Source organism: Crinia signifera, chromosome 1 (genome assembly GCF_055691185.1).
Source record: "Crinia signifera chromosome 1, ASM5569118v1, whole genome shotgun sequence".
Classification (NCBI taxonomy): domain Eukaryota; kingdom Metazoa; phylum Chordata; class Amphibia; order Anura; family Myobatrachidae; genus Crinia; species Crinia signifera.
In genome coordinates this window covers 85,557,281-85,629,369 of record NC_139217.1, presented here as the reverse complement: position 1 = coordinate 85,629,369, position 72,089 = coordinate 85,557,281, and the positions used below count along the sequence as shown (strand labels likewise).

The 72,089-nt window shown below is 47.6% G+C and overlaps 1 long non-coding RNA gene across 1 annotated transcript; it reads left to right on the top strand.

Moving 5' to 3' along the window:
- The first annotated feature begins 28,609 nt into the window (after positions 1-28,609).
- Positions 28,610-71,661, top strand: LOC146026156 (uncharacterized). The gene is made up of 3 exons (XR_014454372.1): positions 28,610-28,700; positions 36,347-36,460; positions 71,222-71,661. It is a non-coding gene; the product is annotated as an uncharacterized LOC146026156 (long non-coding RNA).
- Positions 71,662-72,089: the final 428 nt, after the last annotated feature.

Here is a 72,089-nt window from a genome sequence, read left to right as displayed (position 1 = left end):
TCCCCTTATTTCACAATACTATGAAGGGCTAGGGTATTGTCCAGGCTCCAGTCATATACTGTATTCCTGCAATGGCCTTATGACGCACATTAGAATAAACACAACACAGCAAGAAGTATATTTCACATTGAGCGATCATTCATCCACAGACAGGGGAGGCGCTAGGGTGTTCGGCTCCCCCCTGTATGCTATAAATGTGTGCCTTCCTATACTTCACAAAGAGACCGTGTGAGCCAAAGGCGCATGCTGAAAGGAAAGGTGTATCGTACCTGTAATAGTAGTGACTCTTATACACATAATGGGCCCAATAGCAGCAATGTCGTAACTAGATAGTCTGGTGCCCTGTCACAAGAAAGGAATTGATGCCCCCTCCTCCCATATGCACTAAGAATAGAGACAGTGCACACCAAAAATTTAGGGCCTGGCTTTGTGGGGAAGGTGCATGGTCACATATTAGTACCAATTCACATTACACCACACAGTAGTGCCACACAGGGGCGGATCCAGGATAAAATGACAGGGGGGGCACCATGATAAAAAAGTGTTTGGGTGGGGGAGGGGCGGTGTTAGTGGTGCCAGTGTACATGCTAAGAAAGCGGCAGGAGAGTGTGGGAATGGAATTAAAAATAGGCCCTGGCATTTAAAGTACGCAGGCCCACCATGGCGACAAAAGTAAAGGATGTAGTTGTGCACGCGCCGAAGGCGCGCTCCGGAAAAGGGTGTGTGGCCACTTAACAGGGGGCGTGTCAACACCATATACAACTTCTACACATTATGCAACAAAATACTAGACCCCCATTATACTTGCCCCTTACACATGATGCCAAATGGAATGAGCCAAAATTGCCATAATGCCACATGGATTGAGCCAAAATTCAAATAATGCCACATGGATTGTGTCAAAATTCACATAATGCCACATGGATTGAGCCAAAATTTACATAATAACACACACGGATTGAGCCAAAATTCACATAATGCCAAATGGATTGTGTCAAAATTCACATAATGCCACACGGATTGAGCCAAATGCATAAAATGCCACATGGATTGAGCCAAAATTCACATAATGCCACACGGATTGAGCCAAAATTCACATAATGCCACACGGATTGAGCCAAAATTCCCATAATGCCACATGGATTGAGCCAAAATTCACATAATGCCACACGGATTGAGACAAAATTCACATAATGCCACATGGATTGAGCCAGAATTTACATAATGGCACACAGATTAAGCCAAAATTCACAGTACACTTCATAAACAGGGACATTGTCCACCAAAGGCTCGCATTAAACATTTACACCATAATGTCCATTACACGTTAAATTACACGCCATTATGTCCATTATGTGTTATGCCAAACACCATAATGCCTATTAAAAATTATGCTACATAAGTGCTGCTTTTTTACATGCTCATTGCCAAGGGCTCCATGCTCATTGCCAGAGGTTCCATGCTTGTTGTCATGTGTGATTACATGCTCATTGCCAAGGGGGAATACATGCTCATAGTAAATGGGGGACAGCAGAAGTGATAGCTACTGACAGTGGCAGAGCCTGGCTGTATTCAGAGCACTGCAGGTCCCGGCTATTTGAAATAATACCCCTTTCACACCAGAAAATGCATTCCCAGGTTGGCCCCTTTTACACCAGCCTAGTTCCTGCATTTTCTGGTGTCAGGGGGAGAGAAAACCACCCCTCCCCCATTTAACCAGTTATCTCATTTAACCGGCTATATCTTCGGAACCAATTGACAATTTACATGAGACAAGTATTATATTGAAGAACTTTTGAGTGGGCTTTGAATGATTTTGGTCCAGTGAAACTGGAACGTTTGGTTCCAGAGTAATCTGCCCTCAAAGAACATGAACAGCCATGAAATTACATTGACGATTTGGACCAGCCTGGTATCATATTGAAGGCCCAGCGATTTGGAATTGAATGAAATCAACCACAAGCTTCTGTGATGCCAGGGTTGGAACTGGCAGCCGTTAGAACCGGGTGGGGGTCAGAATTGACGGGTCCCATATTATCCTATGGGGAAAAAACGTTACAGGTTTGCCAGGCGATATCTCCGGTTCCCGGGGGGCTAGAGACACGGGGCTGGGCTCGTTGGAAAGCCCTGGTCCTCAGCTACAAAATAAATGACAGGGGGGCACGTGCCCTGGTGCCCCCCCCTGAATCCGCCACTGGTGCCACATATACACATTGTGCCAGCTAAAGCTCCTCAGGTGCCAGGTAGAGGCCCTTAGACACACTGTGCCAGGATTACACACACCGTATGGCCCATTACATATTATGCCGCACACCATAATGCTCATTACATATTATATCACACACCATAATACTCATTACTTTATGCCACACCGTAGTAGTAGTAGTAGTAGTACGTTTATTTATAAGGCGCCACAAAGTGTCCGCAGCGCCGTACATAGCAAAAAAAAAAACAAATTACAAGGTAACGTACAGGGTGTGTAGAAAGATACAGTATAAATAGGGGTATAGCTGGTAGAACTAAAATCAGCATCAGTTCAGAAGTAGGTGTCAAAATAGTCAAGGAGACCGAAGATGAAGTAGAGGAAGGGAAGAACAGGACAGGAGCACAGGTGAGGTAATGAGGTAGGGTGAGTACGTGAGGAAGGAGGGCCCTGCTCATAAGAGTTAACATACTAAAAATAGGTGGGTGGACGAACGAAATATGATGCCTATTACACGAAATATGATGCCTATTACCGTGATGCCTATTACACATTATGCCACACACCAGAATGTCCATTACATATTATACCACACGTATCATAATGGCCATTAAAAATGATGCAAAACTCCATAATAATCAGAATCAGAATCAACTTTATTGGCCATGTATGCTTGCGCACACTAGGAATTTTTTGTGGATTTACAGTGCAGCATCAAGCAGGGATGAAGGGGGGGTGAAGGCATTACATACATTACATTAAGACATTACATGTGGGGAACACATACCCGCCGAGCTGCACAGCGCCTAGGCAGCCATCAGCGGCGCCACTGGTCGCTGCAACAGCCAGGAAGGTAACATTAAGCAGAGACAGTACAGTTATCACATAGGGAACACATACCCGCCAAGCTGAACAGCGCCTAGGCAGTCATCAGCGGCGCCACTGGTCGCCGAAACAGCCAGGAAGGTAACAATACAAGCAGAGAGACAGTACAGTTATCACACATGGAACATATTTGGCTGAGCTGCACAGCTCCTAGGCAGCCATCAGCGGCGCCATCTTGATCATGCTGCTCAAAGGCAGCAGTATTAATATTATTTTCATTTTAACTCTTGTGATATGCAACATAGCTATTATGAGTAATACTTTGAAGAGAGAAAATATTTCAATTAAGACAATTAAGTGACTCATACTTTAAAATTGAATAGAGAAATATTTTATTTCTAATCTGCGATGGAAAACATTTTGTATCTGCAGGCTTATTAAGCAATGTGATATTTCTCTCTCTCCACCCCCCCCCCCTTCCTCTACTCTCCTCTTTCCTTGAATTTGATTAGCATTAGGAAGGTCCCAATACACTCCTCAGCCTTGCCAGTTTATGTATTAATCATTTACAAGACACAAAGCACATCACATGAATATACTGTACGCTTTAATGAAAGAATGTCTTTTTCCAAAGATTTGCAGTTTTGTATTTTTCTGATTGTACTATTAGTACTATTATTTTGTAGAGATGAGCAAGGTTGTGGGAACATTCCCATAAATCATTGTTGTGCTGGACAGGCCTATCATCACAGCGTAAAGTTCTCAGTTCTACTTTTAGGGCAATACTCCAAGAAATCGGCATTCTGTACTTCCCCATCCTTCTCTGTCCATCTGTTCTCTCTCTGCACACTTCATTACCAGAGTCATTCATACACATAACAAGTCATTGCAGACATGTGTGCTCCGCGGACATTCAGACACTTGCATGATAAAGTGGATAAACCCTAGCTGCATTGGCATCAATCTCTGAATCAGCCCCTTTGCATGATAAAGTGGATAAACCCTAGTTGAGTAAGATAGTGGAGCCTGGGCAGGTGGGTAAATGGGTGGCATGTTGACTTGTACATCATTGGCAGCAGTCCGTCATTGGAGAATTGATGGTTTTGGGTGTGCCCTGGAACCCCCCCCCCCTACAACAAAGGCTGCAAATCTGTATACAATTACACATGAGGCATCTTTTTCTTCTCTGGGTTTCAGCTTCACGTGCTGATATCTTCAATTGTGTTGCATAGAAAATTGCACTGGTACTGTAGCTGCATTGGCATCAATCTCTGAATCAGGCCCTTAGGATGTACAGTATGTCAGGGATGGATAGTTAGTAAAATTGTGTAATAAATTAATCCAGCTGCCATGGTGACAGTAAAATGGTTACTCTAGTCCTTCATTGTTCATTTCCAATGGCCTTAATGCAAAGGTAAAACGGACACCAACAATCAAGAAATTCCTCCCTTCATTTTACCCCCCAAACTGTCCTTTCATCTCTGTTTCATAAAAACTCCTCTCCCCTCAATGTCCACATGCTCTTGTTCTTCTTTACCCTGTCCATATCTACCGGTACTTTTCCATCTGTCTCACAACATGCAAACATTCCTCGATAAACCAGTTCTTCAATTACTGCCTGTGTCAAAAACTGCCGGGTTTTGTGGACCCAGTCGTGACCGTGGTGGGCTGTGATGGTTAGTGGAAAGCCTGAGACAAAGAATAAGTATAGGCTGCTTGCAGACTCTATGGGTGAGATTTAATAGGATAAGAGATTCAGAAAGTGAGAGATTTGGTAAGAAATCGCCAGTTTTTTTAAAGGGGCAATCATTTACACTGCAAAACCAGTTTGATTTTGCAGTGTAAATGATTGCCGCTTTAAAAAAACTGGAGATTTCTTACAAAATCTCTCACTTTCTGAATCTCTCATCCTATTAAATCTCACCCAAAGTGCTGGAACTGATAGTAGTGGGAGCTAGGTGCAGCAGAATGCGGAGACGTCAGTTTAGCTTGAATACAGCAGGATCTGGGGATGCCAGAGTATATTAAATCTGGGAGCACCAGAACAACATAAACAAGCTTTCTTGGCAATGACAGGGACAGGCAGCATCTGGTAAGCACCTTCTTCTGAGGAAAGGCACCTTCTGCACAAAAGCGCGCTTAAGCCTACTGCCACCACCAAACGGACCATGGTTTGACGCTGAGTACGGTGATTACCCTATGCTGTACGGCTCCCATTGCTAGTTGGTCACTGTCAAATCTGACAGGCTACATGAGGTGAAGATACAGAGCGGTTTGTGGTAGGTCGCACAAGACAGATAGTATACATTTGGAGGACCCCCTCAGTATTTAGAATACGAACTGAAGTAACAGTAACACGAATGGGGGTGTGCTACCTCGGACACAAAAGTTGGACAGGAATAAAGAAGAAAAGTATGTCCTATATCGGTGCACCAATAAAGATTTTTTAAAATTTAACTTTTATTGGGTTTATTTTAAGAACTGCGAGATAAAAAATACATATAACAACAAAACAAGGGTGGGGTAACACTCTTAAAAACTAAGGTGGCAGGCAGATGTTTGTGAAAGAACCTGTTAAATGTGCTGATTCAACTTTGGAACAGTGTACTCATGATTGGATGGGCTAAATTAGACCAGAGAATCAAGTATGTATGAGTAAGAGCGGGTATAAACCTCTTATAATGGTGCTCTATAGACCACAAATTCACTCATGCCAGTTAAAGCATAATATATCATTAATAGTGATAATCAGAAATGGATTGGCATACACTTAATAGTAGTTATAGCGTATGGGTGAAAATCACTCTGTCTCCTACAGGAGAATCCTGCTCTGAATCACTTAAAGATAGATGGGGGTGCTGCACCATGAAATGAGAGATCTCCCATTGGCTGTATGGTGTGCCTAATAGGGGAGTCAGAGTGGTTGTAAGGTGCTGCCTCTAAGTTATTCACTGTGCTGGTCCAATGGAGTCGCCTCCAAGTGGACCATAGCTGGCTTCAGTGAACTCCCTTAGAAGGGCTGTAGCGGCATAACACTGTTCAACAAAATTCTAGAATACATTAGTAAGAAAAATAACAAACAGGTGCAAACATCTGCCCGCACACCGCTAGCCGGCACGCGCTTCGCAGATTTTAGCTTCCTCAGGGCCAACCTGTCTGAGCGCAAGCAGGGTTTATATACCTATAGTAATGTGTAATGTTCCAATTACAGTGCGTGTAGTCAGAGGTGCCCCCACAGACTCTGGCGGGAAAAGTTGTTGTCCAATCAGGAGCCTCGTATGTGACGGACCCCTGTACGGTGTCCTGTGAATGCTTAATGCTATGTATCGTTGGCATGGTTACACTGTTTCCAAGCGTGTGGATACGGGCGCGCTCGTGACGTGCCTCTGCCCCGGTTGTGCGTCTTGCGTCGTTGCCATGGTAACCTAGCTGGTGTACGTGATGGCGCGGGCGCACCCATGACGCGCGCGTGTTCCGGTCCAATGGTGTGTAATCCATTGGACATGACGTTAGATTGTATATCGTTGGCAAGGTAACCTGGTAGAGGCACATCACGTGTTCGTACTGATCCTATCACACATGGTTCCTGAGCATCAGGTTGTCATGGTGATCGTTAGAAGTCATTAGTGCGAGGTTATCACTATAGAGTAGGAGACTGGTTCACATTCACTAATTGGTGCACCGATATAGAACATACTTTTCTTCTTTATTCCTACATGAGGTGAAGGCTATCCATCCCTGTGTTACTGAAAGAGTGAACCAAAATAACCCCCTTTGTGTTTTGAGATCTCTAAATGGTAAGCAGTCTTCTAAAATCTTTGTGCTTATAATATACAAATTGGGAATATCTCATAGCGCCTGTATGAACAAAATTTGATAAGGATTAGCAAACCTTATTCTCACATCCAGCTAGACCTCTCTCAGCGATTGGCTGAGAGAGGTCTCAGCCAATCAATGGCTTGCTAGTCATTCTGTATGGGCTTTTTTTTTCAAGTTATCTGTGTTCCTCCCGGCTCCCGCCGCTGCCCGGCAGCCAGCGTCATCCTCCCTGCCTGACGCGCTGCTCCCGCTGTCACCCTCCTCCTGCCCAGCTCCCTATGCAGCCTCCCCCTGCTCGGCTCTCTATTAGCCGGCATCCCCCGCCCGCTGATGACTACCCCGCACGGCTCCCTCCTCCTGCAGCTCCCCGGGGACCGCATATGATAAATCCATGCGATTTATCATATGCAAACCTTGGCACATCAAGTGCCTAATCGTGTGTCCCCCTCCCGGGGAGCTGCAGGGTGAAATCAGGTCCGACTTGTACTTAGGACAAGTCGGACTAATGTATGGGGGCCTTAAGTTAGTGTGAGAAGTTTGAATTGAATTCTGAAAGGGAAGTGGAGCCAGGGCTTGTAAGAAGGCAGAGGTAGATGTAGTATGTTTGGTGACCAAGATACCCGTAAGTCTGGCTGCAGCATTGAGGATAGATTGGAGTAGTGAGAGGCATTTGTCAGGAAAGCCACACATAAATATTACACTAGTCCAGTATGTAGATGACCAGTGAGTGACTATTGGTCTTAGTATCATCCTAGGTGAGAAAGGGTCTGAGCCAGGAAACAGCAGGTTTGCAAGAGGTACTGAATATGTGGTTTCAAGGAGAGGGAAAAGTCAAGGGATTCTCCAAAATAGCGCACTTTGAGACTAGAGGAGATAGTAGTGCCATCAGCAGATAATGAAATTGTGAGAGGTGAAGTAGGGTGGGAGGGTGGGAAACTGATCAACTCAGATTTGACAAGTTAAGTTCAAGAAAGCTCTGGGTCATCCAAGAAGAGATAGCAGAGCGACAGTTGAATCTTCGAGTGAAGAGAGCAGATGAGAGGTCAGGGGAGGAAATGTAGTTTTTAGTATCATCAGCATAAGGGCGAGATGTACTAAGCTTGAAAAGTGATAAAATGGACAGTGATAAACCACCAGCCAATCAGCTAATGCATGACATTTTTCAAACACAGCCTGTGACATGGTAGGTAGGAGCTGATTGGCTGGTGGTTTATCACTCTCCCTTTTATCACTTTTCAAGCTTAGTACATCTAGCCCTAAAGATGATATTGTAATTCAAAAGAGCTAATGAGCTCACCTAAATTGGACATATAGAGTGAGTATAATTTAATGTTGGATTCACTATTATTTTTTTGACATATTAATTTAGGCTGGTCTATACTAAGAGGTTAATAATTAATGTTTACTAGAACATGCATGAACTTTAATAATGGAAACATCAAACAAAATATGTTAAATATGTTAAATAGACTAAAGTTATAGTCATATATAAATATTCAAATAATGGATAAAACATGAACCAAAATGTAAATAGCCACTTAAATAAAAATGTATATAGCCACCTAATGAACCAAAATGTACATAGCTACTAAAACCAAAATGTACATAGCCACTTAAATAACAAATATTCAATATAAATCATTGAGCACATTTTCTGTTTCAAATAAAATGTAAAGTTACAGACATACACTTTTATTACTAATAGGCATGGTCGGTTATCCTGATTAGTTATAAACGGACGACTCCTCATCATTACTATATATACTATACTATAAATGACACCTGATTATGTACTATGATTGCAGTTATAGTTACCAATCAAACCTTCTGTACATCTACCCCTGATGAATTCATGTTTGACAAAACGCGTTAGTTTTTACATCTAATCTGATGATTATATTGCCGTCATCTTGTAATTTTGCTTCGGTAACTCTTTTTTTTGTTGATGACAGATTGACTGAATGTATGTAGCACGTGTATTTTTATACTAAAATTAAAAAGTATTTAAAAATTTGCTTGAGATAATTGCTTGTTAAAAGTTATGCATTAACGCCCTCTGACCTTACCCTTTTCCATATATATATATATATATATATATATATATATATATATATATCTAGCACATGCACATTATGTGCATGTGCTCAGTTTTACACATATCCTACATAGTAGCAGGTGCATGGCCATATTATAATTTATGTCATTAGATCCTTTTCTTGCTTTTGTATCTATGTCCTTTTCTGCCAATTACTATATCTCATTAGCTCTTTATTTCCCCATCATTATACTTATATACACATCTATCCATTATCTAAATTATGGGAAACCTACTGTTTCGAAATGACTTATATTTAACATATGCCATTATTTCATTTTCATTATTCTTTGACCGAGTTCTCTTTCTGTACTCATTTTGTTTTACCATTTAAGTTTAGAGATTTTCATTAACCAGCTCCCAATTATATGTTACTTAAAAAGACTCACAGCTTGTTATCAATAGTTTATCCCACCTACTGTAACCCATTAAGGATAATTCTACACTATTCATCTCATTATTGCAGTATTTATATCTTCTCCATATATGCACTAAATATTCTCTTCTAACACTCTAAACTTCTCTACTTTACACATTTGTCATATTTTTAGTTAGTTTTTATTATTATTCTTTCTTTTGTATTTAATGTATATTTATTTTTCATCCATATTTTGTTCCATTTAATAATATTTCTTTACAATCATTTATATTTGCCAACTACTGCTATATTATTTACCCACCATCCTATACTGGAAAATTAATTGTTTGCATTGCGGTGACCTTACTACAATTTCAGATAGAAACACAAACATAGAATGCTGAATCTCTGTGTTACTAGATGTGTTTAGATTTGCAAGGATAACATTCATACAAGATTTTGATTTATTGTTTTAAAACAACAATATTTTGTGTTAGGTATGGGTGGTATTCATGTTAGTGTACTCTGTATAATTATTGTTATGCTTCCTATACTGCATTTTCACAAAGCTCATATTGTAAAGAACCATGTATGTGGCTAGCCACCTGCCAGTACCCTGCATGTTTCTTTGCAAGTTGGCTCTGGGGGCACAGTGGGCAAATCTTTGCATTATTCTCGCTGCCAGCAACAGAGCACATTGATTGGCATTTTAAATGGGTGCCGGACGGGGTCGTCCCGACGGCCACCTGCTATTTTCCCTCGTGGGGGTCCACAACCCCCATAGAGGGAGAATAGAATAGGTGGCTCGCGTAGCATGGCGAGCGCAGCGAGCCCGCAAGGGGCTTAGTTGCGCTCACCATGCTGTCTGGGTCCGGACAGTCGGGATCCTGACATCGGTATAATGACTGTCGGGATCCCGACTGTCGGACCCCTATACCACACCCATTTCAAATTTGGAGCTGGACACAAGACAATCAAAGCTCAGGGGCCAATCAGGAGCAACTGCTTGTGCCCGTTCCCAATTTACAAACTGTCCCCAAGGTACGAATAGCTCATGGCCAGCTCCATATCAAAATTCTGTAGGAGCTGTCTCTTTCTGTATGGCCAAAAGTATGCGAATGTAGGATCTCTGACCTTAGTGGCGCAATGCTGCCTGAATGAGTGTAATGAAAGATGAGCACGTTTGGATCCTAGAGATCGGAATGTCCCCGAACTTACCTTATCTGAGGCATTCTCGAGCTGTTCGCGTCCACCCCCCCAATAATCCAAATTGAAAATGATGCCAAAATGTGGTCATCTCATGTCAGATCATCCCACTTGTGATGGACAAGTCAGAAGACAGAAGAGAAGAAATCAGAAGAAAGAAGGCAATAGAACGGTAAGTGAAGGTAAGCAAAAGCTGCATTATAGAGACACATAGTGAGAAACGGGAACATTTTCCCGATGAATTTCTTGTTTTTTAACTTCAAGTCTTGTTATATTGTTCTAACATTTATGTGGATTTATCTCTGCTGTATAGCATATTTTTTAATGTTTAAACCAGGGGTGGGCAAAAGGCGTCCCTGACTGGCCCGTCGCTCTGCGCTGCTGTATGTGTGTCCGATGGCAGCTGTGTGTGCGTGTGGCATAGTCCTGTGTAGCTGACACTCAGCCTGTGCATAGCAGGTGCAGTGCGTACACACAGCCGACATCGGACACACATACAGCAGCGCTGAGCCACCCACCCCCACCATGTCACTACAGCCGCAACGCCTCCGTCGAGGATGGGTGAGTCGCCGTGACTGCATGGGGCTGCAATCTGCGCCATTTTCAAGGCTGGCGCGCAGGTGTGTGGAAATGTGAGGTGCATGTGTGGCATTACTAATGGGGGCAGGTGTGTGGCATTACTAATGGGGGCAGGTGTGTGGAATAAGAAAGTAAAAATGACAATTGGGAGTTGATTGGCTGGTGCATTATCACCTTTCACTTTATCTGCACGAGGCTTATACAACTGTCTTCTTATGTGTTGTACTGCTGAGTAATCTGATGGCAGATACCAATCAATACCAATAAGAATAGGCCAGATTCAGTATTGTATTCTTGTGTTTTTATCTGCAATCGTAGTAAGGTCACCTCAACACAAATATTTTATTTTCTAGTATATCTTTATACTGTAATCTTGTTATACGACTCCCACGTATCTTATTACAGATGTAATGTTTGTACATTTATTACTCCATAAATACATAGCACTCCAGAAAATACAAGATCTGTATAAATAAATCATAATACTATTAATATTGAACAAAAACTGCAATATTATGCTCAGGCCAGTAACAGATCTATATTTACTAAGGTCAAAACATAACATTGGAATTAATTTTAGAACTTTTTATATGAGGTTCTTGCATCAATTCTATATGCCAATTTTTCTCCAAAGAATATATAGCAAAACTATGTTAACAATCAGTGATGCCCACTTGGAGCTTATGGAGACCAGCGAACTGCATCACTGTGGATTTAATTAACTTTATTGTCAAGGTTTTTTCGAACGCCTAAAAAACTGCATCCAGTGATGGATCAATAGAGATGAAATTCAGAATCCTAATGCATTTCAAAATGCTGACATTCGGAAAAACTGAATTATTGACATTTATGTTGCTTCAATATATTTTTGAGTAGCCAGAACTTTGCATTGATGTGTGGAGAGCAGCATGAATTTCTCTGACCCAATTTCCCATATGTCCCAACTAAAGAAGAACATATTTAAGAATTATGTATATACAGAATACCTCCCAACATCTGGGATTTTTTAGTAGGGACTCCTTCATACACCTGAAAAGGGGGCATGGACCATAATAAAGGAGGTGTGGCCTCATGGGAATGAAGAGCTTGTGAGCTACACCTCATGTTTCCTCAGTACCTCTGTCTCCATAAATTAAACAGCAGTGAGGGGAATGGAGCCTCTTGACTAACCCCCCCACCCCCACCCCACCCGCACACACACACATTCATACACACAGCACACCACAATCACAAGATATTGCAGCCCATAGAGAGACAGCGGGATATTCCTAAAAATGGGATTGTCCAGCATAAATCGGAACAGTTTGGAGATAGACATAATGGGCCAGATGTACTACGCTTGAAAAGTGATAAAATGGAGAGTGATAAACCAACAGCCAATCAGCTCCAACCTGTTATTTTTCAAACACAGCCAGTGACATGGCAGTTAGGGGCTGATTGGCTGATGATTTATCACTCTCCATTTTATCACTATTCAAGCTTAGTACATCTGGCCCAGTCACCGTACTGTATTCTGCTAGTACACAGTGGGATATCAGGTATAATAAAAATGAGTTAGTGTTTGACTTTGAATAAAATAATTTAGATTGTTTGCTTTTTTAATCTAATAATACTATTCTATTGGTACATAAAAGTATGGTAGTTTTTCTTATTTGTGATGATTTATGAGATGCATTGGGATTCAGCATGACAGAATGGCCAACAAGTTGTTAATGTAGAGAATTAGTTTTCTGTGTGAAAATGTACCTACAAGAATTGATTCTGTTTTGAATACAAAAGGTGGTCACACCAAATATTGGTTTGATTTAGAATTATCTTCTGTTGATTCACTTTGCATTTTTTTTTTTTTTGAAAATATTTTTATTAAGCACTTTCATGTACATTACAAAATGTTCTGTTATAAAAGTTGAACATCATTTCAATAAAGTAAATTTATACATCACATTGTGGCTTTGGCTTTTGGTTTCACAATATTTGATCTTCCGTATCTATTATATTCAGGATGTACTTATCGTTGTTTTGTTCAGTTTTCACAGGTGGGTGTGTTATATCGATTAATATTACTTCACAGGACGATGTTCTAGTAATTCGCTGATATTAGCAACATTTTAGATTAATTATGAATACAAAATGTTATTTTAGAGAAACTGAATAACAAACATAAATACAAATAAGTCCAGTAGTGGACCTGTAAAATAAAAGACAAAAATGTGCTCCTCTCTCCCGCCTCCCCCCCCCCACCCCATCTCTCCCCCCGCTAGCCCCCAAAAGAAAAGGGGAAGCAAGATGAACAACGATCAAGTGTTGAGGTGAGGAGACTATGTCACAGCCACAGGATGATCTTCAGCTATCACGCGTAACAGATACCAGGATGTGTCTTTTAGGCTTTTTTGTATTTGTTGCCTCACCTCTAAAGACAATGTGGCTATATAACTTTCCCACATTGAGAAAAAATTTTTGACCCTAGATTCCTTACTTAAAGTGGTCTCGACCCATTCCATTCTAAAAAGATGAAAAAGTTTATGTTTAAATAAAGGGAACGTTGGGGGAGATGCTGATGTCCATTCTTGTAGTATGGTTTTTCTTGCGGCTGCACTAATGGCGAGTAGTAGGTCTCTACAACCTTTTGTTACTCTTAGGTCTGGGGGGATTACGCCTAACACTGCCCAGTCGTCTACAAATGGGACATAGTTTACTAGGTGGGTTTCTGCATACCTCTTTATTTGGAGCCAGAAGCTTCTGACCATTGGGCATGCCCAGAAGCAGTGATAGAGATCCGCCTCTAGCTCCCCACATCTATAGCAAGCGCTTGAATTTGTTCGGCCCATTAAATGGCTCCGATGAGGTGATAGGTAGGCCCTGTGGAATATGTTAAGGAACATCTCAACATATGAGGAAGAGGGTAATGTTTTACAGGATTTTAGTAAAAATTTTATTAGGTCATCCGTGTCATATTGTGGGAATTTAAGTGTCCATTGAGCCATGCCCTGCTTACTAGATGTATAGTCTAGAATGGTTCGGAAGTGTTGGTAATAGCAGGATATAGCTTTTTTCTCAAGGGGTGGTTGCAGTAGGAGGGTATCAATGGTATTGCTCCAATCTTTGTCTGAGAAGTGGCGAACTACCGTGGAGACGTAGTGTTGGGCTTGTAGGAAGGCCAGAGGGTGTCCCGTTAAGCAAGGGAATTTTTCTCCTGCCTCTAAGAAGGTTAGGGGTCTGCGTGCTGATCTGTCCACCAATGATCCAATGCCCGTGACGCCCCCCACTCTCCATATATTAAATGGGTATGTAGCAGACCCTTCCTGGAAATCTGCGTTGTTTATGAATGGAAGATGTATTGATTTGTGTGAGTTTAAACCTGCTTGGCTTCTCACCCAATGCCATGTTTTTTTTGTGTTCCATATCAAAGGGTTTTCTTGTGTCTGTTTAGGGACCTCTTGGTCATGAAGGTGTAGGAATGACAGCAGGCATCTCCCCGGAACCAGCTCTCTCTCCAGGGAGGTGCACGTGTAGTATTCTGTCCCGGCTAACCAGTCCGAAAGGTAACGGAACATTGTGGCTTTATTGTATTGCCTAATGTCTGGTAGGCCCAAGCCACCGTTCCATTTAGGCTGTTGTAGTTTTATTAGGCCTATTTTAGGTCTGCCATTGTTCCATATGAACTCTCTGACATTTTTGTTAAAAGTTTTGATGTCCTTTGGGGAGATATACAGGGGCAGACCCTGCAGTAGGTACATTATTCGTGGGAATGTAACCATCTTGATTAAATTTATTCTCCCAATGTAGGAGATGGGTAGGTTTTTCCAATTTTTTAGCTCCTCGTAGGCTTGTTGGAATATGGGGCCATAGTTTATTTTATAGAGTTGTCCTAGATATCGGGGAATTTGTGTGCCTAGGTAAGTAAATGAATTGGTAGCCCAAACAAATGGTACACTTTTAGTGAAATCAGTGGGTAAGGGGTGCGGTGTTAGGGAAAGCGCCTTGGATTTTTGCATGTTGATTGCGAAGCCCGATATTTCTTTGAAGTGCTCAAATAGTTGAATAATATGATGGAGAGATTCAGTCGGGTTCGAAATGTATAATAAGATATCATCCGCAAAGGCGGTGAGTTTCACGACTTTGGATCCGATTGATATGCCCTTAAAGACGGAGTCGGCTTCCAGGAGGCGTAAAAATGGGTCCAATGCCAGGTTAAATAACAAAGGTGATAAGGGGCAGCCCTGACGGGTGCCCCTGTACATCTCTATTGGGTCACCCAGGGTACCATTTATCATGATTCTAGTTGTGGGGGAGTTGTATAGATATTTAATAAAGCCAATCAACTTTGTGTTGAAGCCTCTTTGTTCTAAGGTTTGGAAGAGGTGGGACCACAGAACCGTGTCAAAGGCTTTTATGGTGTCAAGGCTTAGTAGAATATTGGTGTGGGTGTTGGTTAGGGTGGATGATGCCACCGCCGCTATGGCTGTTCTAATACCTTTCACTGAGTGCCTTCCGCGAATAAATCCTAGTTGTGTTGGTGTGAGGAGGTCAGGGAGTATTGTTTGCATCCTGTCTGCTATGATTTTGGCCAATAATTTGATATCTGTGTTTATTAAACTAATGGGTCTGTAGGATTCCACTAGTTGAGGGTCTTTTTGTGGTTTGGGTAATAATATGGTGGTCGTGTTTGTTAAATGTGGGAAGGGAGTGTGGTGTGTGAGGAGGTTGTTAAATAGGTCTGTAAGTGCCGGGGCTAGTTGGTGTTGAAGGAGTTTAAAATATTCGTTTGAGAGGCCGTCTGGGCCGGGGGATTTCCCTAAATGGGAAGAGGTGATTGCCTTTAAAACCTCCTCTATATTTATGGGTTCTGTCAGTGAGTCGCTTTGTGATGGGGTTAGTTTTGGGAGGTGTAAGTCGTGAAATATATCTGTTCGGCTTGCGGGGTCTACTGTGTGATCTCTGTATAACGTTGTGAAATATTTTTCGAATTCTTTGAGTATGTCGGGGGTGCTGGTAGATAGTTGACCGGTTTGTGGGTTGCGTATGGCGGTTACATATGTACGTTTGTGTTTGGGTTTGGACATGTTGGCTAATAGTTTGCCGGCCTTATTACCCCATCTAAAGAATTTTTGTTTTGTGTAAAGTACATCTTTTTTGGCCTGTTCCAATAAATGTGTATCTAGGAGTTGTTTTGCTTCCTGGTATTTAAGTAGTAAGTTTGATGTAGGGTTATTTTTATAGTTTTGCAGGGCGGAATTCATTGAATTTGAGAGGCATTTGTAGGAGGCTGTGGCTGCTTTACGTTGCCTTGATACATAGTCTATGATTTGACCCCTTAAAACTGCTTTGGATGCGCCCCAGAATATAGTAGGATTGTCCCAGGATTCAATGTTGTCGTCCTGGTAATTCATCCAGGACGCCAATAAGAACTTCCTGAATTTGTCTGAATTGTATAAGTACGCCGGGAAGCGCCACTGTCTGCTGCCTCCATAATTAAATGATGGCGTTATTTGGAGTGTGATAGGGGCATGGTCCGAGACCAGTATAGGGTGGATATCTGCTTTGACCACTTTAGAAGTCAGATGATCTGCTAAATAGAGTGTGTCTATGCGTGACCATGTGCTGTGAGCCGCTGAGTAAAATGTGTATGTGTTGTCTGTGGGGTTAAGTAGACGCCATATGTCTGTCAGCTGTAGTGTTGTTTTGAGAGATTGATATTGGGTCCATATTGTCTGGTTAATTCGCTGGGCTGGTTGTCTGTCTCTGGTCGGGTCTTCTACAGAATTAAAATCTCCAGCTAATATTATGGAGTAGTTCGAGCGTTGTGATAGTAGACCAATTATCTTCCCTATAAAGTCTTGTTGATTTGTGTTTGGTGCGTATATATTCACTAATGTGTATTTGTTGCCCCAGATTTCCACGTCCATGATGATGTATCTACCATTTGGATCGGTTATGGTTGACAGAACAGTGTAGTTTACATTTTTGCGGAATATTATAGCCACTCCTCTGACCTTCCTACTGAAGTTAGCCGTTATGCATTGGTCTATCCATGGGGCGCGTAGTGTGGCAATTTCCCCCTCTTTCCAATGCGTCTCCTGCAGGAGAACTACATCAGGGTTGAATCTTTTTAGGTGTGTAGTGACACGCTTACGCTTAACCACTGAATTTAGCCCCCCAACGTTCCATGATAAGAATTTTAGAGTATTAGGTGTACTTGTTGTGGTATTGGTGTTGTTGGGGTCTATCATTGTGTTAGCCTATGCCCGTCCGGGCGTGATCATGTGTTGGAAGTTGTTCCTGCATCTGTGCACCAATCCCCGTCCCAGCAAGCGGGGTGGGTGCGAAGAGTAAAAGGGGCGTTTCGCCTGGGTGAGGGAGGAGAGGCCGAGAGAGAGAGCAAAACATAACAAAATTTAAACAAAGCATTTTGACAAACAAATAGTGCTGTAACCACCAATTTCTAACTTTTCCTATTGAAAACCAACCAATGACGGGCATCCTCTTCTTTGAGGTGCGCGTCTAATGTATTCCAAAATGTAACATGTAATTAAATTAATTTAACTAAAGGGTATAATGGGATTCCACTCCCTTATGAAGCTATGTACCTGCTCATTTCCATAAAATTTTGTTTACCATCTGTTTTTTTTTTTTTTTTTTTTTAAATAGCAATAACCTTTGCATGTGGCTTGCGCCAACTATCTCAGGGTAAATTCTCTCCAGTTTGCATGACGTTGGCTGCCTTATGTCATCTATTTGGAGGGTGAGCTTCGTCAGCTTGTATGGCAAAATGGGTTTTGGCTTGTTGGGGGTCGATAAAGTAGCGTACCTGCCCCCCGTCCTCAACCCTTAATTTTGCAGGATATAATAGTGCAAATTTTACATTATGATTGTGCAGCCAGCGGCAGACCTCTGCAAAGTCCCGTCTTTTTTGTGTTACTGTGGCCGAGAAGTCCTGGAAGATCAGGATCTTGAAGCCATTTACCTCCAAAGAGGGGACTTTACGGTATGCTGTAAGGATTTTGTCTTTCATTCTGTAGTCTAGAAACTTAGCTATGACTGGTCTTGATCTGGCATTCTGGGCTGCTCTATCCGGGCCTATCCTGTGCGCTCTCTCTACATATGGGAGTATAGTCGGGTCTGAAATCTGTAACTTTTCAGGGATAGTTACTGTAATTAGGTCCACAAGGGATTGGCCTGTGATCTGCTCGGGGATCCCCACATAGCGTAGGTTGCTCCGTCTATTACGATTTTCCAAATCGTCTATTTTGGCCAGCAGAGATTGCACAGCGTCGGATTGGGATGTAATGTCCCTTTGCATACTGTGAGTTTGATCCTCAATGTCGCTAACCCTGCTTTCTACTGTGGTCAGTCTAGCAGAGTTGGTGTCAATTTTGGCCAGTGCTGCGTCGAATGAGGACTGGAGGGTGTCTAGTTTTTTTTCTAGTTGTGGCATGAGAATTTTAGAAATTTCATGGGCCATGTCTACTACCGTAGATGGGGCCTGCATTGTGGAGAGATTTGCAGATGGGTTTTCATTATTATCTTCCAGTTCCTCGCTATAGGATGAGGATGGAAGGGTTTGTTTACCCTGTTGTTAAGTTTTTTTGCCCATTTTTTTTGGTGTAGGGTTTGTATCAGGAGTGGTATGGATTACCTTGCGAAGGTATCTTTCCATGCCCTGGAGGGCTACTCAAAAACAGGGGATTTGCCTTGCTAGGACTTAGAAGATTATATGGCGAGCAGGAGAAATCTTATGTGAGACGTTGTGGGAGTGGTGATCCCATGCGGTCCGCCGCGGTTCAATACATTTTATAATATGGCAGCATTGTTAATATGCTATGGGCTTTGGTAGAATGATAATTCGTGGCTTGAAGAAGCCGCAGCCTTTGTTTAGTATATTAGGTTTAGCTATAATATGTGTTCTGTTATGCTAGGAGCCTCGCTGGTGAGGTGCTGAGGGGGGTTGCCTCGTGTCCAGAATTTATCAGACTATATATACCAGTGACTTAATTAAAAGAATAAGTAAGCAATTTTTATGACACTCTTTCCCTCCAAGGGTCACCCGTGGTTCCAGGTAATCCCTGTGGTGGGAAGGAAAACAATATAGAACAAACAATTCTTGAAAATATCTAATTGTAACCGTATACTTTCTACTTTGCTTCAGCTCCTATTAGTTGAATTTGTTTAGAGCAGTGGTTCCCAAACTGTGTGCCGTGGCTCCCTGGGGTGCCTCGGGACACTTGCAGGGGTGCCTCGGGTAGGTCGTCCAGGACCAATTCAAATTATTTATGATCAATTATTTATGGACAAAACCAGTGCTGGTGGCTGCCAATCATAAACTGTACTATCAGAAGCAAATCATGCTCTTTAACACATAACTGAACCTAAGAAGCAGCACATATAAACATATGAATCTACTTAATGTAATATTTATTTTTCTACACCTAGGGGTGCCGTGGAACAATTCTGATACTCTGGAGTGCCGTGATTCAAAAAAGATTGGGAACCCCTGGTTTAGAGTGTTTGTAATTTGAGTAAGTTCCCCTAGAGGGCAGCAGAGTATAAGCAGTGAATAGCTATGGTTCTCTGGTGAGAAAGAGAAAGCGTGAGAACGCACTGTTCTGCCAGATGCCTTTGTGTCTTATCAAACCTGTATTCTGCAATAGAGTTCCTTAGATGTTCAGTTTATGATTAATTTTGCCGGCGTTATACTTGGCTTGATTGTGTTGCAGTTCTTTAAAGTCCAGCAATGAGGTTGGGCGTTGTATGCGGGCTTCTAAATGGGGTTAGCAGTGTATCGCTGTACCAATAGGTATTAGTATCATTTAACTATTGAAAGTAGTCCCGGTACTTCTTGTGGCATATAGGTATCTTGTGTGGATTCTTTCCACAATGGGTATTAGTGGTCTGGGTCCCCAAAAGTTATTAGCAAGGGCTCAATGTTCCAGTGTCTTTATGGGGAGGATATGAGGGGTAAATCCCCCTTGGATGCTGTGGGGGGGGGGGTTTGGGCTGGCTGGGGAGTGTTGTTTTTGAGTCTAGATAGTGTCCCCTCTCCTATCCGGCGTGCCAACTGGCACAGTGGGCTAGGTGGTGGGCAGATCCTCTGGTTTTCCTCACATGGAGGGCTAAGGGGTATCCAGGTAGGGCTCAGTGTCAGTTAATCAGGCGGGACTCCCCCAGCTCTCTATGATCACTGATCTCAGATCATGTGTCAGAGGTTGTGCCGCAGTACAATAAGGAAAGGTAAGGGGGGAAGGGTGGGCTGGTGGGCAAGTAACCGGAGAGGGGCCCAGGCCAGGGTCAGGGGGTCTGGGTTTGGGTTTTTTTTTTTTTTTTTTTTTTGTTACCGTCTCCTTGCCGCTGTCCTTTCCGCCTCTCCCGCTGTAGCCAGTTGAGGTTGAATCGGCGGGTCTTTCGGTCAGGAGGGGATTCCTCTTGTGGTTTGGTGTCGGTGCCTTTGCTCTCGCTGCTTCTGTGCAGGGCTCTCTGCAGCCGTCCAGTCAGCGGATGTCACGCTGTTCAGGTCGCTGCTCGGCAGGTCCTTTCAGCCTGGGGGGGGGTTTCCCCTCTCGTTCTGTGCCCGCGTCTCCTCCTCCGCTGGGTGCTCACCCCGCCGTCTTCTCCCTGTCTGCGCCTGAACCGCCGCCCGGCAGATCTCCGCTGCCCGAAGTGTGCTCCCCTGGCTCTCCGGTCCCGGCGCCTCTGCACTCTCCGTCTGTGTCGTCTTCGGCCACCTCCAAGATGGCTGCGCTCTCCTCCTGCGGCCGCAGGTCAGTTGGGGCTGAGTGTTCCCCGTACCTGTTCTTCGGAGGGGTCTTCTGGGGGAATGCCGGTAATGAGCCGCTTGTCCCGGTGACCTCGCGCTAGTTGAAGTTTCGCGGTCCGTGCCCCTGTCGTCTCCAGGCAGGAGTGGGGGGGGAGGCGCTGCTCTCGGGTTCGGGGACGCAGGGTTCAGTCGCAGCTGCTCGGTTTGTCCCCAGCCAGGGATCGGGGTTGCGATGTGGGGATGGTTGGTTCGTATTCCTTTGGCTGGCTTGATAGCACGCCAGGTTTCGCGCCCAAGGCTGGGCGGTCATGCGGGCCTCCGCTTGTTCGGGCCAGACTCCGGTGGCAGGATAGTTTTTAGCTCCTCAGAGGGTGTTTGCAGGGTCAGTGTGTTCCTTGCTCCTAATATCTTTCATTAGGTAACCTTTGGATATGTTATATTCGGTGATGGAGATGGATAGATTTCTTCTTGATAGAGGAGCTGTTTAAGATGCGGCCGCTCTTGGCGCCCCGCCCACCGGAAGTCTTCACTTTGCATTTTGTTAATCACAACACCTACTTTTAAAAGCATTATAACTTTGCAGCACACCATAGGACCCATTACACATGATGCCGCGCACCATAGTACCCATTACACATGATGCTGCACACATAATGTCCCTTACACATGATGCTGCACACATAATGCCCCTTACACATGATGCTGCACACATAATGCCCCTTACACATGATGCTGCACACATAATGCCCCTTACACATGATGCTGCACACATAATGCCCCTTACACATGATGCGGCACACCGTAATGCCCCTTACACATTAAGCCACACATTATGCGTAATGCCCCCACATACCGCCACTTGTAGCGTTCCTTAAGCAATGCCCCCAAAAGTGCCACTTACTGTAAAAAAATGTATGAGCCTTCGCTGCTGTTGCAGGGAGAGATGGAGGGTGGTGCAGCTGCTTCTATGGGGAGAGGAGCAGAGCGCAGCGCAGAGCACGCTCCCACTCCCCTCCTGGTGTCCCCTCTAGCCGAGAGGACATTTGAAATATTGTGCGTGCTGTTGTTGTGCGTAACGTCGGGGGAGCACGCCGGGCGCCGGCACCACCTGATTAAATGGAGGGCGAGCTGAGGTGAAAGCGGGGAGAAGAATTGGAGCGGAAGCTGCAGGGGTCACAGTCATTGACAGCTGGGCAGAGAGCAGGGGGCTGCCCGGCTGTATTCAGAGCACTGCAGGTCACGGCTGTTTGAAATAATACCCCTTTCACAACAGACATTCCCAGGCTGACCCCTTATACACCAGCCTAGTCCCTGCATTTTCTGGTGCGAGGGGGAGAGACAACCAATCCCCTCTCCCTACCCCCCTTTAACCAACCAGCTATATCTTCGGAACCAACTGACTTATTTACATGAGACCAGTATCATATTGAAGAACTTTTGAGTTGGCTTCGAATGATTTAGGTCCCGTGAAACTGGGCTGTTTGGATTCAGAGAAATCTGCCCTCAAAGAACATAAACAGTGAAAAAAAATGGTTCCAGCCTGGTAGCAGATTGAAGGCCCAACGATTTTGACTGAGATCAACCTCGAGCTTTAGTGATGCTGAAGGGGGAACTGGCAGCCGTTGAACTGGGTGGGGGTCGGAATTAGCGGGTCCCATGTTATCCTATAGGGAAAACGTTCCAGCTTTGCCTGGCAGTATCTCCGGTTCCCAGGGGGCTAGAGACACGGGGCTGGGCTCGTTGGAAAGCCCCATCCCTCAGCTCCAAAATGTGCTAATGGGTGCACCCCCGGACCACCCTCTAAATTCGCCTATGCTGACCACACCGTTACACATAGGCCCCTACCACGGCATTCCCCCCAGTGACCACTTTTTTCCCCAGTCCAACACTGGATGTAGTCCAGTCCATTCATAGACAGTCAAGTAGCATACAATGATAGCTACATTGACTGCGAAAAAATAAGAAGAAGCCAATAGGTGCCATGTGACACTGCACTAAATAGTGCTGTAATAATATAAAACAAAAGGGCAACATGCAGGCTCTGACCTTATAGAATCAGTGCAATTACCGCACCCAAATAGAGAACAATTACCGCACCCAAATAGAGAAGCTGCGATACATCAAAATACAGTGATTAAAGAACAGACAGTGTAAGGTGGGAATTACAGAAAGATAACTCGCATCTGACCAGAAGTGAAACATAACTGTATCCAATTATCCCTAACAAAGTTGCCTTGAACACAAAAGGGCAACTTTGCAATAGGATACTGTTCATATAGCAGTATTAGGCAAACTGCTGGTAATAGGAAATACAGTAGGAGCAGACAGATGAAACACCAAGGTCAGAGATAGAACTAACCAGCACATACTAAGTAGTATCCTCTCCCACAAGTGATAGAGAGAGGAGGCACAAGAAGTCAGTGAGACATAAATATAATAGAGCATCCACATCCCGATTTTTTTAACCACTTTTTCAAAACTTTTTTTGCACTTCTATACTATCGTTCTAATAAGAAGGTGTAATAAGTACACTTCTTTTTTACATTGTGTCTAATAAAAGTTAAATTTTAAGTGTGTTAGTATCAGTTGGAAGCCTAATATAGCTATCTGTGTGCACCCATTTTTTCTCTACTGCCCCCCCCCCCTTTTTCCTTATATACCAATGTACCAGAGAAGGGTATCACCACCTCTCTTTTTCAATTAGATCAATAAACAAATATCCCAAAGAAACAGAGTATTGAATAATAAAGTGATAGCAGATATAGCCTAAAAAGGCGAACAAAAGGACCTTTTCAGTGCGGAATAAAATCCCTTTCCCCTTTCCCCCTTCCCCCAATCTGTATTGACCCATATGGATCCAGCCTGGTATCAGATTGAAGGCCCAGCGATTTGGGTTCGACTGAGATCAACCTCGAGCTTCAGTGATGCCTAAGGGGGAACTGGTAGCCGTTGAATTAGCGGGTCCCATGTTATCCGATAACATGGGACCCGCTATATCTTTGCCTGGCAGTATCTCCGGTTCCCAGGGGGCTAGAGACACAGGGCTGGGCTCGTTGGAAAGCCCCATCCCTCAGCTACAAAATGGGCTAATGGGTGGTCCAGTGCATTCGCCTATGCTGACCACACTGTTACACATAGGCCCCTACCACGGCATTCCCCCCAGTGACCACTTTTTTCCCCAGTCCAACACTGGATGTAGTCCAGTCCGTTCATAGTCAGTCAAGTAGCATACAATGATAGCTACATTGACTGCAAAAAAATAAGAACAAGCCAATAGGTGCCATGTGACACTGCACTAAATATTGCTGTAATAATATAAAACAAAAGGGCAACATGCAGGCTCTGACCTTATAGAATCAGTGCAATTACCGCACCCAAATAGAGAAGCTGCGATACATCAAAATACAGTGATTAAAGGACAGACAGTGTAAGGTGGGAATTACAGAAAGATAACTCGCATCTGACCAGAAGTGAAACATAACTGTATCCACCCCCTAGTTTCGCCTATGATCAACGGTGCTGGGGTAGCTAACCAGATCAGAGCCAGTTTAATAGTCCAGACGTAGCATAAGTAAATCTAGAAGAAGTGCACTTACACTACCAGTCTTGCTGTAAAAAAAAATCAGGCAAAATGCCAGAAACAAAATTGACGCTTCAGTCCTAGCTAGGACCTTTTTCAAGATACACATGGGTGCCACTGCACCTATATTTATACCACCCATGACCTGGAAGTGCATTCCCTAACATCGGCTCAAAAAGCGTATAGACAACACAAATATAATGGCCACAGACAGGGCCGGACTGGGACCAGAAATTGGCCCTGGCATTTTGAGCACACAGGCCCATGTGCAGCAGGCGGGACAATGGCAGGGAAAAGGGGGCATGGTCTCATGGAAAGGAGGTGTGGCATCACAAAAAAGAGGCATTACACATTATGAAAAACACCGTAACGCCCATAGAATATGACACAATCCTTATACCCATTACATATTATTATGTGCCATGGCAATTCCTGCTGGCTGTAGGCTGGGTGCAAATTTACCTTATCTCAGATAAGAAGTCAGTGAAGAAGTCTCACTGAGTCTGCACTGCAGACTGCAGTGTGGGTTGCAGCAGCCACAGGCAGCAGAGATAAGTCAGAGGTGCTGCGTAGGGTAGGGTACTAGGAGTAGGAATCAGGACTAGTCATAGACAAAAAACAAGCAGGACACTTACTAGTAGTAGTCTTGCACTGTAGCACTGGCACTGGCACAGTAGGATCGATCCATTCCAACTACACCACGTGACTGGCTCTGAGCACTCAACCATGGCACCGTGCAGCTTCTCCCGCCCCTGAATTGTAATCTGGATGGCGGCGCCTGCGGCAGGTCAGGTGTGGCCGCATCACGCAAATGACGTGCGAGGCAGGCGGCACATAGTGACGGGCGGCCAGGAGGAAGCAGGGCAGGCTCAGGAGTGACCGAGTCATGCAAATGATGTGCGGGGCGGGCGGCGCATAGTGACGGGCAGCCAGGAGGCAGTGGGGTGGGCTCAGGAGTGGCCGCATCAATATGCAAATGATGTGGAGGGCGGGGGCGGCGGCACACAGGACTCGAGGCAGCAGGACGGGCTCAGCGCTACTGCAGAAAGTTTTGAGAACTTTCTACACAAAGCAGCCCACAAGGCCATCGGCCCTTCTGGCATTTGCCAGAAGTGCCAGGTGGCCAGTCTGGCCATGGGTGCTGGATGACTGCCCGACAGTCATTCAGGCATTGTACCAATGCCTATTTCCCTATAGATTGTAATCTTGAAAGCAGGGCCCTCCTACTTTTTGACTGTCTGTAAATAACCTGTTTGTTGTATCACTGTCTCCTTTTGTAAAGCGCAACGAAATATGCTGCGCTATATACGAAACTTTTAATAAAAGAATCCAATGACTCCACATGGACTCAAGTAATCACCAAAAAAGTGTATTAGGGCTTAGCACAATATCTAGCGCTTTCGGGGACAACTCCCCGTCCTCAGGATATTAGCCCCAGGGCCGGCGCTACCCGCTCAGCAGAGCCTGCAAAGCAGGGAGGCGCTGTGTTCCATAGGCGCTTCCCTGCTCTGCGACTCTACCGAGTCTGCCACTGCACTGTGTGCACAGTATGGGATGTGCGCTGCTGCTGCGCCTGTCACAGTGTGTGACAGCCAGGCAGCAGCGCTGGCAGCAGAGGGGAGAGAGGGATGAGTGCAGCAGCAGCAGTGGGGTCGGGACACTCTGGAGGAAAGCAGCACCAGCAGGAGGGGAAGTCCTGGTCTGCACCTTCTTTCTTCCTCACTGCGGTGCTGAGCCCCTCCCCCTGATCTCTGCATCAGGGTCAGGACAGCATGTGCCGAGCAGTGATTGGAGGAGCTCGGCACATACTGTTTAGAAGAGTTCACCTGATTGGTGGAGCATATCATTAATCTCCACTGACCCCTGGAACACAGAGGAAGGATCCCCCAGCACATGGCTTCCTCTGTAAGTTACTGCACCCAGCACCTTGCCTATTCTGCCTCTGTAGCTCCTGTCTCTCTGCAGCCTTTCTCTCTCTCCCCTCATCTCTCCTACCCCATCCTTACCCAGCATCTGTCCTCCTCTCCCTAGCCAGTACCTCTCCCTGCCCAGCATTTGTCCCCCCTCTCAATGCCTAGTATCTGCCCCCCTATCCCTGCCCAGTTTCTGTCCCCCCTATCTCCCTGCTCAGCACCTGTCCCCTCTCCTGCCCAGTATCTGCCCCCCTATCCCTGCCCAGTATATGCCTTCCTCTCCCTGCTCAGCACCTGTCCCCCCTCCTGCCCAGTATCTGCCCCATTCTCCCTGCCCACATATGCTCCCCCTCCTGCCCAGCATCTGTCTCCCCCTCCCTGCCCAGCACCTGTCCCAACTCCTGCCCAGTATCTGCCCCCCTCTCCCTGCCCAGCATCTGTCCCCCTCCCTGCCCAGTATCTGCCCCCTCTCCCCGTTCAGCATCTGTCCCACCTCTCCCTGCCCCCCTTTCCCTGTCCAGTATCTGCCCCCTCTCTCTGCCCAGTATTAGGCCCCTCTTCCTGCCCAGAACCTGCCCCCTCTACCTGCCAAGAATTTGCCCCCTCTACCTGCCCAGCATCTGTCACTCATCTCTCGTCCAGTATCTGCTCTCCTATCCCTGCCCAACATCTGTCCCCATCTCCCTTCCCAGCATCTGTCCCCCCCACCTGCCCAGTACCTGCCACCCTCTCCCTGCCCAACATCTGTCATCCCTCTCCCTGCCCAGTTTCTGCACCCTCTCCCTGCCCAGCATCTGTCCCCCCTCCTGCGCAGTATCTGCCCCCTCTCCCTGCCCAGCATCTGTCCCCCCTCCTGCACAGTATCTGCCCCCTCTCCCTGCCCAGCATCTGTCCCCCCTCCTGCGCAGTATCTGCCCCCTCTCCCTGCCCAGCATCTGTACCCCATCTCCCCACATCTATACCCCCTCTCTCTCTCCCTAGCATCTGCCCCTCTCTCTCCAGATCTACCCCCCTATTTTTTCCCATCATATGCGAATCTGCACTAACTAACACTACTGGGAGTTATGTATAAGGGGCAAAACTACTGTGGGTGTTTTAAGTGGCAGCACTGTTGGCATTACGTTTCAGGGGCACTACTTATGTGGGCATTGTGTATAAGGGACACTAATATGTGGTGTATTGTGAATTAGAGGCACCATATGTGAAGTAAATTAAAATGTGCTACTTTATGGTGTCATTAAATTGGTGGGACTACAGTGCATCTATGCCACTTCCTTATGATACCAAACCCTTTATTTGTGTGCACTGTCCCTATATTGAATATGGGAGGGCGCAAATATATAGTTTGCAGGAGGGCGCCGGACACCCTAGCACCGGCCCTGGTGTGCTGTATGTTCCTGACCTGACTCTACTCCCTATTTCAGCCACATATAAGTTATACTTACCCCAGTGTGGCTTACAGGTAGGGGTGACTCCACCCGGGAGTGAGCATAACGTATATTAGCATGCTGTATGTTTTGAGAACTTTCTACACAAAGCAGCCCACAAGGCCATCGGCCCTTCTGGCATTTGCCAGAAGTGCCAGGTGGCCAGTCTGGCCATGGGTGCTGGATGACTGCCCGACAGTCATTCAGGCATTGTACCAATGCCTATTTCCCTATAGATTGTAATCTTGAAAGCAGGGCCCTCCTACTTTTTGACTGTCTGTAAATAACCTGTTTGTTGTATCACTGTCTCCTTTTGTAAAGCGCAACGAAATATGCTGCGCTATATACGAAACTTTTAATAAAAGAATCCAATGACTCCACATGGACTCAAGTAATCACCAAAAAAGTGTATTAGGGCTTAGCACAATATCTAGCGCTTTCGGGGACAACTCCCCGTCCTCAGGATATTAGCCCCAGGGCCGGCGCTACCCGCTCAGCAGAGCCTGCAAAGCAGGGAGGCGCTGTGTTCCATAGGCGCTTCCCTGCTCTGCGACTCTACCGAGTCTGCCACTGCACTGTGTGCACAGTATGGGATGTGCGCTGCTGCTGCGCCTGTCACAGTGTGTGACAGCCAGGCAGCAGCGCTGGCAGCAGAGGGGAGAGAGGGATGAGTGCAGCAGCAGCAGTGGGGTCGGGACACTCTGGAGGAAAGCAGCACCAGCAGGAGGGGAAGTCCTGGTCTGCACCTTCTTTCTTCCTCACTGCGGTGCTGAGCCCCTCCCCCTGATCTCTGCATCAGGGTCAGGACAGCATGTGCCGAGCAGTGATTGGAGGAGCTCGGCACATACTGTTTAGAAGAGTTCACCTGATTGGTGGAGCATATCATTAATCTCCACTGACCCCTGGAACACAGAGGAAGGATCCCCCAGCACATGGCTTCCTCTGTAAGTTACTGCACCCAGCACCTTGCCTATTCTGCCTCTGTAGCTCCTGTCTCTCTGCAGCCTTTCTCTCTCTCCCCTCATCTCTCCTACCCCATCCTTACCCAGCATCTGTCCTCCTCTCCCTAGCCAGTACCTCTCCCTGCCCAGCATTTGTCCCCCCTCTCAATGCCTAGTATCTGCCCCCCTATCCCTGCCCAGTTTCTGTCCCCCCTATCTCCCTGCTCAGCACCTGTCCCCTCTCCTGCCCAGTATCTGCCCCCCTATCCCTGCCCAGTATATGCCTTCCTCTCCCTGCTCAGCACCTGTCCCCCCTCCTGCCCAGTATCTGCCCCATTCTCCCTGCCCACATATGCTCCCCCTCCTGCCCAGCATCTGTCTCCCCCTCCCTGCCCAGCACCTGTCCCAACTCCTGCCCAGTATCTGCCCCCCTCTCCCTGCCCAGCATCTGTCCCCCTCCCTGCCCAGTATCTGCCCCCTCTCCCCGTTCAGCATCTGTCCCACCTCTCCCTGCCCCCCTTTCCCTGTCCAGTATCTGCCCCCTCTCTCTGCCCAGTATTAGGCCCCTCTTCCTGCCCAGAACCTGCCCCCTCTACCTGCCAAGAATTTGCCCCCTCTACCTGCCCAGCATCTGTCACTCATCTCTCGTCCAGTATCTGCTCTCCTATCCCTGCCCAACATCTGTCCCCATCTCCCTTCCCAGCATCTGTCCCCCCCACCTGCCCAGTACCTGCCACCCTCTCCCTGCCCAACATCTGTCATCCCTCTCCCTGCCCAGTTTCTGCACCCTCTCCCTGCCCAGCATCTGTCCCCCCTCCTGCGCAGTATCTGCCCCCTCTCCCTGCCCAGCATCTGTCCCCCCTCCTGCACAGTATCTGCCCCCTCTCCCTGCCCAGCATCTGTCCCCCCTCCTGCGCAGTATCTGCCCCCTCTCCCTGCCCAGCATCTGTACCCCATCTCCCCACATCTATACCCCCTCTCTCTCTCCCTAGCATCTGCCCCTCTCTCTCCAGATCTACCCCCCTATTTTTTCCCATCATATGCGAATCTGCACTAACTAACACTACTGGGAGTTATGTATAAGGGGCAAAACTACTGTGGGTGTTTTAAGTGGCAGCACTGTTGGCATTACGTTTCAGGGGCACTACTTATGTGGGCATTGTGTATAAGGGACACTAATATGTGGTGTATTGTGAATTAGAGGCACCATATGTGAAGTAAATTAAAATGTGCTACTTTATGGTGTCATTAAATTGGTGGGACTACAGTGCATCTATGCCACTTCCTTATGATACCAAACCCTTTATTTGTGTGCACTGTCCCTATATTGAATATGGGAGGGCGCAAATATATAGTTTGCAGGAGGGCGCCGGACACCCTAGCACCGGCCCTGGTGTGCTGTATGTTCCTGACCTGACTCTACTCCCTATTTCAGCCACATATAAGTTATACTTACCCCAGTGTGGCTTACAGGTAGGGGTGACTCCACCCGGGAGTGAGCATAACGTATATTAGCATGCTGTATGTTTCTGACCTGACTCTACTCCCTATTTCAGTCACATATAAGTTATACTCACTCCAGGGTGGCTCCCTTCACTCATGTAGGGATGACTGCACCCGGGAGTGAGCATAGCATAATACTTGGATGCTGCATCAGATCATTTACATAGACTGCACCCCAGTGGCGTAAGTTCATCCCAGTTGCCCGGAGGCAAGATAAATATTGGTGCCCCCCAAATACTGTAGCTTAATCGGTATGGTATCTGTCTCCAGTAAGACAGGTCTTTTGTTGTGTTACAATTGCAAAAATGATGTTAGAAGGGGGAGACAGCCACAGAAATTATATTGACAGCTTTCAGTTAACTGATTCAAACTCACAGGGGAGGAAAGATGCCCCCTTGGAAGCAGGAGCCCGGCGGCAGATGGCTCCATTGCCTCCCAGAGTTACGCCTCTGCTGCACCCTAATATGTCACAAACTGCACAGGGGGAGGAGACATCTGGTTCCCCCACATATAATGGTGTAAAGGCCCCCATACATTAGTCCGACTTGTCCTAAGGACAAGTCGGACCTGATTTCCCCCTGCAGCTCCCCGGGAGGGGGACACACGATTAGGCACTGATGTGCCAAGTTTTGCAAATGATACATCGCATGCGATGTATCATTTGCAACTCCCGGGGAGCTACACAAGGTGGAGGGAGCAGGGGGGCAAGGGACATCCAGGTGGCGGGTGGAGGATGCTGCGAGGTGGCTGGGGGGTGCTGCTAGTAGCCCAGAGGCAGCGGATGCTGCGGGGGACACAGGCGGCAGTAACGTAGAGGCAGGCAGGGGGAGCCTGGAGCTGTCAGCGCTGGAGAAAAAAAAAGCCCATACAATGAATGGGCGGCCTGTGATTGGCTGAGCGCTCTCTCAGCCAATTGCTGACTGGCTGAGAGAGCGCTCAGCCAATCACAGTCTGCCCATTCATTGTATGGGCTTTTTTTTTTCTCCAGCGCTGACAGCTCCCGGCTCCCCCTGCCTGCCTCTACGTTACCGCCGCCTGTGTCCCCCGCAGCATCCGCTGCCTCTGCGCTACTAGAAGCGTCCACCCCCCCCCATTGACAGCTCCCTGCTCCGGCTCCCCCTGCCCATCTCCCTTGCCAGCATCCTCCGCCTGTGTCCCCTGCCCGGCTGCACATAAGATTTAGCAAATGTTATGTGCAGCCGGTCCGACCTCCCGACTCTGACCCGATGCGCAGAGGCGTAGCTAGGGTGGCTCCGGCGGAGCTTGTGCTCCGGGCGCAAACTGTTTGCAGGGCGCCCCCTGCTGTGGAAAGCCTAAGTCGAGATTTAGTAACTACTGCTGCCGCGGAAAGTGTCCTTCTTCGCGATCATTTGCATACCTTACTGCCCCCTCCCCACCGGTGCTGACTGTCTGCAGGTCCTCTATAGTCACGGCAGCGTCTCTGCTACTACCGCCTCCTCTCCGCAGCGTACCAGTCTGCTGCCACCATGTAGCGTGTGGGCTGCATCCTGAACTCCATCCAGACATGCGCACTCTGGCCCGGCGCTTGACATGGACTAGACCCCTCTCGTGCACTAGTCATGTCACATCGCGCACGGCAGCAGCAGACTGGCACGCTGCGGAGAGGAGGCGGTAGCAGAGACACTGCCTTGAATATAGAGGACCTGCAGACGGCCAGCGCGGGCAGTGGGGAGGCGGTAAGGTATGCAAAAATCTGGAGGACACTTTCCACGGCAGCAGTAGTTAGTACATAGGCATGTGCACGGGGGGTGCCAGTGGTGCACAGGCACCTCCTAATGGTGCCCCCCACACGATTGCACGGGGGGGGGGGGTGGGGGGGAGGAGATGGAGCCATAACATGAGTGGATATTTATTTTACATTTGTATGAGAGTCACCTTTCAAATAGGGGTGGCAGTGTTCATATATGTGTGTTTTAACATGAAGAACTACATGTCCCAGCATATACAGTGTCCTGGGAATGTTGCACCATATGTAGTTTTATGGGCAAGTTTTATTTCCAAACAGGATCTATTAAGATCTGTTAACAGTGGGTTTTTTTTGTATGTGTGTGGTGTGTGTGTGTGTGGGGGGGGGGGGGGGGGGGAGCATAGAGAGAGAGAGCAGGGCACCAAATTACTTGTTTGCCCTTGCTCCGGGCACCATGGCGCCTAGCTACACCGCTGCCGATGTGCACGGGACCGAGCATTGGGTCGGCCCGGGTGTCTATACCTGCGATTTGGCCCGATTTCACTGCCCTATCCATCTGAATCGGGTGAAATCGGGACCAAATCGCATAGTGTATGGGGGCCTTAAGGCTCGTACTCTGGCCCTACAGCAGAATTTAGGGGCAATATCTCCCCGGATTTCTCCTCACAGCCCTGCGTAAGGGTCAGTCAGACACAGTAACGGCACATTTAAGGTTACTGATACCTCCTGGGCTTTGGGCCTAATTCAGATCTGATCGCTGGACAAATTTGTTCTATGAACCAAGCCATGCTGCACTGCAGGTGGGGCAGATGTAACACGTGCAGAGAGCATTAAGGGGCCTACACGTGGGGCGATTTCAGCCCCATTTCTAAGTGATCGGACTAGAAATGACTAGAAATGAAGCACTGACCGCTCCATATGTATGCCCCCCAGTGATCACGGTGCGCGGTCCTGCCCACAATGATACAGTGCATCCGCTGTCTTTCCTGCTAAGATCGCAGCATTTTGTCTATGAGCATAGGTGAGCCGCTGCTCAGCACATATCGCGGGGGCATTGCGGGTGCTGGCTGCAGCTGGTATGTGTGCTGAGTGATCCGCGCCTAAGAGGGAGGCAGTGCGCTCACCTTCCAGACGATTAACATCTTGTCCGGGACCCCTGCTGTGAGTATGGAAAGCCCGGTGCCGCAGTGGTTATTTGTGGCAACTTACCCGTTCATCAGCTATATGCGAAAGTTATACATCACCAATCTCTGACTGTGCATTTTGGCTTATTAAAGACTGCCAACTAGAAGCCCATTAGATTGATACTGCAGATTAATCTAATTGGAAATAACAGCAACATTATTATATAATTGTATGGATTTTCTATATATATTTTTATTCCATTTATATTTTTCTCATCAAAAAGATATTTTGATGTACATATTTTGCTATTTTATATATTCAAATGTATGCTTTTTAATTGTGGTGGCCACCATATTGAAACTATCTATATTATCTAAATAAATATTATTATATTAAGGAAAAGTGTGAATTCATACATGGTATAACAAGTAGTAAACTCAGTGCTTCCATATTTTTGTGTAAAAATTTAAGCTGGTTTGTATATCCTAGAAATCCAAGCAGCATCAAAATTATCCAGTGTGTAGACATCAACACACTAGAAGCCTGCAGCTTATCAAATTCCATTATCAATATTAGAGTCGTTATTATTGATTAACACTAATTATTTTTAAATTAGCACCTAATAATTGAGTTTGAATATACAAATAATACCTTGTGTATAATAAATTAACTTTATCCGAATGGGATAATTATTGTGAACACAGATCTGTAGGATAAGCTAGCATTGCTGTATTAGGATTAAGCACATGCGATCCCTTTTGTGTTCTCTCCTGGGGAAGGTCCTTGTAAAGGCCCATACACACTGGGTGACTTTGAGCTGAAAGTCGCTCAAAACAGGAGGTTTGAGTGGCTTTCAGCTCAAAGCCGCCCAGTGTGTATGGCCCGGCGGTGAGCGCTGCTGCGCGCTCCGGCAACATCGCCGGGAAAGCTGTTCATCTGCTGGTTATACCAGCAGATGAGTGGTTTTCAGGACGGCTTTGCATAGCGCTGCGCTATGCAACGCCGTCCTCCCCCCTCCGTCGGTGCCGGGCAGGGGGAAAGCCGCTCAGTGTGTATGCACTGAGCAGCTTTCCCCACAGCGATGATCCTCATCATCGCTGTCCATCGACTATGCCCGTGTGGCCATAGTCGCCCAGTGTGTATGGACCTTTACTCTATCATTCTATGTTCCACGCAAACCTTTCAGTGATTCTTATAACCAAGTAATGATGCGCTCAGGAAGACGATCTGATCATGTGGACAATTAATTGGAAAAGGATGAGACTTGTGGCCAATTTAAATCTCAAGATATTAGCAGAACTACGCAGCAAATGCGGTCAGGGCCGGAGCTACCACTAGGCAGCTTCAGGCAGCTGCCTAGGACGCCTGCAGCTGGAGGGCGCCCTTGAGCTGCCACTTTTTGCTCAGCGGGTTTTCTTTAAAATATGTTTCAGCGGCATCAGCGCATTAATCAGGCAGCAGCCGCCCACCCACCCCCTGCTCCACACTAGTGTCAGTGTCAACATGGCAGCAGTGAGTCTGAGGAGCACTTTGTGCTCTGGTGCTTCACGCGGCTCAGCGCCGTGCCCCACCCCCGCTGTGGAGGCTGTCTCCAGTTATACAGCAGCTGCAGCAGAAAGAGAGCTCGAGGAGCACCGTGTGCTCTGGTGCTTCGCGCGGCTCAGCGGCGCGCCCCCTGTCCTGTCCCAACTGGCAAAATGGAGGCGGAGAATCAGCGGCTCAATGGTGAGTCTGAGTGCCGTGCTCGCCCCCGTGTCCCGCCTAGAGGCCGAAGTGGCGGAGAAGCAACGGCTCCAGGGTGCTTCGACAATGGTGCCAGGAAACAACCATGATGTGTTGGGGGAGTGACCGAACATGGAGCCTCTGCGGGGAGACGGAGAGGGTGTGGGGCCATGGATGCGGGGGGGGTGGAGGGTGCAGCAGGCTAGCTGTTCTCCTAGAAGGCATTCCCTGTGGCTGGCTCTTATCTTTATAGCAGGGGCGGATCTAAACCATTCCATTAGGTGAAGGGTGGATTTAGTTATCCTAATTCCTCCTCTTCTTCACTCACACATTTTTAAATCTCCCCTCCCGCAGCCTAACCTCCCCTGTGCCTAATCCTAACCTCCCCTGTGCCTAATCCTAACCTCCCCTTCTTCAGCCTAACCTCCCCTCCCGCAGCCTAACCTCCCCTGTGCCTAATCCTAACCTCCCCTCCCGCAGCCTAACCTCCCCTGTGCCTAATCCTAAACTCCCCTCCCGCAGCCTAACCTCCCCTGTGCCTAATCCTAACCTCCCATCCCGAAGCCTAACCTCCCCTGAGCCTAATCCTAACCTCCGCTCCCGCAGCCTAACCTCCCCTGTGCCTAATCTCCCCTCCCGCGTGCCTAACCTCCCCTGTGCCTAATCCTAACCTCCCCTTCTGCAGCCTAACCTCCCCTGTGCCTAATCCTAACCTCCCCTCCCACAGCCTACCCCTCCCCCTGTGCCTAATTGTATCCTCCCACAGCCTACCCCTCCCCCTGTGCTTAATTCTAACCTCCCCCACCTGAATGACTGGGAAAGTGGATGTTTGGGGGGAGAGTAGGCAGAAGTTTTGCCTAGGGTGCCAAGAACCCTTGCACCGGCCCTGAATAAAGGGCATCTTTCATACAATTCTAACCATATTTCTCACAATACAAACGTTTACAAATTAAGGGGGCGCAGCCCCTTATGCCAGTGTGAAGAGCGCCCGTAGGGCACGATGACATACATACATGTGTGTGTGCCAGGTTCTTTGTATGAGTCTCAGTCCTAATGGTCCATCGATATATATCGGCCAGTATATATTCATATGTACTGGCCTATATATTGGACCATCAGTCAGTGTGTACCATCAATATGTCTGTCAATGGTTTAGTTGGCAGACCTATTGCGTTGCCTGTACAGTATCACCGATAGCCGATATATCGGCACTCCATGCTGTATGCACGAGTGATCCACCAACCACCCATACGCGTGCACTAGAGCTGCCGGTGATTGACAGCTCAGTGGGCGGGCAGAACTGTCTTTCACTTTGCCACATTCACTATTTTGACTAAGGGTGGTTAGGGCAGGTGGCGGGGAGGGGCGCAGAAGGCAGAATTTTGCCTAGGGTGCCATGAAACCTTGCACCAGCCCTGGCTGTATTATGGCTTATGGAATCCTATGTATTACTGTATAACATTGTGTACACCCTGTGGCACCATATAAATAAAGGTTCCCATGAATACCAGTGATGCCCTTATATAACCATCATTGTCTGTCCTCCTGTATAACGCTGTAATCCTGCACTGTCTCCGTTCCTCCCCCCCAGCGCTCATCCTGATATGTGCCCAGTGTATTGGCAGTAGCTTTCCTTGCCCGCTGATTGGAAGAAAGTGCCCATCCTACAGGACCACCTGTCTCTCCCCGGCCTTCAGTGCACAAGGTGAGCGAATGCTGGAGATACGAGGCCTAACTGAGAACACATTTTGTAATGCCCCATACGCACTATACGATATGTGGCAGTGCCAATATAACGATACCGGCGGTGCTGAGAAACAAGTGATCCACTCTGTAAACACTGAATGGTTACCAGTAGACGGCTCCTGCTGCAGTAGTGATCTGAGCTGTGCCCTAGGACGCAGCATCGGATCCCTGACACACCACTGGCCGACTTGCAGCACCCATGTGACTAAAGGTGCCCATACACCAGGGCAAATCCTCAGCGATGCGCTGTCCTGTGTGCATTGCACCTGATGCACAATAGATTTGTCACATCTCAGCAGGCTTGGCTGGGATTGCATACGTATGCGTAAGGACGGCATAATGTGTATCATATGCAGTTCTGCCGCCCGGGTACCTCCCGTCAGAGATGCCGCCTAAGTGTATGGACACCTTTACATCCCGGCCTCTTCCCCCCACCTATAAAGCATTGAAATGACATGTCTTTACATACGGAGACCCCTTTCCCCTACCCCTCACCCCCGCCCCCCCATCCCCTCGCGTGCACCCCGTGAAAATTGCATTATGGGGGTGATTCAGGCCGGCTCAATGTTGCGGGTCTGCACATGCGTATGAGGGAGAATACGCATGTGCAGACCCGATGTGCAAACACCAGGTGTCACTCACTGAAGGGAGGGAAGGGGCAGAGAGTGGCCTCGGGCAGGGGAACACCCATCGTTTTATGGGCGCCCCCATTAAAATGCTGGGAACACAGATGGGCCAATGCCTGTTCGGGGTGGGTGGCTGATGTCACAAGTCGGCGACCATTGAAAGAACGCTGCTTAGCGAGCAGGTCTGAATCAGGCCCCTGTCAGTCACTGACAGTCTGGCACCCTACACCACGGGACCCACAGGAACGGGTCCTACACATGCGCAAAGCACCGATAACCGTGACTTTGTGCATCGGGAAGCAGATTTATTTATTTATGTTCTGTAGCATGCTGGGACTTGTAGTTCTAGAATTGTTGTGGAAACACAGGTTGCCCATAATGTAAAGTTGTGCATAAGACCTATGGAGGTTTTCTGGTCCCTAAACCTTCTATCGGACGAGGGGTGTCATGGGTGCAGGTCACTTACCCTTATACTGTAATGGAATAAAGACACTGAGACGTAGATTTGGCAGAGAAGCGTCAGCTGTTTATTAATATACAAATGATTATTGATATATCGGAGAATCTGCCAAAAGAAAAAATGCTACTAATTGTATTGGCAACTCAGCTAAAGTGGCCTTAACACACATGAAGACACAGAGGGGAAAATGGGGGGGGGGGGGGGGGGTAGGGAAACACAAGTGAACTCGGCAAGAGGTAAAATAAAAGCCTGCTGAGGGACAGACCTAGAACCAAATTGTGTAATTGTAAATAGCCAAATTAGTCCGTCAGTACAGGCAAAAATTGTAAATCCCTCAAGACTCCCATTACCAACAATGGCGAGTAGCTAATCTCCGAGTAGGATGGACAGGGGAACAGACAAGACAAACACAAGACAAACGACATTGGACATGACCAGTGGTGGATTTTACCTATGGGTTTCAGGACTGCAGCCCCCCAGCTAAAATCCACCACTGTGCTCTGACAAGTAGGGATGGCCATCGACCATCGATGATTCAAAATCATTGATGGTTCATGGCCGATGTCGAATACTTTTGCCATCGATGGGGGAGAACCAGATGGATTCCCTCCATCGATGGAACAGCAAAACAAGGTTTTGCTGGTTTTTTTTTTCAAAGTGCCTGGACACTGAGCATAGCTCCGCCCGCGACACCCGCGAAGCCCCGCCCCCCGTGTTTTGATTGGCCTGAAGGCCAATTAATCAAACACAATGGATGATGATCGATATGTAAAAATATCGATGGTCATCCATTGCATAGTTTAGCACTATCGATGGCCAGTTGCAGAATTGCCATCGATGGCAACCATTGATGGCAATGGCAACGATGGCCATCCCTACTGACAAGTGGAGCCAGATGCAGCCTGTGAGACTGTACTGGCTGCACTGTGACTGGTAGTGACTTCCTATTGGATGTCCCACCTGCCAGTCACCCAAGGCAGTCCCATTGGGAGGGGTTCCCTCCCTCCGGGATGCCTCTATTGGCTGCTTTGGCTGCAGCCCATAAAATCCAGGGTATGTGAATGTGTAATACCGCAGTAGCGCACGCAGGGGGGGTTTCTGAGTACCCAGAAATCCCCCCAGGAGTCTAAGGACCCTAGGCTGAAAGCTGAGGGTCCCCTCTTTCCATGGGTACAAGAATTTTAAAAATCGGCCCTTGGGAACCGGAGATATCTGACTTCAAAGCAGTGGTCCCCATCCAAGCTTGTTAATTGCTCTTCCCAGTCAGATATTTCAGGTGCTGTCTGACAGAGTTTTTCTGTGGGTATATTCCAAAAGCCGGGACTCTCCCCCTTTGATGGACACTAGTAGCTTGTATCTACTGTTCCCAGAACCAGAGAAATTGGCCTTCCAGCAGCTGGTTACTGCTCCGGCTCCACACACCTGGTATGTAGTTTTATAGGATCCGATACGATTTGCCGGCGGTCGGAATCCCGGCGGTCGGAATCCCGACACTGTAATCCCGACCGCCGAAATCCCGACATGGGGGGGACGTGGATCGCCCCCCCTTGCGGGCTCGCTGTGCTCGCCACGCAGCGGGCCCGGTTCCTCGCTACGCTCGGTACGCTATTTTATTCTCCCTCTATGGGTGTCGTGGACACCCACAGAGGGAGAAAGTTTCGGGATTTCGGCGGTCGGGATTCCAGTGTCGGGATTCTGAACGCCGGGATCCCGACCGCCGGCAAATTGACCGCATCCCGTTTTATATACTTGTTGGCAGATTGCTCTGCCTCCTGAACTCTGATCCCCTCGTCCCCAACACCATTTGGTGGGGGGGTTGGCTAGTTTTTAATTCCATTAAAATCTAAGAAATCTATTTCCGGGAATTGGAGATATCTGCAGTCAAGCAAGCTGTCCTCCCACCAGAAAATTATGAATAATAAGCGTATTAAACATCCTCTACCACCCTGGAAGTTATGTATCCGGGGCCCCTTCATTCAGCCCAATGCCCCCTTCTCCCACCTCATCTCCCACCATCTGTGCAGTAAAGGGGTAATTAGTGGAAATTACTGATCCAGGCCCTACATGCTGAGCGGTTGATATAATACCCCCTACCACCCAGGGGACATCAAAGCTTCCCCCACCCCTACCTCTGGAGGATCGGTAGGTGCCCCAATACATTGCCATGCCCAGGGGTCTACACTGCTGTTGGCGCCCCTGTATGTATATATTATTATTATTATTATTATTATTATTTATATACATTTGGTCTATCTATAATACTTTAACTGACCCGGCATATACTGGGTCACCTAAGTGTCCATCTCTGTGCTTTGCTCCGCCCCTCTGGAAACCCCCTTCTGAAAATCCTGCGTTTGCCCCTGATACCAAGGACAAGACTGCGCATGCGCCAGTCCCGTGACCACAGCGGGCATCAGCAGGGGCAGTGGAGGGGGGCTGGCATCACGGCCAGTAGCAGCCCCCATCCAGCATGGAGCTGCCGCTGGACATAACACCCCAGTAACAGACTGAAAGATGAACACAAAACTGTAACTACTAGTTACAGCAACGGCCTAATATAACGTGTGTAACTGGCCGATCTCCATCAGCCCAAGGCCTTAGGGGGTCATTTACTAAGATGGGAGTTCTATTGAAGAAGCGGTTGTTGCCCGTAGCAACCAATCAGATTCTATCTATTATCTTCTAGATGGTGCAAACTAAATAAAAAGTAGAATCTGATTGGTTGCTATGGGCAACATCCCATCTTCAATAGAACTCCCATCTAAATTTAGCTCGAATTTCTGGAACCGTAAAACCTGCTGCTGCTGAAGTAGCTGCGCCAATCCGCAATGCGTGCGCTCTGAAGTCCCAAGATGAGTGGTCGACACGCTACACCCAATGCTTAAAAAACCACCCAAACTGATACTTTGTGAGCGGAGAAAAGTCCATATGCACGAGCCATGACCCAGGAACATCCGAACCCAAAGATACATGACCCCCAGCTAGAACCCCTTCAGTTCAACTATCAAGCGGATCGGTGTGTTGAGGATGCAGGTAACCTGGGCCTACACTACATTCACCAGTATGTGGACATACCCAGCACCTATGCAAAGGTCGTGTTGTTGTTCACTACAATCATCCCCAGCATCCCCTTCCCAAAACTAATCTGCCAAGTGGTCCAGGAAGCCACCTGTTCCTGAATTGTGGACTTCCTGACAGACAGAAAGCAGGTGGTTAAAGCAGGGAATTCACCCCACAACCTTTGTTAACCAGCACTGGTGCCCCACAGGGCTGTGTGCTCTCACCCCTGCTCTCATCTCTATATACCAACAACTGTACCTCTGAATCACAATCAGTTCATATCAATAAATGTACCGATGACACAACAGTCATTGGCCTCATCAAGGACAGGGATGCATCGGCTTACAGACGGGGACTCGCTAGTGACCTCCTTCAAGTTCCTGGGGACCACAATCACCCGGGACCTCAAGTGGGGATCCAACGCTGATACCATTATCAGGAACGCAGCAGGTAAGCAAAATCCTTGACACGGCACGCTCAGCCTGGTGTGTGCTGCTGCCCAGGAGGGACAGAGTGGGAAGGGGAGGGGTGGAGGGTGGTCGGACCAGGGTCAGCGGCGGGCCCCTCCAGCAAGCCCAGGCCCGGGTAATTAGTACCCCCCCCCCCAAACACACTCTCGCCGTCCCAGTGCATCACTACAGCGCAGGGCAAGAATCAGGCCCAGTATGCTGACTATGGGGCGGGATGTTCTTACCTCCGCAGCCCAGCTTCGCCGCCCATCGCCGGCCATCGCCGCCCATCGCATACATAATTAATGCATATGCTGTAACATATGCGATAATTATGGCAAAGGACAGCTCTTGCATTAAGAGCTGTCCTTAGTGGTGAGCCAGCAGGTCCCGGCGGTTCCCCCCTCCCTCTGTTACCCGGCACTGCTGCTGCTGCACCGGGCTCTCCTCCTCCCTGCACCCGGAAGAGGATCATAGTGCAGGGAGGAGGAGGTCCGGGCAGCACAGCTCTGTGCTGCCCAGACACAGGTGAGGGGGGGGGGGTCAGTGCGGGGAGGCGGTGGGTCGGTGTGGGGCGGCGGTGGGTTCGCGTTAGAAGCCCATAGGCTTCTATGGGGCATCGCCAGATTTTTCTGGCGATGCCACCCGTCGCGGTAACCCGGCGGGGGATGCTTAGAGCATCCCAAAATGTGGCAAAAACCCTGATAACAGGGTTTTTACCTCATTTTTAGTTTAGAGAATCTCCCCCTGTGTCTGCAAATACATCTGCTCCATGCCGCAGGAGGGCGGGGAGAGCAGGGGAGATAGAAGATGGCTGATGGAATTGCACAGAGAGCTGTGATAGTATGGAAAGGAGAGAAGAGAAGGAAAAGAAACAGAGAAATATGGAAAGAGTGAGAAAAAGAGGGAAGAGAGAAGGAAACAGGATAACAGCAGAGAGATATAGGAGGAATTACCTGATTGTATGGTGATGTAGATCTTTATCCTCCTGCCGTACTCAGGAGATCCGAAACATGACCGGCGATGGGATGCACGGTCCTCGGCACACGGGGCAGCTGGGGTTTGTGTCCGTCCACTCGTAGATGCAGCTTGCGTGGAAAATGTGGCTGCAGGGCAGGACGGCGACCAGCTCTCCCGGCACGAAGTCCATCAGACAGATGACACAGGATTCTGCAGCTTCCTCCTCCGTAGCATGGTGAGCTGGGAATCCGCAGATGTCTGCCACCATGGGAGGGTTGTTCAGATCGCTGATCTCCACCATCCTGGCCGGAAGATTGTTGCTGGTGATCTCCGCCTCCATGACCTGGAAATCCTCACCTGGTCCGCCGAAAAATAGCATGAAGGCTGGGAGGTTCCGCCCGCTGATCTCAAGCACCATGGCCGACGTGATGATGAAGTTGATCTCCGAAACGATGGCTGGGAGATTCGGCCCATTCTCTGCTGGTTGCTGACAGGGTTGGTGAAAATGGCTTGGCCCGGGAAGATGATCTGGGCCTGGTCTGTCCCTCGCTGAAGCAGAAGCAGGTGGAGGAGAACGGCTTCTGTCTCTGTCCTCTGGCTGCAGACGAGCAGATGCTTCTCCTGATGACGGCTGCTCATGATGTTGCTGGCGAGTTCTTCCTCTTCTGCGCTCAGACCGCAGCCGCTCCTCAAACACGGTCTCCGAAGCGTCATCTGAAAATATATACATTATATAGTAGCCAAAATAATTACAGCAATAACATTTAGGTGTTTGTGTTTTGATTTATTTTTTTATATGTATTTATCCATTTGCTAACTTGGCAATTTCCAAACATGAAAACTCAGCTCCTAAGATAGAATAGCACAAGTCCAAATAGCCAATAATCCAGTTCACCAATATATGTATACAATATGTTATTTGTACATTTTAACAAAGTTAAATATTAAATTCAAATTAAAATACATTTTTACTGGTTGTTGTTTTGTTTTTATAGTTTGCAATCTCATCACATGGAGGGACCCAGCCAGCGGGCGGCCTTGTCCTGTGCTGGTCGCTCCTCCGCATGCTGGAGTCAGCAGTTGCATTTCTGCAATTGTTTGGAAAACTACAACTGAACCAGAATCAGGCCCCATGTACCGTTGTGGCCCCCATACATCGCTGTGGCCGCCATACATCACTAGTAACCACAAAGAAATGATTCACAGACTCATCAAAAAAATTATTTTCACAAATTCTGTCATCACCCCCCCCCCCCCCCCAATATAGAGATCCCTTCCCCAATTTTGAGATTCTTCAATCTGCGCCCATACATTACAGATATATATCATACTTGCCTACTTTTGAAAATGAGTTTCAGGGAGATTATAGTTGGTAGTAGAATTTTGCACAGCGCCCCATTGAGGGGGTGTGTCATACTCCACTAAAAGGGTGTGTCTAGTTCCATATATGGAGAGAATGTAAAAAGAGATTGTGAACGTGGCTCCTAGAAGCGTGGGTGTGTTCTGCTACATCTGAGAGGAATCTTTTATAATGACTTATATCCAAATGTAGATGAGGCCAAAGCAGTTAGTAAGAGCTACTATACTTGGTAAAGTGCTGGGAAATGATTCAATGTAAATGTATCTATCTCTCATTCCTTTTTTCCCAAAACAATTAACAATGTAATGTGGGTTAGGTGACATGAGGGAGATTGCTAGACCAATGAGGTAGAGAGGGAGATTGCTGTTATGTCAGGGAGTCTCCTGCAGAATGCAGGAGGGGAGGTAACTATGATATAACAGTGTAATGTGGGCTAGGTGACATGAGGGAGATTGCTAGACTAATGAGGAAGTGAGGGAGATTGCTGCTATGTCAGGGAGTCTCCTGCAGAATGCAGGAGGGGAGGTAACTATGATATAACAGTGTAATGTGGGCTAGGTGACATGAGGGAGATTGCTAGACTAATGAGGGAGTGAGGGAGATTGCTGCTATGACAGGGAGTCTCCGGCAGAATGCAGGAGGGGAGGTAAATATGATAAAACAGTGTAATGTGGGCTAGGTGACATGAGGGAGATTGCTAGACTAATGAGGGAGATTGCTGCTATGTCAGGGAGTCTGCTGCAGAATGCAGGGGGAGGTAACTATGATGTAACAGTGTAATGTGGGCTAGGTGACATGAGGGAGATGGCTAGACTAATGAGGGAGAGAGGGAGATTACTGCTATGTCAGGGAGTCTCCTGCAGAATGCAGGAGGGGAGGTAACTATGATGTAACAGTGTAATGTGGGCTAGGTGACATGAGGGAGATTGCTAGACTAATGAGGGAGATTGCTGCTATGTCAGGGAGTCTCCTGCAGAATGCAGGAGGGGAGGTAACTATGATATATATATCAGTGATTTCAGATCTGACTCTTGAAAGGTGACATCGGGCCAAATGAGAATAGGGTGAGAAATTCAGAAAGTGAGAGATTTTGGGAGAGTTTTCCCCTTTTTTTTAAAGCAGCAATAAATGACATGGCAAAATTAACCTGGTTTTGCATTATCAATGATTGCCTCTTTAAAAAAAAAGGGAAAACTCTCCCAAAATCTCTCACTTTCTGAAACTCTCACCCTATTACATTTGGCCCATCGTCTCTTGTGCATCCTTCATACTATGTTTTTACCCTCAAAAAGCCCCCCATAAATCTGCATAAATACCAAACTAGTATTACTATACTATAATATACTGTATATAGAACCTTGTTATTGCACAATATTAGAAAGCAGGGTACTCTTTACTTATCACGGCGCCCATCGCGGGCATCGCATGCACTAAAAAAATGGGTGCGATGCGACCGACGCGATGGCCGCGATTTCCCATAGGGAACAATGTTAAATGTCTCAATTGACCCGTTTTTAGTGTTCAATGCCTCAATGGCCGCAATTTTTCCATAGGAAACAATGTTAAATAGGCCACAGAGCCCAAATAGGCACCCTGAAGTGTGTAATGGCCCCCACAATTGTTAACGCCACCCCACGATCAACGTGAACCCGAAGTGTGGCGAGCCCGCGAGGGGCGGCGGTACGCGTCGTCTGACCTTTTCATACCCCCACTATCCACGTCGGCGTGGAGTTGAGAACAGAATAGTGTGGCGAGCGCAGCGAGCCACCGAGCCCGAAGCGTGGCGAGCGGATGCGGATACCTGTGAAGCCCGCGAAGGGACGCGTTTACCTGTGAAGGTATCCGCGTCCCCTCGCGGGGCTCGCTGCGCTCGCCACGCTTCGGGCTCGGTGGCAGGCTGCGCTCGCCACACTATTCTATTCTCAACTCCACGCCGACGTGGATAGTGGGGGTATGAAAAGGTCGTAGGACGCGTACCGACGCCCCTCGCGGGCTCGCTGCGCTCGCCACGCTTCGGGTTCACGTTGATCGTGGGGTGGCGTTAACAATTGTGGGGGCCATTTCACACTTCAGGGTGCCTATTTGGGCTGTGTGGCCCATTTAACATTGTTTCCTATGGAAAAATCGCGGCCATTGAGGCATTGAACAGAAAAACGGGTCAATTGAGACATTTAACATTGTTCCCTATGGGAAATCGCGGGCATCGCGTCGGTCGCATCGCACCCGTTTTTTTTTAGTGCATGCGATGGCCGCGATTTTTTAACCGCGATGACCGCGATCAGAATCGTGGGCGCCGTGATAAGTAAAGAGTACCGAAAGCAGAGCTTATTATAATTATTATAGCATGGGCAACAGCACTGTAGTGTCCTTTCTTTGTAGAACTACTAAGTCCCAGCATGATAGCACCTCTCGATGTGTGTGTACAATTAGGGTGTGCAGTGCAAGATCCCCCCCATAGACTCTACTTGCTATCTCCATTCCCCTCCTCACATCATGTCACTGTCCCTGTCACATGCAGCCCTGTCATCACTGACACATACCTCCCAACTGTCCCGCTAAACGCGGGAACGTCACGATTTTTGGGGACGTTTCCGCGGCCGGCAGTGTCCCGCTGCGGAGGGGGTGGGCAGTTGGGAATCCCCCCCCCCCCCAATCTCACAGAATAGACGCTGTGCATGCGCACAGCATCTATTCATGACTGAAAACGAGGGCGTGGCCTAATTTGCCCCCTTTTCGGGCACAGAAAGTTGGGAGGTATGCTGACATATCATGCAAGGGCGTAACTACCATATGTGCAAGGGTGCAATGGGGCCCAGAGCTGAAGGGGCCCATCTTTGCTGTGTAGTAATATGTTTTGGTACTTGTGGAGTATCACGGCTCCCATCGTAAGGCATCGTATGCCATATGTAGTGGCATACGATGGCATGCGATGCGATGTTTTACCGATTTTTGACCATTTTTGCTCAAAAATCGTATGCCATCGCATGGCATCGTATGCCATATGTAGTGGCATACGATGGCATACGATGCGATACATTAATTTACCGATTTTTGACCATTTTTGCTCAAAAATCGTATGCCATCGCATGGCATCGTATGCCATATGTAGTGGCATACGATGGCATACGATGCGATACGATGTTTTACCGATTTTTGAGCATTTTAGCTAAAAAAATCGTATGCGATCGCATCGGATGCCATACGATCCGATTTTACACTGAAATGCATCACAATGCATTGAAATGTGTATTAAAGTAGTGAAATGCCCCCAAATGCCATTTTTCATAGTGCACCACCCCCACTATCAACGTCAACCCGAAGCGTGGCGAGCGCAGCGAGCCCACGAGGGGCGGCGGTACGCGTCCTACGACCTTTTCATACCCCCACTATCCACGTCTGCGTGGAGTTGAGAATAGAGTAGTGTGGCGAGCGCAGCGAGCCACCGAGCCCGAAGCGTGGCGAGCGGACGCGGATACCTGTGAAGCCCGCAAGGGGACACGTATAGCTGTGAAGGTATCCGCGTCCCCTCGCGGGGCTCGCTGCGCTCGCCATGCTTCGGGCTCGGTGGCTCGCTGCGCTCGACACACTATTCTATTCTCAACTCCACGCCGATGTGGATAGTGGGGGTATGAAAAGGTCGTAGGACGCGTACCGCCGCCCCTCGCGGGCTCGCTACGCTCGCCACGCTTCGGGTTGATGTTGATAGTGGGGGTGGTGCACTATCAAAAATGGCATTTGGGGGCATTTCACTACTTTAATACACATTTCAATGCATTCTGATGCATTTCAGTGTAAAATCGGGTGCCATCGCATCGTATGGCATCGTATGGCATCCGATGCGATCGCATACGATTTTTGAGCTAAAATGCTCAAAAATCGGTAAAACATCGTATCGCATCGTATGCCATCGTATGCCACTACATATGGCATACGATGCCATGCGATGGCATACGATTTTTGAGCAAAAATGGTCAAAAATCGGTAAAACATTGCATCGCATGCCATCGTATGCCACATGCGATGCGATGCGATTTTTAGCATACGATCTGCATTCAATGCAGGTTGTGGGAGCCGTGATACTCCACAAGTACCTATGTTTTACATACATTTATCACCATCAGTTGCTAAATAGGGGGCCAAACTTTTGCTATGGGGCCCACGAATATATAGGTACACCTCTGATATCATGCATGTCCTGATATACTCTGTGTTGCTGCCCCACCCCTAGGGGTGCTAGGGGTGTGGTAACCCCACAGTATTTGTTCACAGATTGTAATTGATATGAGTACTGTTTGGTGTAACTTGCTCCATTCATTCCAGTTATGCAGTCTGCTGAAAAGCTCTGTGCTGCTGACACAGCCCTAGGGGTGTCTTACCCCCACAGTGTTTGTTCCCAGATTGTAATTTATATATGTACCAAGTTTGGTGTAAATTGCTGCAGTCATTCCAGAGTTATGCTGTCTGCTGCAATACTCTGTGCTGGTGCCTTCCCTCTAGGGGTGCTAGTGGTGTGTTACCCCCACAGTATTTGTTCACTTGTTGTAATTTATATAAGAACAAGTCTGGTGTAAATTGCTCCAGCCATTCCAGAGTTATGTAGCTGCTGGAATACTCTGGTGCCTCCCCGCTGGGGGTGCGTTACCGCTACAGTGTTTGGTCACAGATCGTAAGTCTTATGTGTATGAAGTTTTGTGTAAATGGCTGCAGTCATTCCGGAGTTATGCTGTGCTGGTGCCTCAATCCCTAGGGGTGCTAGGGCCGTCTTACCCCCACAGTGTTTGTTCACAGATTGTAAGTCATATGTGTACGAAGTTTTGTGTAAATTGCTCCAGCCATTCTGGAGTTATGCTTTCTGCTGAAATACTCTGTGCTAGTGCCTCAGCCACCACAGTGTTTGTTCCCAGATTGTAAGTAATATGTGTACCAAGTCCGGTGTAAATTGCTGCAGTCATTCCGGAGTTATGCTTGAACATAGATATGAGCGTACAGCAAAAATGGTGGTTTTTAATTAATAAAACATTAACAGTAATTCATTTTAATTTGGAATTTTTTTAGTTGCCTCAGCCATGTTTTAATGCGCTCGTTTGTAAAGTGTCACGGTCATCCCTTGTAAATTGTGGATTTGTATAGAAAGACAGAAGGACAGACACATTTTTGCTTTTATATATTAGATTGTATGAAAACCTGTGTTACCAATCCCAATCACTATGATCAGAATCTGCCATCTGTGACCCCCGTACATTGTAGATTTCATTTACACAATCATCTGTAAAATGACAAATTGCCCCAGTTCATTGCTGATGTATGGGGGCCACATCTCCAAATGTCACCCGCATGCCACATAGGGTACAATAACATGGAGGGAGATTTATCAGTGCTTAGAGAGAGAGATTAAGTATCAGCCAATCAGCTCCTAGCTGGCATGTCACATGATGTATTTGTAAAATGGCAGTTGGGAGATGCTTAGTTGGCAGTCATTCTCTGTCCACTATATATCTCTCCAAGTTTTAGTACATACATCACTTTGGGGGCCCATATATCATGAGTTTTAGCTATTTAAAACCCAATGTGTATGATAAATCCAGCCAATCAGCCCCAACTATCATTTTTCAGACACATGGCAGGAGCTGATTGGTTGGAGCAACACTTATCATACACATTGGGTTTTAAATCACAAAAACTCACTGATAAATGGTCTCCTTTACCTCTCCCCATCTTATCTCTCTCCAAGCTGTCATGAATCTCCCCCAGAGTATAAGGTAGGACATATACTAATGTGCAGCTAACTCCAACTGCCGCCCGCATGCCACACAGGGTGAGAGGACAGAGGGGGAGATTTATCACAGCATCTAGAAAGGTACAGTGTTGAGAGAGATAAAGTACCAGCCAGTCAGCTCCTTACTGTCATTTTGGGTGGCAGTTAGGAGCTGGCGGTTTGGTACTTCATCTCTCCCCAGGCCCTGACAAATTGCCCCCTTAGTATAGAATCACTGCCCTTAACATCACTTACCAGGATCTTCATGATGGCTCCTCCATCTTCTCTGGTCCTGGAGGAGCCTTCTCAGCTCTCGTCTGCTCATCTCCAGATGTTAGATGCTGCAAAGGAAAATATAAAATAAAAAACTCCAGGGAAAGCACAGATTTTATTGTGCGCTGTATATCAGTATCCAAAGCCGGAAGTATAACACTAGATGCCGAAACAGTCTAGTTCGCTATTCCAGAGGCAAGAGTTTAGCACATCCGCATCAACTGCATCAATCACTTCAACTCATCAAATGCCACTGATGGTCCAGTCTGCATGGGTTTTATACCTGTCCCAATGATTCAAAATAGCCAATCAGCTCTCAGCACTGCACTCCGGCGGCCATATTGGTTACTGGCATAGAGAAAACCAGCCATTGAGAATATGTATTCCCATGAATGTATTGAGTAGTTTACACAATATTTCTACAGATTTTATAATAAAGCCCCACCCACTACCCCATAGGCACCTCCCCTGCGAGGCCACAGATTGGGACTGTGTGGCAGCAATAGTGGCAGTTGGCTGGTATGTCTCATGGTAAAATCGCATCTCTGTCCCATTGCCATCACATCTTCCCCTAACATCTGCTCTGTCCCAAATCACTACTCGCCAGCCTGCAGCTTAGTAATACATAGGCTCCAACTGATACTGGGGGAATATGCTTATTATATATTGTATCTGATATTTGCCCCTTATGGTGATTGATGTTAAAATGCACCAATGAGAGGCACAGTATTAGCATATTCAGGTATTTCAAAAAAAAAATTTTTGGAAAGCATCAAAATATGGTGGGGTGGTGTTTTGGAAGGGGGGGACACTTAAAATAACGCAAGAGGTTTTCTCACACTGGCTACGATGTAACGCTATGTAGGGGCAGGTCCGAATAAACAATGGGGCGGATGGAACTGCAGCTCCAGGCCCCTCATCCAAATAGGCCCATCAGCATTTGACAGGAAAAAATGTTTTCCTACTACAGCAGCCTGCCAGCGTTCGTCCGGGGTCCCCCCACCCCCAGCAGTGGGCTGTGCCCCCCACTCTCCTATGACACCGGCAGACCAAACGGCATGCAAAACTCGATACTCATGGCGGTGCAGCGGAAGTCCTCACAAGCCGTCTCTGCTCCACATACGGGGTCTCAGTCTAAGGACCGTTGGTAATTCTACGTGTGCATAAAAGGAACCGTGCGAGCCAGATTCATCTGTCAGGAGACTCTGTGCACATTTCTAGCAATTACAGACACCCCTGCGACTATCATCTATTACCGGCTACAAACATTGGAGGTAACTTAAGGTGCCCATACACTAGTGCGATTTCGCCTGATTTCGTCCGATTCCGATTACATCGGCCGATATATCGGATGAAATCGCATGTGTTTGACATTAGATCCGACCCGATGCGCGCTCCCGTGCATCGGATCGGATCTAATAGATTGTATGTGCTGCTCATTATTACCCCTCAAATGTAAACATAAACGTAAGGATTTCCCGGTGACTTTATGCTGATTATCAGCTGGTATATTATCTCCTGGATGCCATTCACTAACTAAGGACTCTATTTCCTTTGGGCATATTAGTAAATGCAAATCATATATTGGGATTTATACATCTTTCCAGCAAATGATCTAATACCTTTTAACGTGATTATCACTATTTTGCTGTATCTGGGAGGTAAACACATATTTGTACATGTGTATGTTTAGTACTAAGACCGGATTGTTACATTTCATATTTTATTTTATTTATTTAGGTGGGTTTTTTTGTGATGATAAATTGTGTTTTTATTTATATTTCATTGTCCCTTGATTTTCCAATTTTACCAGTTTTTGGGGGCAGGCAACCCTCCATCTTGGTGGCTGCGGGATTGTACACCACACACTTTTCTCTTCCCACAGCGCTGTAGACAATTCTTTCGGGTGCATAAAACACAAATTGAGCGGTTATCGCCCGGCTGTCTGTGCGCAGTATTCACATTGCGCGTGCGTGACATCAATATGCAAATGACAATACGGACGCTTGCCAATCACAGTGCTGTCGCAGTTTGACTGACAGGAAGCCGGCGATTAGGGGTGTACACCTGCCGTTTTCTGAGTGTGATTGATATAGTGCAGACAAGCCCAGATGTTTTTGGGGTCGGTCTCTGACGACAGCGCAGACTACTGCCAGCCATAGTCAGTCGCAGATTAGTAGAAGCCTCAGGCTTAAACTGGGTACATGCTGGTAGCTATATCTACAGACGGATCAGGCAATGTGTGTTCTCCATACAGGCTGCACTATCCATCAGGACTGACATCCCAAATAGGCGGGTGCATGAGCTGTCAATCACTGATAGCTCCCACGGCTGTATGGGCGGTTGGCGGATCGCCAGTACACACAGCACGATGCTCCAACGCGATATATCTGTGAACGATTCAGCCACATACAAGTTATACTCACCCCAGGGTGGCTCACAGGTAGTGGAGACTCCACCTGGGAGTGAGCATAACGTATATTAGCGTGCTGTATGTTTCTGACCTGACTCTACTCCCTATTTCAGCCACATATAAGTTATACTCACTCCAGGGTGGCTCCCTTCACTCATGTAGGGGTGACTCCACCAGGGAGTGAGCATAACATATATTAGCGTGCTGCAGGGCCGGCGCTACCCGCTCAGCAGAGCCTGCAAAGCAGGGAGGCGCTGTGTTCCATAGGCGCTTCCCTGCTCTGCGACTCTACCGAGTCTGCCACTGCACTGTGTGCACAGTATGGGATGTGCGCTGCTGCGCCTGTCACAGTGTGTGACAGCCAGGCAGCAGCACTGGCAGCAGAGGGGAGAGAGGGATGAGTGCAGCAGCAGCAGTGGGGTCGGGACACTCCGGAGGACAGCAGCACCAGCAGGGGAAGTCCTGGTCTGCACCTTCCTTCTTCCTCACTGCGGTGCTGAGCCCCTCCCCCTGATCTCTGCATCAGGGTCAGGACAGCATGTGCCGAGCAGTGATTGGAGGAGCTCGGCACATACTGTTTAGAAGAGATCACCTGATTGGTGGAGCATATCATTAATCTCCACTGACCCCTGGAACACAGAGGAAGGATCTCACAGCACATCGCTTCCTCTGTAAGTTACTGCACCCAGCACCTTGCCTATTCTGCCTCTGTAGCTCCTGTCTCTCTGCAGCCTCTCTCTCTCCCTCTCCCCTCATCTCTCCTACCCCATCCTTACCCAGCATCTGTCCTCCTCTCCCTAGCCAGTACCTCTCCCTGCCCTGCATTTGTCCCCCCTCTCAATGCCTAGTATCTGCCCCCCTATCCCTGCCCAGTTTCTGTACCCCCCATCTCCCTGCTCAGCATCTGTCCCCTCTCCTGCCCAGTATCTGCCCCCCTATCCCTGCCCAGTATCTGCTCAGCACCTGTCCCCCCTCCTGCCCAGTATCTGCCCCCTTCTCCCTGCCCACATACGCTCTCCCTCCTGCCCAGCATCTGTCTCCCCCCTCCCTGCCCAGCACCTGTCCCAACTCTTGCCCAGTATCTGCCCCCCTCTCCCTGCCCAGCATCTGTCCCCCTCCCTGCCCAGTATCTGCCCCCTCTCCCCGTTCAGCATCTGTCCCACCTCTCCCTGCCCCCCTTTCCCTGTCCAGTATCTGCCCCCTCTCCCTGCCCAGTATTAGCCCCCTCTTCCTGCCCAGAATCTGCCCCCTCTACCTGCCCAGAATCTGCCCCCTCTACCTGCCCAGCATCTGTCACTCATCTCTCGTCCAGTATCTGCTCTCATATCCCTGCCCAACATCTGTCCCCATCTACCTTCCCAGCATCTGCCCCCCCCACCTGCCCAGTATCTGCCACCCTCTCCCTGCCCAACATCTGTCATCCCTCTCCCTGCCCAGTTTCTGCGCCCTCTCCCTGCCCAGCATCTGTCCCCCCTCCTGCGCAGTATCTGCCCCCTCTCCCTGCCCAGCATCTGTCCCCCCTCCTGCGCAGTATCTGCCCCCTCTCCCTGCCCAGCATATGTACCCCATCTCCCCACATCTATACCCCCTCTCTCTCTCTCTCTAGCATCTGCCCCTCTCTCTCCAGATCTACCCCCCTATTTTTGCCCATCATATGCGAATCTGCACTACTGGGAGTTATGTATATGGGGCAAAACTACTGTGGGTGTTTTAAGTGGCAGCACTGTTGGCATTACGTTTCATGGGCACTACTTATGTGGGCATTGTGTATAAGGGACACTACTATGTGGTGTATTGTGAATCAGATTCACCATATGTGAAGTAAATTAAAATGTGCTACTTTATGGTGTCATTAAATTGGTGGTACTACAGTGCATCTATGCCCCTTCCTTATGATACCAAACCCTTTATTTGTGTGCACTGTCCCTATATTGAATATGGGAGGGCGCAAATATATAGTTTGCAGGAGGGCGCCGGACACCCTAGCACCGGCCCTGATTAGCACTCACAGACAACGTGTGAACAACAAGAAATGCAATGTACAAGACAGACTTAAATACACATATACTCACCTGTTCCATCCCCACACGCCAGGCGCCGCCAATCCATCCACTGGAAGTCACTTCCTGCTAGACGCCAGATGTCAGGTCTGGAGCGCATCTCCTGCGTTCCACAGCCGCACTTCCGTGTTCCACCAGTTAGCTAGGGGAAACAGCGCATCCTACGGAGTCATAGAACCATCTCTGCCAGCGTGTCTGAAACGGAACAGGGACAACAGTGACTGGAATATACATTGATACATGTAACACCATAACCAATAATATAAAAGATGCAATAATAATAAAGACATAATAAAAAACTTGCAAAAAAAAAAGTGTATACTGAGATAGGAGTCACATAGGCCCTTATTCTGATCGGTGCGGATATATCCGCGTGCGTTCGGCCCGCCGATGTTTTGTGTCTGCGCATGTGCAGAGGCGTCTCTGCGCATGTGCGAGCGGGGCGTACGGCCAAATCCCGCATGAAATGTGAACACTCCGAACAGGGGGTGGAGAGGGGCGTGAAGGGCTATTTGGGCTCATTACCATATGCATACGCCCCGCGTTTCATGGGAGTTCCCATGAAAACGCTGGGCGTACGTATGGTAATGCGGCCGTGACGCACGTGTAGGGGGCGGACATATGACATCGCCGGATGTCAGCTGCCCGCCCAGATCCCTGCTTTTGCACGGAAAAATGTCCGTGTGGTCTGAGGTTGCGGGTGCTGGTGGAGCACACGGTCCTGCATTCGATGGTCTGCGACCATCGAATGATGGGGGAGGTTCCCTTAGATGGAGGAGGCGTATTCCGTGTAAAATACACGTGCGGTCCGTTCGGACAGCTTCTTACCGCATACGGACGGAGTTGGCGATCCGTATGGAAGGCGGGGTTTCGCACGCACGGTCCTGGCCGCATAATCGGCTCCGGCCGCACCGATCAGAATAAGGGCCATAGTGACATAGAATGTGAAATCAGGACCAAAAGCTGACACAAGAGAAAAAGGATAATGCATTAGGCCAAGCTATTCCAGTTAATTTTATCGTTAAGTCCCCCCAGGTCGAGTAGTACCCAACCTCAGGATCCACTGGGTTTCTTTTATCAGGAGCCTTTTGGCCCTATCACCACCCCGTAGGTTTAAGGGGACCTGATCATTTAAGAGTGACCTGCTTGTTTAAAATGAGGAGGGACCGGCTGGTCTACCTCTTTTCCCTTCAAAGTGAGGTGGATGGCCGACCTATGGACAGCAATCCTCTCCTTGAATTTACGTGTAGTCTGGCCCACATACCTCAAGCCACAGGGGCACAAGATAATGTACACCACGTATGTGGACGAACACGTAAGGACTGACCTGATGTCATACTTCTTGGCACAGTGGGGGTGTTGGAACTCTCTACAACTAACCATAAATTTACAGGTAGCACAGATGCCACAGCTGTAGCACCCAGGGGGCTTCACATAAACATTGGGGGATATAGGGGGAGATTCTCTAAGCTAAAAATGTGGTAAAAACCCAGTTATCGGGTTTTTACCGCATTTTGGGATGCACTAAGCATCCCCCGCCGGGCTACCGTGGCGGGGGGCATCGCCAGAAATATCTGGCGATGCCCCATAGAAGCCTATGGACTTCTACCGCAACCCTCTGCTGCCCCGCACCGACCCACCACCGCCCCGCCCCACATCGCCCCCCCTCCCACCTGTGTCCGGGCAGCACAGAGTGGTGCTGCCTGGACCTGTGACCTCCTCCTCCCTGCACTGATCCTCTTCTGGGTGCAGGGAGGAGGAGAGCCAGGCCCCCCCCCCCCTCGCAGCAGCACCGGGTAAGAGAGGGAGGGGAGAGCCGCCGGGTCCCCATGGGACCCGCTGACTCTCACCGCAAGGGACAGCTCTCAACGCAAGAGCTGTCCTTTGCCATAATTATTGCATATGTTAGTGCATATGCGATAATTATGAATGCGATGTGCGGCGATAGGGGGCGGAGCTTGGGTGTGGATTTTAGAACATCCCCCCATAGTAGGCTGGTAGTTTGTGATGTCAACATGGACAAGAAGATCTCTTGGATTCCTCCCCCTAGTGTATGCTAACAGGGGTTTATGGTCTTTAAGGCCCACCAAATCAGTATACTTTTGGACTATTGGCCATAGAGCCCTTGAGGCTCGTTGGAACACAGGATTAGATAATGAAAACTCCTAAATAAATAAATACATTCTTATAACTAATGGTGCCCATACACGTTGCGATAACAGCGTGCAATGCGATGCGTTGTCGGGCGGATCGCATCACAACGCATGCGGTTTGAAAGCGATTTGCGTGCAATGCGATCCGCGGGCAGTACAAAAGCGGGACCCATGTGGAATGATCCTCCAGGATCTAAATATGTTGTATGAGTGGCAAACCAATGGATAAATGGATACAATTAATAAAACGAGAGTGGCTACGTCCACCCGATGCCAACGCGTTTCAATATGCTTAGGGATCTTTTTCAAGGCACAGCTGTGCCACACGGGTCCCATTATTATAAGAACTGTTTATTGTGCCTGCATTGTTGGGAATCGGCCAAAAAAACAGAAGATGGACAACAGACCTGCCCCTAGTGTACCGCTGGAATCCGGGACCACGGCTGGGGTGGAGAGGAGGCGAGCTCTGCTATAACTTTTTTCTCTTGCAGCTAAGAGACACAACTAAAAAATAAAAGACTGAAAGCACGGCAGTGGAGGTACACACTTTGTATTATTTTTCCACCGCACTCTACCCAGTGAGGACCTGTTGAAGAAATAGTATAGTTGGATCGTGTTTTACTTGCATGTACTTTTAAACATGTTTTTAAAGAGACAGTTTCTTTTTTTTCTGGAACATTTTTGTTCTATAAAACAACAATAAATATGTATTTTTTATCCACATTGGGATCAGAAATTTACTAATATCTATACATCAGACCAAAGCGCCTATGACTCACCCTCCATACTTTTTTTTTACATGTCGACCATGACCCATGTCGACCTAGACCCATGTCGATTTTCCTGCCTGCCGACCTAGTGGAGTCAACCCAATGCTTGTCGACCTAGTTTCTGTAGACCTAACAACCCACACCCATTTCATCAGGATGGTGTCATAAAAGTGAAAAAGTACAGGTGCAAGGTGGTTCTTCTGCCTTCTGAAAAGTTAACCAGAAACCACAAATGAGAGAAGGCAGCACTATTGAAATTGAAAAAATGTTTATTCTATAATACAAAACATTTTTAATATACCGGCTGGAAGAAATACCATTACTTATTAATTTTATGGTATTTCTGCCAGCCGGTATATTAAAACTGTATTGTATTACTCGAAATTCCTTAACAGGGCCTATGTATCACAGCGGCAAAGGAGCCACTTTGTTCCGGGAGATCTGGGTCTCTGTCCTAAATGCAAGATAATAGGGGCCACCCTTTTCCATTATTTTTGGGAATGCGGCAAGATTAGAATTTTCTGGAGGAAAGTCCTGGGTTTCCTGAATACCTTACTTAACCTGCAACTCACATATGATCCCATCCCCATCCTTTTCCTTAACTTTAAAAATTGGACACTTGGACCGCATAAAAAAAGGATAATACCACTTCTTAGCTTGATACTGGTGCAGTCTAAAAAACTGATCCTGACCCACTGGATCCACAGGGTTACCCCGTCGCTTACGGAGTTGAAACACTCATTACTGAAAATCATGTATTATGAACGTCAGGCATCCCTACATGACATAGAGAAAAGTGTGATTCGCTTCTATGCTAAGTGGGACTTCTTTATTCAATCATTAGACCCAGAAATACAGTCTTCCATTCAGAAGATTTTCGAAAATACCACTTGGATCATGCTACATAGTATCAATCACACTCTGAACCCCCCCCCCCACACACACACTTTTCTGGTACTTCTTTACTTTCACGGCGCCACTAGATAGGACAGATAGGAAGATAGGACAGATAGGACAGATCGGACAGATCGGACAGATCGGACAGATCGGACAGATAGGACAGATAGGATACTAGATAGGATCCGATTTGTATGCGATTTGACATAAGATATCGCATAAGATATAGGATAAGATTTACTATCCATTTCATTACCCCACTATCCACTAGGGCGTGGAGTTGATTTTATATAGCGTGGCGAGCGCAGCGAGCCACCGAGCCCGAAGCGTGGCGAGCGCAGCGAGCCCGCGAGGGGCGGCGGTACGCGTCCTCCGACCTTTTCATGCCCTACTATCCACGTCGGCGTGGAGTTGAGAATAGAATAGTGTGGCGAGCGCAGCGAGCCACCGAGGCCCGAAGCGTGGCGAGCGCAGCGAGCCCCGCGAGGGGACGCGGATACCTTCACAGTTATACGCGTCCCCTCGCGGGGCTCGCTGCGCTCGCCACGCTTCGGGCCACGGTGGCTCGCTGCGCTCGCCACACTATTCTATTCTCAACTCCACGCCGACGTGGATAGTAGGGCATGAAAAGGTCGGAGGACGCGTACCGCCGCCCCTCGCGGGCTCGCTGCGCTCGCCACGCTTCGGGCTCGGTGGCTCGCTGCGCTCGCCACGCTATATAAAATCAACTCCACGCCCTAGTGGATAGTGGGGTAATGAAATGGATAGTAAATCTTATCCTATATCTTATGCGATATCTTATGTCAAATCGCATACAGATCGTATCCTATCTAGTATCCTATCTGTCCTATCTGTCCTATCTGACCTATCCTATATCTTATGCGATATCTTATGTCAAATCGCATACAAATCGTATCCTATCTAGTATCCTATCTGTCCTATCTAGAGTGGCGCCGTGAAAGTAAAGAAGTACCACTTTTCTTTATCTCACAGTGAATGCTGTATTGTCTCATTTACTTGTCAACTTCCCTTCCTTGTCCTCCCACCCCCTTTTTTCCCCTTCCTTCCCTCTTTATTCGTATGTGTTTAAATGTTCAGTTGGCGGTTTATGGCCAACGCTATGTTACGTTGGGAGAAAAATCCAATTTGAAATAACGGCAGAAAATTAACCACCGTTACATGGCAGGGTGCCACATATGTGGCCACCCCTGAGTTACTTCTCCATCTCTCCGTCCTAGTTAGGCCTGTATTAGTCTCAAAAATTTTTACGGTTGTATTGTCTACTACCGACAAGTTATGCTTTAGTAATTTGTATTCATAGATTGCTAGACGAGCAGACCGGAGACTGTGTACACTGCATGCCGGAGACCTCTTTTGATGTAACAGTATACCTGTATTTGTATTTTATTATTAGTTGTTTTGTTTTTTCTATTTTCAAAAAAAAACTACAATAAAACGTTTATAAAAAAAAAAAACTGTATTGTATTATAGAATAAACATTTTTCAATTTCAATAGCGCTGCCTTCTCTTGTTTGTAGTTACCGTGGTTGAGCCCCATTCCTGCCGCCATCCGCCCCGGCCTGCCCCAATGCTTTTGTACGGTTCAGCAACTACGGATGGAGCTGCTGTCGTCCTTGCAGGGGCTGGCGAAAGTACCGTCAGCCCCCGCCAGCGTCCAGCTCCCACAAGGGGGTGCGCGCGCAAGAGACGCTCACGCGCTCCGTGACAACGAGCTGCCCGCTGCCATCCGCCGCTTCCCCCCCCCCCCGGTCCCCATTGCTGCCCCAACCCCCCCCTGCCCATCTCCCCGAAGCGGAGACGGGCAGGGAGACGCTGCCCAGCCACCGTGATACTGGGACGCACGTGCACGTGGCATGCACGTGCGTCCTAGTCCCCTCCGCCGTCGCTCGCAGAGGGGAGGATCTGGCGGGCACCGGCAATGAACAACGGCGGCTCCATCTGTATGCAAGATGCCGAAGCCATTCGCAAAGGGGGCTGCACATGTGCATAATAGACTCAGTCCCTAGAACATTGGATGAGGCCGAACTCACATAATTGCGAGTCAAACAAAATCACCCCCTATATGGACAAAATAATTCAGACTCCTGGCCACTATACCAACAGGGACTGTAGTGGCATTGTATTAAAATATACACACTTTCACAGGTGATGGCAATGATACATTAAGTGTGAGGTCCCAGAACAGAGCACCCTACTGGCGAGGGTTATGTTTGGGGGGATGCTATTGGGTGGTTATTTTTCTCTGTTTTCTGGGTATACACTGTTTTAAGGCGCAATAAGGAGTATGAAATTATTGTTTCTACAGAGGACATCTGTCAACTGCATCTGCGTCTGTGGACCCATTGCTAATTGATTTGTATATACAAGAGCTAGATTGTATTATACAACTTTACTAAAGCTGCAGCAACAACATGCAGTAAAAGGAACTGTGTGGAACCATTAGTGCATCAGTTGAGAACATAGGACCTTATTCTAGTTCACTCTTTCTGACAAAATCCTTCTTAGATGGACAAAACCATGTGCACTGCAGGGGGCAGATGTTACTTGTGCAGAGAGAATTAGGGTACTTGTGTATTATCACGGCACCCGATTTCATCTAAATCGCATCCGATATCGCATCCGATTTATCAGACGATTTTCTACCGATTTTTTTTGGCCGATTTGATCTGCGATTTTTCGCCGATTTTCGGCCATTTCCTGCTGATTTGCATGTTATTCCATCCTTGCACACCCCCAGGTACTATGCGATGGTATGCGATGTGATTTTCGGGAAAATGCCCCTGATTGTACAATTAAATATCGCATAGCAACGCATGCCAGCAAGTGGCATGCGATGCTATGTGATTCGCAATGTTACATGCACCCCCATTGTTAACGCCACCCCCACTATCAACGCCAACCCGAAGCGTGGCGAGCACAGCGAGCCCGCGAGGGGCGGCGGTACGCGTCCTCCGACCTTTTCATACCCCCACTATCCACATTGGCGTGGAGTTGATATTAGATAGTGTGGCGAGCGCAGCGAGCCACCGAGCCCGAAGCGTGGCAAGCGCATGCGGATTACTTTACATGTATTCCGCGTCCCCTCGCGGGGCTCGCACGTCGGCGTGGAGTTGATTTTACATAGTGTGGCGAGCGCAGCGAGCCACCGAGCCCGAAGCGTGGCGAGCGGACGCGGATTACTTTACATGTATTCCGCGTCCCCTCGCGGGGCTCGCTGCACTCGCCACACTATCTGAAATCAACTCCACGCCGACGTGGATAGTGGGGGTATGAAAAGGTCGGAGGACGCGTACCGCCGCCCCTCGCGGGCTCGCTACGCTCGCCATGCTTCGGGTTGGCGCTGATAGTGGGGGTGGCGTTAACAGGGGTGGTGCATTTAACATTGTAAGCACCCATCAGGGTGATTGTACAATTACAAATCGAATCGTTTCACATGCACTATATTGCATGTGATGCACTACGATGGAAAATCGGGGTGTACAAGGTGTGCAATGATGGAACAGCATGCAAATCGGCCGGAAAAAGTGATAAATCGGCCAAAAATCGGCCGCAAAATCGCATCCGATTTTTCCATGCGATTTGTGGCAGATTTTCGGCCGATTTCGTGGGTGCCGTGATAATACACAAGTACCAGTTTTAGATTTGGGTGGGGTTTTACTTTAAAGTGAGATCTATATTGCAGTGTAAAAATAAAGCAGCCAGTATTTACCCTGCACAGAAACAAAATAACTCACCCATAGCTAATTCTCTCTGCACATTTTACATCAACCCCCCCTGCAGTGCACATAATTTTGCCCATCTAAGAAGGATTTTGTCAGAAAGAGTGAACTAGAATAAGACCCATAGCTACTTATGCCCCCTCCACAAACTTGCCTACTTTTGAAAACTAGTTTTAGGGAGATTATAGTTGGTAGTAGAATGTTGCACAGCGCCCCATTAAGGGGGTGTGTCATGCTCCACCCAAAGGGCATGTCTAATTCTTTATATGGAGAGATTGTGAATGTGGCACCTAGAGCGTGGGTGTGTACTGCTACACCTGACAGGAATCTTTTAAAATAACTTATATACAAATGTAGATGAGCCCCAAAGCAGCAACTATACTTGGTCAAGTGCCTGGAAATGGTGCTGATAATTCAATGTAAATGTATCATTCCTTTTTTTCCCCTTTTTTTCCCAAACATGTAACAGTGTAATGTGGGCTAGATGAAATGAGGGAGATTGCTAGGTACTTATGTATTATCTGGGCTCCCATGTTAAATCCACCCCATTTTTTCATACCCCTACTATCCAACTACGCATGGAGTTGATTTTATATAGTGTGGCGAGCGCAGCGAGCCACCGTGCCCGAAGCGTGGCGAGGGGACACGGTCTCATAAGAAAAACGGGAGCCCAGATATTACATAAGTACCGATTGCTAGACTAATGAGGGAGAGAGGGAGATTGCTGTTATTTCAGGGAGTCTCCTGCAGAATTCAGGAGGGTAGGCAACTATGCCCCTCCATGTGCTGGGCACACTCTATAATGAGGCACGTGGAATTCCCACCTCTACAAATCCTGTTTGCCCCTGACCTGTCTTTCTTTATAAATATATACTGTACCTTTGTAGCATGTGTGCATGTATGTATCAGAATTTTTATTGTTATTTATACTGTATGTATTTGGCATGCTTTCGAAGGCTACAAATAAAGCAATATTCTACACTTTCAGCATTCTTCTTCAATTCCAAGATTGTGCACTATTTGCTTGTCCAAGTCCTGATGTATTTAACACACAGTGAATGGAAAATGACATTTAGGGGGAAATTTACCAATATGAAAAACCTAGTTTTTCGTATTGGTATTTTCCCTACGACTGCATACGACTGTTTAAGTCGTATGCAAAGTCGTGTTCCGGAGGATCAGTTACAAAGCAGTCATATACGACTGCTTTGTAACCCTCCGATGGTGTAATGATTCGTATTAGCGGCCGTATATACGGCTGCTAATACGAATTATTTCTAGCAGTCTGCACGGATCAGTCAGATCCGTGCAGGCTGCATGGTGTAAAAAAAATAGAAAAAAAAATAAATAAAAAAAAAAAACGGCGTGGGGTCCCCACCACAGCCGAAACCAGCACCAGGCTGACAGAGCCTGGAGCCGGTAATTAAAAATCAGGGAACCCGACAAATAGGGGTTCCCCGATTTTTAACAACCAGCCCCAGGCTCCTGCTCTGGGGCTGGTTCCCAAAATACGGGGGACAAAATGACTAGGGGTCCCCCGTATTTCAAGAACCAGCCCCAGGCAAAACCAGCCAGCGGGTAATGCCACAGCCGGGGGGAGACTTTTTATGCAAGTCCCCCCGGCCAAAGCATTAACCCTACCGACCAGTCAGCCTGGCCAGGGGCCCTGGGGGAGTGGGGACCCCCCCAATAAAGGGGTCCCCCCCCTCCAGGACTTACCTGACCAGGCTGAAGCCTGGTGCTGTCCTCGATGCCCCTGGGCGGTGGGCATCGAGCTGATAGCGGTGTAAAAAATAGAACAAACGATTGTTTTTTACTGTGGCACTACAAGTGCCAGCAAGCCTCCCCAGCAAGCTGGGACTTGGAGAACCACTAGTCCCAGCCTGCTGGGCATTAAAGGGCCCGCTGGGTCTTGTAGTGCCACCGTAAAAAAAATAGTTAAATAAAACACACTGACACCCGTTTTAAATAAAAGTTTAATACACACATTACATACATACTGATACTTACCTTTCTTGATCCCGTAGGTAGCCCTGGTCCTGATGTCCTGTGTCGTCCTCCAGGTCCATGTCGGCTGTCTGCGTCGTCCTCCAGGTCCATGTCGACGGTCCGTGTCGTCCTCCAGGTCCATGGCGGTGTCCGGGTCCGAAGAAATCCATGTTGGAGCTGTGGAAGGAAATCCTACTCACCTGTTCCTGCGCTGAAGAAGTCTTCTCTTGGTCCGACGTAGTCCAGGTAATCTTCCTGCTGTCGCCGGTCCCCGCTGTCTCCGCTGTCCGTGCATCGCGCTGAGGAGAGATGCTGAAGTTTCATATTCGGCGCCTCTCCTCAGACTGAATTCCATTGGCCGCCTAGCAGGCCAATCAGGAGCCGACTTTCTCGGCTCCTGATTGGCCTGCTAGGCGGCCAATGGAATTCAGTCTGAGGAGAGGCGCCGAATATGAAACTTCAGCATCTCTCCTCAGCGCGATGCACGGACAGCGGAGACAGCGGGGACCGGCGACAGCAGGAAGATTACCTGGACTACGTCGGACCAAGAGAAGACTTCTTCAGCGCAGGAACAGGTGAGTAGGATTTCCTTCCACAGCTCCAACATGGATTTCTTCGGACCCGGACACCGCCATGGACCTGGAGGACGACACGGACCGTCGACATGGACCTGGAGGACGACGCAGACAGCCGACATGGACCTGGAGGACGACACAGGACATCAGGACCAGGGCTACCTACGGGATCAAGAAAGGTAAGTATCAGTATGTATGTAATGTGTGTATTAAACTTTTATTTAAAACGGGTGTCAGTGTGTTTTATTTAACTATTTTTTTTACGGTGGCACTACAAGACCCAGCGGGCCCTTTAATGCCCAGCAGGCTGGGACTTGTGGTTCTCCAAGTCCCAGCTTGCTGGGGAGGCTTGCTGGCACTTGTAGTGCCACAGTAAAAAACAATGGTTTTTATTCTATTTTTTACACAAAACCATCAGCTCGATGCCCACCGCCCAGGGGCATCGAGGACAGCACCAGGCTTCAGCCTGGTCAGGTAAGTCCTGGAGGGGGGGGACCCCTTTATTGGGGGGGTCCCCACTCCCCCAGGGCCCCTGGCCAGGCTGACTGGTCGGTAGGGTTAATGCTTTGGCCGGGGGGACTTGCATAAAAAGTCTCCCCCCGGCTGTGGCATTACCCGCTGGCTGGTTTTGCCTGGGGCTGGTTCTTGAAATACGGGGGACCCCTAGTCATTTTGTCCCCCGTATTTTGGGAACCAGCCCCAGAGCAGGAGCCTGGGGCTGGTTGTTAAAAATCGGGGAACCCCTATTTGTCGGGTTCCCTGATTTTTAATTACCGGCTCCAGGCTCCGTCAGCCTGGTGCTGGTTTCGGCTGTGGGGGGGACCCCACGCCGTTTTTTTTTTTAATTTATTTTTTTTTCTATTTTTTTACACCGAAGCCTGCACGGATCTGACTGATCCGTGCAGGCAAAAACGCAAATACGACATGAAAATGGTGTTCTATTTTCCTGTCGTATTTGCGTGGGTGTTTTACACCACTAAGCAGCCGTATTATCCATACGGCTGCTTAGTAAATCAGAAACCACCATTCTTTTGAATGGTGATTTCTGTCGTATTCTATCGATGGTGTAGACATTCGTATTTGTAACTACAAATACGAATGTTCCATCTTTAGGACTACGAATTGTTGTATTTTTGGGATTGTAAATCCCGAAAATACAAATTCGTAAAAAAAAGGTGTATTTCTCCCTACGAATACACCTTTTTTCTACGAATCCATTTTGGTAAATGTCCCCCTTAATGACTGACTGGACAAACACACACTGCATGCATCCATGCTTTTCAGGACAACAGATAAGGGACCATGAACAGAAGAAAGTAGTAATTACTCTGTTGTATTAAAAGCATTTTGACTGCAAGGTGTGATTTCCCCATTCACCCACTGTTCATCTCTGTTAATCGAATTGGATATTAGGCCAGGAAAAAACACCTGTGTGTCAAGCAAAAGACAGCAAATCTAATCCCAAAACATTTTTCCAGCAAATAAAAGCAAGAAAAATACAACCCAGAATAATTGGCCTCTAAAATATAAAATAGGATAGAAGATTGCAGATGATACGGAGAAAGCTGAAGTATTAATGTTTTTTAGGTATGCATTCAAAATAAAAGAAGACACCAGGAAATATGTTACTAAATGTTACTGGACCTGCACTGGTTTAAGGGTCTGATTCAAATTTGCAAGCCAAGCAAAAAAGCAAGCAACTGGTCAAGACCATGCTGCACTGCAGGTGAGGCAGATGTAATATGAGCACAGACAGTAAAGCTGGGTCCAATCTGTGTGGTGGGAACAAAAATCTGGAAATGTATGGGATCATATGACAGTCCACATAGATTATGAGTGGCAGCCACCAGCACTGGGTTTGCCTGTTATATTGACCATAAATAATTGGACCACCAATCCAGGGCACCCCTGCAAGTGTTCCGAGGCACCCCTGGGTGCCACTGCGCACAGTTTGGGAACCACTGCTGTAATCTATTCATCAGCTCTGCCTGCTACACTACAGCCATATGTGTATAAATGTCCCAAGGAACCAGTGTGCAGCCAGTCCCCTTCTCTGAGCCCCTACTCCTCTACCCCTAATCTTACCTTGTGCCAGTGAGCAGGTCCCTCCTCCGCAGCACCATCTTCCCAGTGATGTTCGTAAAGATGAATGCAAGAGAGCACAGGCTCTGGCAGAGTCTTTGGCTTCACTGCACACTTCCTAAATATGTCACCATACACCCTGCACCGAAAGTATACTTACTTTGCCGGTACAAGGTAAGTACTGTAGGTGCATTGTGTACAGTGCAGGGCTTTCCTGGGCCTATAAGCCCATATGCAGTGCACACCCTGTACCCATTATAAATATGTCTGTAACTGTAGCCCCCGACCTCCTTAAGTGGTCAGCAGGTCCTAGCCACAATCATCAGCAAGAGTATGCTATGTGTATGTGGGGGACAGTAGGCAGTTCCAGGTGCCAGTGAAGGAGCCTAGTTGTGGCATATTTTAATTGACATACAGTTGGTGAACGTTTTGCTGGCTGTGTAACATCCGTGTTATTATCTGCAGGTTACTGACAGTAAATAGAAACGTAAGATGAATCTGTAAAACCACTGGTAATAGCGAAGACAAAGATACAATACATAATAATTATTAAAATTACTTAAAGAGGCAGCAATTCCCATTTCTTGCAGCAATCAAAAATTAATAAGCATCCACCTGCATTGTGAGTTGGGGCATCTATGCCACCGCACTGCCTCCAGCCCTCTGGTTGTGAGGGCATCTATCCTTACTAGTGTCTGCAATTGCACCAACTCCATCCTTGGTGCAGGAGACGCAACTGAAATCAGATGATAAATGCATAGGCTCATTTCTGAATAGCAAGTGCGCGTGTGTGTGTGTGCGTGCGTGTGCCTTCTAGCAACAGCATCAGATCACCTGGAGATTGCCATTATTTATCGGTATATTATCCTATGTCATTTACACGGGTGATCCAATAAAGAAACCTTTATACACTTGTATACTCCTACCTCACTGAGAGTTTTGGTACGAGTTCTTATGGGATTCTTGTGTTTCCCCATCACCCACCCATTCCATTACTGTGTCACTTATACACTTTTTTAATTTGTATTTTCTTACATCACTAGCAAAAATTTTGTGGGACATACAAGTTGAGCGCCAACAGATCCATCTTTGTTCTGGAGATCATCTGTGCCACCCAGAACCAGCATTACGTCATCTGCCTGTGCCCCCTAGCTAGGGTGACCAACTCATCCCTTTAATCCAGGCCACATATTAATTACACAGGTTCTGTGGCTGGCTTTCACCTGGTTTTAAACTGCCACACCTCAAGACTGCATTTCACCTGGTTTTAAACTGCCACAGAACCTGTGTAATTAATATGTGTCCCGGATTAAAGGGATGAGTTGGTAACCCTACCCCTAGCAACTGCATCAGATCACCTGTGCCACCCAGCAACAGCAATAGGTCACCTGCCTGTGACCCTAGCAACAGCATCAGATCACCTATGCCACCCAGCACCAGAATGAGGTCACCTGCATGTGCCCCCTAGCAACAGCATCAGATCACCTGTGCCACCCAGCACCAGCATTAGGTCACCTGCCTGTGCCTTCTAGCAACAGCATCAGATCACCTGTGCCACTCAGCACCAGCATTAGGTCACCTGCCTGTGCCCCCTAACAACACCATCATATCACCTGTGCCACCTAGCACCAACATTAGGTCACCTGCCTGTGCCCCCTAGCAACAGCATCAGATCACATATTCCACCCAGCACCAGAAGTAGGTCACCTGGATTCAGTATGCAAAATCCCGACGCCGGAATCCCGACCGCCAGGGGTGTTGTGGACACCACGGAGGGAGAAAGTGTCGGGATTTTGGCGGTCGGGATTCCATCGTCGGGAATCTGAACGCCAGGATCCCAACCGCCGGGATTTAAACTGCATCCCGGTCACCTGCCTGTGCCCCATAGCAACAGCATCAGATCACCTGTGCCACACAGCACCAGAATTAGGTCACCTGCCTGTGCCCCCTAGCATCAGTGTCACATCACCTGTGCCACCCAGCATTAGGTCACCTGCCTGTTCCCCCCCCCATCAGTGTCACATCACCTGTGCCACCCAGCACCAGCATTAGGTCACCTGCCTTGCGGGCTCGCCACGCAGCGGGCACGGTGTCTCGCCACGCTCGGCACGCTAATTTATTCTCCCTCCAGGGGTGTTGTGGACACCACGGAGGGAGAAAGTGTCGGGATTTTGGCGGTCGGGATTCCATCGTCGGGAATCTGAACGCCACCTAGCATCAGTGTCACATCACCTGTGCCACCCAGCATTAGGTCACCTGCCTGTTCCCCCCTAGCATCAGTGTCACATCACCTGTGCCACCCAGCACCAGCATTAGGTCACCTGCCTTTGCCTAATAGCAACAGCATCAGATCACCTGTGCCACTCAGCACCAGCATTAGGTCACCTGCCTTTGCCTAATAGCAACAGCATCAGATCACCTGTGCCACTCAGCACCAGCATTAGGTCACCTGCCTTTGCCTAATAGCAACAGCATCAGATCACCTGTGCCACCCAGCACCAGCATTAGGTCACCTGCCTGTGCCTCCTAGCAACAGCATCAGATCACCTGTGCCACCCAGCACCAGCATTAGGTCACCTGCCTGTGCCTCCTAGCAACAGCATCAGATCACCTGTGCCACCCAGCACCAGAATTACAGTAGGTAACCTGCCTGTGTCCACTAGCAATAACATCAAGTCATCTGTACCCCCATCACCATCACCTCCATGTGTGGAGGTTGAAGTTAGATGCAGACCTGGCAAGTTCTCCATTACTATCAGCCTCTCATATATATTTATTGTGTTCTATACCTTATGTATTACCATTAACCACTAATTGGCTGATCAGTAGACACATGAAGATTCATTTAATGAAGGATAGCTTGCCAAAAGAGTATAGATCATAAGAAAGACAGCAACTAGGTCGACAAGCATTGGCTCGACACCACTAGGTCGACATGCATGAAGGTCGACATGGGGCTAGGTCAACATGGAGAAGGTAGACAGTCAAAAGGTCGACATGGGGTTATAATTTTTTTTACACAAATGTCGACACTAAAAAAACAGCAACATCTCCTCACATGTCTCACTACACTCACTATGCTTCGGGTGCGGTGCCTTGCTACGCTTGGCACACTAGTTTATTCTCCCACCATGCCCTAGTGCAGGGGTCCTCAAACTTTTTAAACAGGGGGCCAGTTCACTGTCCCTCAGACCTTCGGAGGGCCGGACTATAGTAAAAACAAAAACTATGAACAAATTCCTATGCACACTGCATATATCTTATTATCTGCCTTTACAGGGTGTTTACATGCTTGTACCCCAAGGGTTACATGCTCATTGCATTCCCAGCAGAAACAGCACTGCTGCCTCTTCAGTCTCCCACCCCAGCGCTTGCTCATGTCTAGGATCACAAGCGGTGGCCGGGAGCTGCGTGTACCATCTCTAGTTAGTTACACAGCTCCCCCGCCACAGCCGCAGACCTTTCTGCCTCACCTGCCCGCAGCACGGTGGAATACATGCCAGCACATACTACCAGCCTGGCGCTGTTCTACCAAGGCTACCCAGGCCAGCAGCAGCCAGTGGCCACCGGAAAACATGAGGAAGTGGTGTGTGGTTTTTTTATGTGGCCGCGCACCATTCCTCGACTTCTATATATCAGCGCATCTTCATGTTGGGGGGGGGGGGGGTGTCAGGGAGCAGGGAGCTTTATCCCTTCTTACCTCCTGCTGCAGCCCGCCAGACATACAGCCCAGCGTCGGGGCTGCTTGGCCGCGAAGCCTGGTGTATGACATGAACGGAAGCAGGAGCTGTTTCCCTGCCTCCTGCTGCAGCCCGACACACCGCACGTAGGGCGTCCTGCCCATGGACGGGAGAAAAAGGTCCATGGGAGGAGCTGGGTGCAGTCGGGCATGCGCGCAGCCCTCCTGTGGCCATCTTTTTGGTGGAATAAAAACGGGCAGAGGCTGTGTTTGTATTTAAAGGTGCAGGAAGTCTGGCGGGCCATATAAATGTCCTCAGCAGGCCGCATGTGGCCCGCAGGCCGTAGTTTGAGGACCCCTGCCCTAGTGGATGGTATGGCATGAAATACCGCCTGTCGGCAAATGTCAGCTCAAAAAAATGTAAAATGACCAGCTTTGTTAAAAAACAATTCACTTTAAAACCAGAAAAAAAAGATCACCAAAATCATTCATTATAACAAATTGTACTACATTGAATAAATCTGTTTCTGCTGAATCTCATTGACATGGGCAAATAAAAAAACTTTGATATTATGAAAAGGAACTGCAAAAATGTAACCTATTTAAATGTCAGATTACTATACAACCAAGGAACGTGACATCCCCGAGGCATGGAATTATGTCACTGTTTCATAGTAAATTCATAGGTGAAATAATAGTTCACTGCCTGTAGATCATAAATATATTTTTAAAACTCTGAATTTTCAATGGGCCCCTGATTGTATCATGTGATTGAGGACCAATTAGATCTGGATTGTAAACCTGTGATTATCAAAAATACTTGGCCAAATGTATTTACACTGAAAAAACAGGTTGATTTTGCCATGTAATTAAATGACGCTTTAAAAATATGGGAAAACTCTCCCAAAATCTTTCGGATTCTCACACCCTATTACATTTGGCCTACTGTATACATTACATTGACACAATTAACATTGATCTAGAACCTTTCACATTACAGATAGTGTGAACTCACTTAATGTAGTCAGCCTTGTGCATTGTGCGTATAGTCACATTTTTGTGACAACTAGGAAAAAAAGAGGTCAACTAAAGACCAGTAATTAGTACACAAAGTTATCCTCTTCAATAATTAGTGTTGCATTTACCCTACTGAAATATATATAAGCACTTGACCTCTTGGTTTCATAAAGCAGTCATATAATGTGCTTAGCATAGATTATATAAATAGTCAGTCCTTGCTCTCAAGAAATACTTAAAAAGCAATCATATTCACCCCTGCTACTGTACATTAACACATACTGTAGACATACTGTATGATTCCTAATTCCAAAATATTCAGCCATAAAATAAAATAGTATATTGTTGATACAGGGCCTGATTTGGAGATGTACATTCATTTGATCTCTGATTTTTTTTTAGATCTCTTTATGTGAAGGATCATCACTGCAATTCATATCAGAATACACTACGTATAACAAGAGATGAAGCTAATACACCAAGGTTGAACTGGATGGATGCGAGTCTTTATTCAGCCTTAAATACTATGTAACTATATGTAACTATGTATGTAATCGCAGTGACCCAAATACTGCATCATAATTGCCATGCCCACAGCCAGATTAACAATGGGGCGGATGGAGCTGCAGTGGCAAATGCAGGATTTTTAGAGGGGGATTTCCAAATTTAATCCACAGTCTCCCACTCTGCAGGGCATTTGAGTAAGTACGCGAGTCTGGGGGAGCGGTAACAGTCCTGAAAATTTGACTTTTTCTACACTGGTTATAGTATGGAATACAGTATTAATATTTAACAGTACAGATGGTCTATAGTATCGGCTGTTTCAAACATTTAAATAATATAAGTGGTCAGGAAAAGGTTAAACATATATTAAATAAATACACAAACATAATAGAACCAGAACTGCCCTTTCTATGCTCACATTCTCCCACCTCATGTTAATGCTCCTGTCTCTTCCTCCTGGCAGATACTCTCTGGTCTATTGCGATGTTTGAGGGCTTGATCCATACACACACAGCAAACTTGGTAGAAGAAGCTGCTCCGCCACCCACAGGGCATGTGCAACAGCTCTGTCCATTACACTGATGTGGTGGCAACTCTATTGATCATATTATATACCAGTGTAATTGTTGTCATAATTTAAGGCAAGAGGAGGGGGGTTTCTGTGCAACCAGAAACCTTCCCTACGTTTGCCTATGAGCTGCAGCAGGGCCGCCGACAGGGGGGTAGGGGCCCGGGCAACTCTCCCCAGTTGCCCACCCCTTCACTG